Source organism: Taudactylus pleione, unplaced genomic scaffold (genome assembly GCF_031769625.1).
Source record: "Taudactylus pleione unplaced genomic scaffold, aTauple2 ptg000285l, whole genome shotgun sequence".
Taxonomy (NCBI): domain Eukaryota; kingdom Metazoa; phylum Chordata; class Amphibia; order Anura; family Myobatrachidae; genus Taudactylus; species Taudactylus pleione.
Window position 1 is genome coordinate 399,955 of NW_028284687.1, and position 72,089 is coordinate 472,043.

The following is a 72,089-nucleotide window of genomic DNA, read 5'->3' on the forward strand; positions in this document are numbered from 1 at the left end:
TAGGATGATGAGCTGTAACACTATAACCACACACTTGTGCTGTGTCCTAGGTCTGTATGTCACCCAGCAGTGGTAGAATGAGCTGTAACACTATAATCACACACTAGTGCTGTGTCCTAGGTCTGTATGTCACCCAGCAGTGGTAGAATGATGAGCTGTAACACTATAACCACGCACTAGTGCTGTGTCCTAGGTCTGTATGTCACCCAGCAGTGGTAGGATGATGAGCTGTAACACTATAACCACACACTAGTACTGTGTCCTAGGTCTGTATGGTACCCAGCAGTGGTAGAATGATGAGCTGTAACATTGTTACTACACACTAGTGCTGTGTCCTAGGTCTGTATGTCACCCAGCATTGGTAGAATGATGAGCTGTAACACTATAACCACACACTAGTGCTGTGTCCTAGGTCTGTATGTCACCCAGCAGTGGTAGAATGATGAGCTGTAACACTATAACCACACACTAGTGCTGTTCACTAGGTCTGTATGTCACCCAGCAGTGGTAGAATGATGATCTGTAACACTATAACCACACACTAGTGCTGTGTCCTAGGTCTGTATGTCACCCAGCAGTGGTAGGATGATGAGCTGTAACACTATAACCACACACTAGTGCTGTGACCTAGGTCTGTATGTCACCCAGCAGTGGTAGAATGATGAGCTGTAACACTGTAACCACACACTAGTGCTGTGTCCTAGGTCTGTATGTCACCCAGCAGCGGTAGAATGATGAGCGGTAACACTATAACCACACACTAGTGCTGTGCCCTAGGTCTGTATGTCACCCAGCAGTGGTAGAATGATGAGCTGTAACACTATAACCACACACTAGTGCTGTTCACTAGGTCTGTATGTCACCCAGCAGTGGTAGGATGATGAGCTGTAACACTATAATCACACACTAGTGCTGTGTCTTAGGTCTGTATGTCACCCAGCAGTGGTAGGATGATGAGCTGTAACACTATAACCACACACTAGTGCTGTGACCTAGGTCTGTATGTCACCCAGCAGTGGTAGAATGATGAGATGTAACACTATAATCACACACTAGTGCTGCGTCCTAGGTCTGTATGTCACCCAGCAGTGGTAGAATGATGAGCTGTAACACTATAATCACACACTAGTGCTGTGTCCTAGGTCTGTATGTCACCCAGCAGTGGTAGAATGATGAGCTGTAACACTATAACCACACACTAGTGCTGTGTCCTAGGTCTGTATGTCACCCAGCAGAGGTAGAATGATGAGCTGTAACACTATAACCACACACTAGTGCTGTGTCCTAGGTCTGTATGTCACCCAGCAGTGGTAGAATGATGAGATGTAACACTATAACCACACACTAGTGCTGTGTCCTAGGTCTGTATGTCACCCAGCAGTGGTAGAATGATGAGATGTAACACTATAACCACACACTAGTGCTGTGTCCTAGGTCTGTATGTCACCCAGCAGTGGTAGGATGATGAGCTGTAACACTATAACCACACACTAGTGCTGTGTCCTAGGTCTGTATGTCACCCAGCAGTGGTAGGATGATGAGCTGTAACACTATAACCACACACTAGTGGTGTGCCCTAGGTCTGTATGTCACCCAGCAGTGGTAGAATGATGAGCTGTAACACTATAACCACACACTAGTGCTGTGACCTAGGTCTGTATGTCACCCAGCAGGGGTAGAATGATGACCTGTAACACTATAACCACACACTATTGCTGTTCCTAGATCTGTATGTCACCCAGCAGGGGTAGAATGATGACCTGTAACACTATAACCACACACTAGTGCTGTGCCTAGATCTGTATGTCACCCAGCAGGGGTAGAATGATGAGCTGTAACACTATAACCACACACTAGCGCTGTGACCTAGGTCTGTATGTCACCCAGCAGGGGTAGAATGATGACCTGTAACACTATAACCACACACTAGTGCTGTGCCTAGATCTGTATGTCACCCAGCAGGGGTAGAATGATGACCTGTAACACTATAACCACACACTAGTGCTGTGTCCTAGGTCTGTATGTCACCCAGCAGCGGTAGGATGATGAGCTGTAACACTATAACCACACACTAGTGCTGTGTCCTAGGTCTGTGTGTCACCCAGCAGCGGTAGGATGATGAGCTGTAACACTATAACCACACACTAGTGCTGTGTCCTAGGTTTGTATGTCACACAGCAGTGGTAGAATGAGCTGTAACACTATAATCACACACTAGTGCTGTGTCCTAGGTCTGTATGTCACCCAGCAGTGGTAGAATGATGAGCTGTAACACTATAACCACACACTAGTGCTGTGTCCTAGGTCTGTATGTCACCCAGCAGGGGTAGAATGATGAGCTGTAACACTATAACCACACACTAGTGCTGTGTCCTAGGTCTGTATGTCACCCAGCAGCGGTAGGATGATGAGCTGTAACACTATAACCACACACTAGTGCTGTGTCCTAGGTCTGTATGTCACCCAGCAGCGGTAGGATGATGAGCTGTAACACTATAACCACACACTAGTGCTGTGTCCTAGGTCTGTATGTCACCCAGCAGGGGTAGAATGATGAGCTGTAACACTATAACCACACACTAGTGCTGTGCCCTAGGTCTGTATGTCACCCAGCAGCGGTAGGATGATGAGCTGTAACACTATAATCACACACTAGTGCTGTGTCTTAGGTCTGTATGTCACCCAGCAGTGGTAGGATGATGAGCTGTAACACTATAACCACACACTAGTGCTGTGACCTAGGTCTGTATGTCACCCAGCAGTGGTAGAATGATGAGATGTAACACTATAATCACACACTAGTGCTGCGTCCTAGGTCTGTATGTCACCCAGCAGTGGTAGAATGATGAGCTGTAACACTATAATCACACACTAGTGCTGTGTCCTAGGTCTGTATGTCACCCAGCAGTGGTAGAATGATGAGCTGTAACACTATAACCACACACTAGTGCTGTGTCCTAGGTCTGTATGTCACCCAGCAGAGGTAGAATGATGAGCTGTAACACTATAACCACACACTAGTGCTGTGTCCTAGGTCTGTATGTCACCCAGCAGTGGTAGAATGATGAGATGTAACACTATAACCACACACTAGTGCTGTGTCCTAGGTCTGTATGTCACCCAGCAGTGGTAGAATGATGAGATGTAACACTATAACCACACACTAGTGCTGTGTCCTAGGTCTGTATGTCACCCAGCAGTGGTAGGATGATGAGCTGTAACACTATAACCACACACTAGTGCTGTGTCCTAGGTCTGTATGTCACCCAGCAGTGGTAGGATGATGAGCTGTAACACTATAACCACACACTAGTGGTGTGCCCTAGGTCTGTATGTCACCCAGCAGTGGTAGAATGATGAGCTGTAACACTATAACCACACACTAGTGCTGTGACCTAGGTCTGTATGTCACCCAGCAGGGGTAGAATGATGACCTGTAACACTATAACCACACACTATTGCTGTTCCTAGATCTGTATGTCACCCAGCAGGGGTAGAATGATGACCTGTAACACTATAACCACACACTAGTGCTGTGCCTAGATCTGTATGTCACCCAGCAGGGGTAGAATGATGAGCTGTAACACTATAACCACACACTAGCGCTGTGACCTAGGTCTGTATGTCACCCAGCAGGGGTAGAATGATGACCTGTAACACTATAACCACACACTAGTGCTGTGCCTAGATCTGTATGTCACCCAGCAGGGGTAGAATGATGACCTGTAACACTATAACCACACACTAGTGCTGTGTCCTAGGTCTGTATGTCACCCAGCAGCGGTAGGATGATGAGCTGTAACACTATAACCACACACTAGTGCTGTGTCCTAGGTCTGTGTGTCACCCAGCAGCGGTAGGATGATGAGCTGTAACACTATAACCACACACTAGTGCTGTGTCCTAGGTTTGTATGTCACACAGCAGTGGTAGAATGAGCTGTAACACTATAATCACACACTAGTGCTGTGTCCTAGGTCTGTATGTCACCCAGCAGTGGTAGAATGATGAGCTGTAACACTATAACCACACACTAGTGCTGTGTCCTAGGTCTGTATGTCACCCAGCAGGGGTAGAATGATGAGCTGTAACACTATAACCACACACTAGTGCTGTGTCCTAGGTCTGTATGTCACCCAGCAGCGGTAGGATGATGAGCTGTAACACTATAACCACACACTAGTGCTGTGTCCTAGGTCTGTATGTCACCCAGCAGCGGTAGGATGATGAGCTGTAACACTATAACCACACACTAGTGCTGTGTCCTAGGTCTGTATGTCACCCAGCAGGGGTAGAATGATGAGCTGTAACACTATAACCACACACTAGTGCTGTGCCCTAGGTCTGTATGTCACCCAGCAGCGGTAGGATGATGAGCTGTAACACTATAACCACACACTAGTGCTGTGTCCTAGGTCTGTATGTCACCCAGCAGCGGTAGGATGATGAGCTGTAACACTATAACCACACACTAGTGCTGTGTCCTAGGTCTGTATGTCACCCAGCAGCGGTAGAATGATGAGCGGTAACACTATAACCACACACTAGTGCTGTGCCCTAGGTCTGTATGTCACCCAGCAGCGGTAGGATGATGAGCGGTAACACTATAACCACACACTAGTGGTGGGTCCTAGGTCTGTATGTCACCCAGCAGTGGTAGAATGATGAGCTGTAACACTATAAACACACACTAGTGCTGTGTCCTAGGTCTGTATGTCACCCAGCAGTGGTAGAATGATGAGCTGTAACACTATAACCACACACTAGTGCCGTGTCCTAGGTCTGTATGTCACCCAGCAGTGGTAGAATGATGAGCTGTAACACTGTAACCACACACTAGTGCCGTGTCCTAGGTCTGTATGTCACCCAGCTGTGGTAGGATGATGAGCTGTAACACTATAACCACACACTAGTGCTGTGTCCTAGGTCTGTATGTCACCCAGCAGTGGTAGAATGAGCTGTAACACTATAATCACACACTAGTGCTGTGTCCTAGGTCTGTATGTCACCCAGCAGTGGTAGAATGATGAGCTGTAACACTATAACCACGCACTAGTGCTGTGTCCTAGGTCTGTATGTCACCCAGCAGTGGTAGGATGATGAGCTGTAACACTATAACCACACACTTGTACTGTGTCCTAGGTCTGTATGTCACCCAGCAGTGGTAGAATGATGAGCTGTAACACTGTTACTACACACTAGTGCTGTGTCCTAGGTCTGTATGTCACCCAGCATTGGTAGAATGATGAGCTGTAACACTATAACCACACACTAGTGCTGTGTCCTAGGTCTGTATGTCACCCAGCAGTGGTAGAATGATGAGCTGTAACACTATAATCACACACTAGTGCTGTGTCCTAGGTCTGTATGTCACCCAGCAGTGGTAGGATGATGAGCTGTAACACTATAACCACACACTAGTGCTGTGACCTAGGTCTGTATGTCACCCACCAGTGGTAGAATGATGAGCTGTAACACTGTAACCACACACTAGTGCTGTGTCCTAGGTCTGTATGTCACCCAGCAGCGGTAGAATGATGAGCGGTAACACTATAACCACACACTAGTGCTGTGCCCTAGGTCTGTATGTCACCCAGCAGCGGTAGAATGATGAGCGGTAACACTATAACCACACACTAGTGCTGTGACCTAGGTCTGTATGTCACCCACCAGTGGTAGAATGATGAGCTGTAACACTATAACCACACACAATCTCACCTTGTATAGAGATGGCGATAAGCTTCTGCTCACTGTCAAAGACAGATGATTGGCTGAGACCAGATCTTAAAATGAATATTGAATGACGCCATCTTGCGTCGTCAGCATGAAACCATGGTGTGTGATGCTAATATGCTATTAGCATCGTGCGATCGCATTACCACTGCATACTGTTTAAAATCCTATCATACCCCATAAGCATGGATACACATATGAATATATATATATTTAAAAACTTCATGTATACAGTGATGACAGACTTGTCTTGTAACACCACAGTATAACCACACTATTACTAGGGTACAATTTCTCATACTTAGAGGTGATAAACCAGTTACATGCCGTATGAGTTCTCTGGTGTAACAAGAGGTGGTTTCTGTATAAAATGCTTCCCACACTCAGAACTAGGAATGGATATCAGAAACCGATGGTTACCAACCATCAATGTTCCCAATCTGATTGAAGTCCTCTTTCCATTGATGAGAGAGGTTTGTGACAATATGAATTTAGCGGAAAACACCCTAAAGTGGTATTTTCGGTGCCTATTGCAGTGCTGTATTTTTCTACGCATGGTTTAACCACCAATGGTTATACCATTGCATGGTTATGATGTGATAGCTAGTAGCTATCGTATCACATGATTTGATGTCAGAAGCCTGGCAATCATTCGACACCAAGCTCCTCATGTCCATCCCTATTCAGAACATGGAAATGGTTTCTCACCTGTGTGACTTCTCTGATGTGCAACAAGAGCTGATTTATGTGTAAACCATTTCCCACACTCAGAGCATGGAAATTGTTTCTCACCTGTGTGATGTCTCTGATGTGCAACAAGCTGCGATTTCCTTATAAAACATTTCCCACACTCAGAGCATGGAAATGGTTTCTCACCTGTGTGACTTCTCTTATGTATAACAAAACCCGATTTCCTTGTAAAACATTTCCCACACTCAGAGCATGGAAATGGTTTCACACCTGTGTGAATTCTCTGATGTTTAACAAGAGTTGACTTATCTGAAAAGCATTTGCCACACTCAGAGCATGGAAATGGTTTCTCACCTGTGTGAAGTCTCTGATGTTTAACAAGACCTGACTTAACTGAAAAGCATTTCCCACATTCAGAACATGGAAAAGGTTTCACATCTGTGTGACGTCTCTGATGTATAACGAGCTCTGAATTCCGTGTAAAACATTTCCCACACTCAGAACATGGATATGGATTCTCACCTCTGTGTATCCTCTCATGTATAAGACAATCTGATTTCTTTGCAAAACATTTCCCACACTCAGAACATGGAAATGGTTTCTCACCTGTGTGACTTCTCTGATGTCTAACAAGATGTGATTTCAGAGTAAAACATTTCCCACACTCAGCACATGGAAATGGCTTCTCGCCTGTATGACTTCTCTGATGTGTAACAAGATGTGATTTCAGAGTAAAACATTTCCCACACTCAGAACATGGAAATGGTTTCTCACCTGTGTGACTTCTCTGATGTGTAACAAGATGTGATTTCAGAGTAAAACATCTCCCACACTCAGAACATGGAAATGGATTCTCACCTGTGTGACTTCTCTGATGTCTAACAAGCTCTGAATTCCGTGTAAAACATTTCCCACACTCAGAACATGGATATGGCCTCTCACCTCTGTGTATCCTCTCATGTATAACACAATCTGATTTCTTTGCAAAACATTTCCCACACTCAGAACATGGAAATGGCCTTTCACCTGTGTGACTTCTCTGATGTATAACAGCAGCAGCTTTGCTTGGAAAACATTTCCCACACTCAGAACATGGAAATGGTTTCACACCTGTGTGAATTCTCTGATGTTTAACAAGAGATGACTTATCTGAAAAGTATTTCCCACACTCAGAACATGGAAATGGTTTCTCACCTGTGTGAATTCTCTGATGTTTAACAAGAGATGACTTATCTGAAAAGCATTTCCCACACTCAGAACATGGAAATGGTTTCTCACCTGTGTGACGTCTCTGATGTCTAACAAGCTCTGAATTCCGTGTACAACATTTCCCACACTCAGTACATGGAAATGGCCTCTCACCTCTGTGACTTCTCTTGTGTCTAACAAGAGCTGATTTGGGAGTAAAACATTTCCCACACTCAGAAGTGACTGTATCACCGCTATGATCAGTACTATGTGCAGCAATATGTGAGTTACCAGAAGTACATTCCTCAAGAATAGAGGGATCAGATGATATATCTGCACTAAGAAGAGGTGGATGTATATTTGGGGAAATGCGGTTTTTTTCTGGAGATCCTTCTGTGGGGTTATCTTCTAATTTAAAATCTGGAGACAAAACGTGATGCCCCTCCGAGGTCTTCCTTGTATTGTGTCCATCTGGTAGAAATAAAATAGTTATCCAAGTATCCCACAGCAAAGACATCATTAATCATTTTTTATCTCACCCCTATTCCCATAGATTTGTGCTTAGTACATCATGCGGAACACTTTGGGCTGATACCGGTCACACTCATACACAAAATATAGGCAAATAAAGGAAACAAAGGGAGTTTGCCATATTAGAGCAATAAACCTTACTAAATGGAGCAGACCCCTAGGACTCTAAGTCTTCTTACTAGCACAGGAGCCGGCCAGCCCTAGATAATGCCCAAGGGGGAACTTTCATCCGGTTCCCAGGTTATAGGCAAAGGGTGATAGATCTATCCCTCACCTCAGCATTTAGGCTATACGTCTTTATGAGGCCGCCATTTCTATTTACACAAGATAAATAGGCAGAAATAATTCCTCAGTGCTAATAAAAACATGTACAAAATACTAATGTATTAAGGATGTATAATTATCTATATAGCTCTATATATACAGTATATCGGTCTTTCAAGTCGCCCTGAGTGCTGCCGCAGATGCTATATATTTATTCCTTTCCTGACTGGGAAAGGTAATTGGAGGGCACCGGGCGCAGTACCGGACGACAAGCGTGTATGTGTACCGGCATTACCGAGTATTATACATGTGGCTCTGTTGCCACTTAACAGCAAAACACGTGCCGCCTGCTGAATGAGAAAAAAACAACTTATCTTCGGGACAACAGTCCCACTGCTAGTGCGGAGCCTTCTCACACCAAACAGAACTGACACCCTGTGACCAGCGGCGGGGTATATAGGGCAGGACCTGGGGCATCCTGGGAGCCGAGAGCTTGAATTAACTGTTTGGTGCCTGGATGAATCCATATACCCCAATGTAATGGCTGTGGACCCCATGGACCCCAAAGAAAAGAGCAATATATAGAAATCTAAAATGTGGAACAATCAAATATAAAGATAGTCAGGAGTCATCCATCTGTGAGGAGGGCCGGTCTGGAGCACAGGGTCAGTATCTCTACCTTCTCTAGGATAATGGACTGTAACCTAGTGGCCACCGACATCCACAAGCAAACGCAAAGGAAAGCCGCAGCGATAACGGTAGCCATGTTCTCTCAGGACCCTAGTAACATCCCAAAGATCATGACGTTTAGCAATAGTTCTAAGGGCCAAATCTTGGAAAACATAAAAATAAGACATAAGGACGAAACAATACTGTTCTTTGTCCTCAAAGAGAGAAATTTCAAAAGGACATCCCTAGAGGAAAGGGTGGGGGGTCAGCATCTGCAGGTTTAGGGTGCAGAGCCCAGCGAGCCCATTCAATATGGATGGAGGAATCAGATAGAGATGGAACCAGAAAATGAAAGAATAGAAGATAGCTTTCCACACCTGAAGCGTCTACCGACTCAGGGATGCCACAAAGTGTGAGGTTGTTACGCCTTTGAAAGTTCTCAAGGTCCTCCGCATTAAGGAACACATTCTCCTGGTGAGGGAAGTCAATATTATGAAGAGCAGATTCATGGAGTTTATAGTCATCATTCAGTTTAGATTCCGCAGCCACCACCCATTGGGACAAATCAAACAATGATTGGGGAGATTCATAAGGATGTTTCTGAAGGTCAGCAGTGAGTGTGTGCCGAAATTGAGACACCCACAAGTGTGATCCATATCAGCAACTGTAACCAGAGGAGTGGATGAAGGAAGAGATTGAGGTGGAGGCACTTCCTGGCCTAACGTCTATCCCTTCTTAGATTTAGGTGCACTATATAAACATATCTTACAATCATCCCGACAAAAACACATTTAGGTGAGAGGAGGTAGCTAAACCTTATGGGAGGGCTTCCAAGGGAAAACAATACATTCAGCACCCCAAAATAAAAGGTCCTTACTGGTAAAGAGCTGTACAGGGAAATGGGGATGCACCCCAAATCAGGACTAGGGGAGGACAGGCAGCAGACAACTGAAGAGAGAGGACAGCCAAATGAACAGGAGCTGTACAGGGTCCAATGGAAACTGGTGAAAGCTGAGGAGAGGTACAAGGGGTGAGACAATTGCAGAATGCAGGGAGGCAGTACGGTGAGTTTCCAGAGTCCAGCAGGTGCCAACAAAAACCACACTGTTCAGCCATGCTTGCCGTGAAGGCTACTCAGGGGAGGAGGGAGAGCCAGAACATGGTGCAGTGAGTGACAGACAGCCCCCATTACATCACCAGGAAACTCCAGGAGAGGACAGTACCTCAGGTCTGCTGGCACTGACAGTCCATTTATAAACTCCTCAGTGAGCTGAAGCCGTCAAAATGGACCCTTAAAGCCTTCACAAACCTCTTCCAGAAAGAAACCTCATCTGCTGGAGCAACCGGAGAAGAGATGTGCAGCACTCCCTCAGGTGTACAGGAGCCATCAACCCCCAGGAGGGAGACAGATGAGAGAGTCTCTGCAACTAAGACATCAGGTAGACACCGGAGGGCTGTCACGGAAACTAGAACGGAGACTAGCCCAGTCAGGTACAGCTGTCATAGCCTGCAAGTGTCAGGGACTCAGCACAATCAGGGAAAAGAGGAGGACGACAACCCAGTCATGTACAGCTGTCATGGCCTGCAAGTGCCAGGAACTCAGTGCAACCAGGGAAAAGAGGAGGAGAACAGCCCAGTCAGGTACAGCTGTCATAGCCTGCAAGTGCCAGGGACTCAGCGCAACCAGGGAAAAGAGGAGGACGACAACCCTGTCATGTACAGCTGTCATGGCCTGCAAGTGCCAGGGACTCAGTGCAACCAGGGAAAAGAGGAGATGAACAGTCCAGTCATGTACAGCTGTCATAGCCTGCAAGTGCCAGAGACTCAGCGCAACCAGGGAAAAGAGAACAGTCCAGTCATGTACAGCTGTCATAGCCTGCAAGTGCCAGGGACTCAGCGCAACCAGGGAAAAGAGAAGGAGACCAGCCCAGTCAGGTACAGCTGTTATAGCCTGCAAGTGCCAGGGACTCAGCGCAACCAGGGAAAAGAGGAGAACAGCCCAGGAAATCCTTGCAGGCCTCACAGTGTAGGAAAATGCAGTTGTGAGACATAACATTTTAAGGGAGAAAAATATAATGATTAGTTATAATATCCCTAATCTATACCACAATGTGTATTGTACCTTAATAATAAATCAATAGACTGACACAATGATTGTAGTCACAATCACTTTACTTGTTGTATATTTGCAGTCAAATAAAACCAATGGGTGAGAATAACATGGATATAAGGGTGTGTGTGATGTAATAGAATGGGTGAGGATAACATGGATATAAGGGTGTGTGTGATGTAATACAATGGCTGAGAATAACATGGATATAAGGGTGTGTATGATGTAATACAATGGGTGAGAATAACATGGATATAAGGGTGTGTGATGTAATACAATGGGTGAGAATAACATGGATATAAGGGTGTGTGTGATGTAATACAATGGGTGAGAATAACATGGATATAAGGGTGTGTGTGATGTAATACAATGGGTGAGAATAACATGGATATAAGGGTGTGTGTGATGTAATACAATGGGTGAGGATAACATGGATATAAGGGTGTGTGTGATGTAATACAATGGGTGAGGATAACATGGATATAAGGGTGTGTGTGATGTAATACAATGGGTGAGAATAACATGGATATAAGGGTGTGTGATGTAATACAATGGGTGAGAATAACATGGATATAAGGGTGTGTGATGTAATACAATGGGTGAGAATAACATGGATATAAGGGTGTGTGTGATGTAATACAATGGGTGAGAATAACATGGATATAAGGGTGTGTGATGTAATACAATGGGTGAGAATAACATGGATATAAGGGTGTGTGTGATGTAATACAATGGGTGAGAATAACATGGATATAAGGGTGTGTGATGTAATACAATGGGTGAGAATAACATGGATATAAGGGTGTGTGATGTAATACAATGGGTGAGAATAACATGGATATAAGGGTGTGTGATGTAATACAATGGGTGAGAATAACATGGATATAAGGGTGTGTGATGTAATACAATGGGTGAGAATAACATGGATATAAGGGTGTGTGTGATGTAATACAATGGGTGAGAATAACATGGATATAAGGGTGTGTGATGTAATACAATGGGTGAGGATAACATGGATATTAGGGTGTGTGTGATGTAATACAATGGGTGAGGATAACATGGATATAAGGGTGTGTGATGTAATACAATGGGTGAGAATAACATGGATATAAGGGTGTGTGATGTAATACAATGGGTGAGAATAACATGGATATAAGGGTGTGTGTGATGTAATACAATGGGTGAGGATAACATGGATATAAGGGTGTGTGTGATGTAATACAATGGGTGAGGATAACATGGATATAAGGGTGTGTGTAATGTAATACAATGGGTGAGGATAACATGGATATAAGGGTGTGTGATGTAATACAATGGGTGAGAATAACATGGATATAAGGGAGTGTGTGATGTAATACAATGGGTGAGGATAACATGGATATAAGGGTGTGTGATGTAATACAATGGGTGAGAATAACATGGATATAAGGGTGTGTGATGTAATACAATGGGTGAGAATAACATGGATATAAGGGTGTGTGATGTAATACAATGGGTGAGAATAACATGGATATAAGGGTGTGTGTGATGTAATACAATGGGTGAGAATAACATGGATATAAGGGTATGTGTGATGTAATACAATGGGTGAGAATAACATGGATATAAGGGTGTGTGTGATGTAATACAATGGGTGAGAATAACATGGATATAAGGGTGTGTGTGATGTAATACAATGGGTGAGAATAACATGGATATAAGGGTGTGTGTGATGTAATACAATGGGTGAGAATAACATGGATATAAGGGTGTGTGATGTAATACAATGGGAGAGAATAACATGGATATAAGGGTGTGTGATATAATACAATGGGTGAGGATAACATGGATATAAGGGTGTGTGTGATGTAATACAATGGGTGAGGATAACATGGATATAAGTGTGTGTGTAATGTAATACAATGGGTGAGGATAACATGGATATAAGGGTGTGTGTGATGTAATACAATGGGTGAGAATAACATGGATATAAGGGTGTGTGATGTAATACAATGGGTGAGGATAACATGGATATAAGGGTGTGTGTGATGTAATACAATGGGTGAGGATAACATGGATATAAGGGTGTGTGATGTAATACAATGGGTGAGAATAACATGGATATAAGGGTGTGTGTGATGTAATACAATGGGTGAGAATAACATGGATATAAGAGTGTGTGATGTAATACAATGGGTGAGAATAACATGGATATAAGGGTGTGTGATGTAATACAATGGGTGAGAATAACATGGATATAAGGGTGTGTGTGATATAATACAATGGGTGAGGATAACACGGATATAAGGGTGTGTGTGATGTAATACAATGGGTGAGAATAACATGGATATAAGGGTGTGTGTGATGTAATACAATGGGTGAGAATAACATGGATATAAGGGTGTGTGATGTAATACAATGGGTGAGAATAACATGGATATAAGGGTGTGTGATGTAATACAATGGGTGAGAATAACATGGATATAAGGGTGTGTGTGATGTAATACAATGGGTGAGAATAACATGGATATAAGGGTGTGTGTGATGTAATACAATGGGTGAGAATAACATGGATATAAGGGTGTGTGTGATGTAATACAATGGGTGAGGATAACATGGATATAAGGGTGTGTGATGTAATACAATGGGTGAGGATAACATGGATATAAGGGTGTGTGTGATGTAATACAATGGGTGAGAATAACATGGATATAAGGGTGTGTGATGTAATACAATGGGTGAGGATAACATGGATATAAGGGTGTGTGTGATGTAATACAATGGGTGAGGATAACATGGATATAAGGGTATGTGTGATGTAATACAATGGGTGAGGATAACATGGATATAAGGGTATGTGTGATGTAATACAATGGGTGAGAATAACATGGATATAAGGGTGTGTGTGATGTAATACAATGGGTGAGAATAACATGGATATAAGGGTGTGTGATGTAATACAATGGGTGAGGATAACATGGATATAAGGGTGTGTGATGTAATACAATGGGTGAGAATAACATGGATATAAGGGTGTGTGTGATGTAATACAATGGGTGAGAATAACATGGATATAAGGGTGTGTGTGATGTAATACAATGGGTGAGAATAACATGGATATAAGGGTGTGTGTGATGTAATACAATGGGTGAGAATAACATTGTAACATTGGATATAAGGGTGTGTGTGATGTAATACAATGGGTGAGAATAACATGGATATAAGGGTGTGTGATGTAATACAATGGGTGAGAATAACATGGATATAATGGTGTGTGTGATGTAATACAATGGGTGAGAATAACATGGATATAAGGGTGTGTGTGATGTAATACAATGGGTGAGAATAACATGGATATAAGGGTGTGTGTGATGTAATACAATGGGTGAGAATAACATGGATATAAGGGTATGTGTGATGTAATACAATGGGTGAGGATAACATGGATATAAGGGTGTGTATGATGTAATACAATGGGTGAGAATAACATGGATATAAGGGTGTGTGTGATGTAATACACTGGGTGAGAATAACATGGATATAAGGGTGTGTGTGATGTAATACAATGGGTGAGAATAACATGGATATAAGGGTATGTGTGATGTAATACAATGGGTGAGGATAACATGGATATAAGGGTGTGTGATGTAATACAATGGGTGAGGATAACATGGATATAAGGGTGTGTGTGATGTAATACAATGGGTGAGAATAACATGGATATAAGGGTGTGTGATGTAATACAATGGGTGAGAATAACATGGATATAAGGGTGTGTGTGATGTAATACAATGGGTGAGAATAACATGGATATAAGGGTGTGTGTGATGTAATACAATGGGTGAGAATAACATGGATATAAGGGTGTGTGTGATGTAATACAATGGGTGAGAATAACATGGATATAAGGGTGTGTGTGATGTAATACAATGGGTGAGAATAACATGGATATAAGGGTGTGTGATGTAATACAATGGGTGAGAATAACATGGATATAAGGGTGTGTATGATGTAATACAATGGGTGAGAATAACATGGATATAAGGGTGTGTGTGATGTAATACAATGGGTGAGAATAACATGGATATAAGGGTGTGTGATGTAATACAATGGGTGAGAATAACATGGATATAAGGGTGTGTGTGATGTAATACAATGGGTGAGAATAACATGGATATAAGGGTGTGTGTGATGTAATACAATGGGTGAGAATAACATGGATATAAGGGTGTGTGATGTAATACAATGGGTGAGAATAACATGGATATAAGGGTGTGTGTGATGTAATACAATGGGTGAGAATAACATGGATATAAGGGTGTGTGTGATGTAATACAATGGGTGAGAATAACATGGATATAAGGGTGTGTGTGATGTAATACAATGGGTGAGGATAACATGGATATAAGGGTGTGTGTGATGTAATACAATGGGTGAGAATAACATGGATATAATGGTGTGTGTGATGTAATACAATGGGTGAGAATAACATGGATATAAGGGTGTGTGTGATGTAATACAATGGGTGAGAATAACATGGATATAAGGGTGTGTGATGTAATACAATGGGTGAGAATAACATGGATATAAGGGTGTGTGTGATGTAATACAATGGGTGAGAATAACATGGATATAATGGTGTGTGATGTAATACAATGGGTGAGGATAACATGGATATAAGGGTGTGTGTGATGTAATACAATGGGTGAGAATAACATGGATATAAGGGTGTGTGATGTAATACAATGGGTGAGAATAACATGGATATAAGGGTGTGTGTGATGTAATACAATGGGTGAGAATAACATGGATATAATGGTGTGTGATGTAATACAATGGGTGAGGATAACATGGATATAAGGGTGTGTGTGATGTAATACAATGGGTGAGAATAACATGGATATAAGGGTGTGTGATGTAATACAATGGGTGAGAATAACATGGATATAAGGGTGTGTGTGATGTAATACAATGGGTGAGAATAACATGGATATAAGGGTGTGTGTGATATAATACAATGGGTGAGAATAACATGGATATAAGGGTGTGTGATGTAATACAATAGGAGAGAATAACATGGATATAAGGGTGTGTGTGATGTAATACAATGGGTGAGAATAACATGGATATAAGGGTGTGTGTGATGTAATACAATGGGTGAGAATAACATGGATATAAGGGTGTGTGATGTAATACAATGGGTGAGAATAACATGGATATAAGGGTGTGTGTGATGTAATACAATGGGTGAGAATAACATGGATATAATGGTGTGTGATGTAATACAATGGGTGAGGATAACATGGATATAAGGGTGTGTGTGATGTAATACAATGGGTGAGAATAACATGGATATAAGGGTGTGTGATGTAATACAATGGGTGAGAATAACATGGATATAAGGGTGTGTGTGATGTAATACAATGGGTGAGAATAACATGGATATAATGGTGTGTGATGTAATACAATGGGTGAGGATAACATGGATATAAGGGTGTGTGTGATGTAATACAATGGGTGAGAATAACATGGATATAAGGGTGTGTGATGTAATACAATGGGTGAGAATAACATGGATATAAGGGTGTGTGTTATGTAATACAATGGGTGAGAATAACATGGATATAAGGGTGTGTGTGATGTAATACAATGGGTGAGAATAACATGGATATAATGGTGTGTGATGTAATACAATGGGTGAGGATAACATGGATATAAGGGTGTGTGTGATGTAATACAATGGGTGAGAATAACATGGATATAATGGTGTGTGATGTAATACAATGGGTGAGGATAACATGGATATAAGGGTGTGTGTGATGTAATACAATGGGTGAGAATAACATGGATATAAGGGTGTGTGATGTAATACAATGGGTGAGAATAACATGGATATAAGGGTGTGTGATGTAATACAATGGGTGAGAATAACATGGATATAAGGGTGTGTGATGTACTACAATGGGTGAGAATAACATGGATATAAGGGTGTGTGTGATGTAATACAATGGGTGAGAATAACATGGATATAAGGGTGTGTGTGATGTAATACAATGGGTGAGAATAACATGGATATAAGGGTGTGTGTGATGTAATACAATGGATGAGAATAACATGGATATAAGGGTGTGTGTGATGTAATACAATGGGTGAGAATAACATGGATATAATGGTGTGTGTAAAACGACACATAGTGGACGTTACATAAATAATGGTCTATGTCCATGTGATTATATCTGGGGAAGAAAGGGAACAAGATGAGCTGTGTGATAGTGGAGGAGACTGGTCAGATCTCTGGTCTGGTAACACACAGTGACATGATGTGGAGGAGGAGAGCAGGAGTGTAATAGGGGCTGATGGCTCCTGATGTATGAGATACACCAGAGAGTGTGGTGAGGTGACTGGTCAGATCTTCTGGCTGGTAACACACAGTGACATGATAGGATTAGGGGAATAGGAGTCTAGTAAGGGTTGATTACATTTACCTCATTAGCTTGTACTGACAGAGGAGGGTGTAAGATTAGAGATTGCTGTAGTGTCTGAACAAGAGGAATATGCGACTCTATTCTGTAATAAGTGTTTATTACTCACCAGTGCTGATACCTGTAGGGATTTCCTCTTCCTTACACTGCTGATCACCCCTCATATACGTCTCTTCTTCTCCCTCTATATCTTTTGCCTTTATATCAGTCAGAACATCAACCTTATTAATCCATTAAACAATAAAAACAAATTAGTTATGTTTCTTTACAATAATGGAGATTACACAATATAATTTAATTACATAAAACAGACACAGATTCTCTACCTGATGCTCCTGTGGGATCCTGTGATTCTCCTCTGTACAATCCTGTGAATAAAGAGGACGGGGACATCTCTCTGGAGTATTTCTGTTACTGAGTCCATCTGTGGGAGACACACAGTGACTGAGTACATTGAATATATGTGATTATCAGGTATGTGTATATAGGGGGCCCCCATACCTGACCCCCTAGCAAATACAAGATAGTCTCCTCTTACCCAGTGATGTGAGGGGCCGGTGATTCTCCATCATCACGTCCTTGTACAGACCCGTGTTCCTCTATATACTCCCCCTCCTGCATGGAGACATAGACAGTGACATCCTGACACCTTATAGGAACCTGACACACACAATGATACAGTCATCACCCAGACACATCCCCTGGTGTTACTGTATAATGTCCCATTCCCAGCAGTCACCTCTCCAGTCATCAACCAGACACATCCCCTGGTGTTACTGTATAATGTCCCATTCCCAGCAGTCACCTCTCCAGTCATCACCCAGACACATCCCCTGGTGTTACTGTATAATGTCCCATTCCCAGCAGTCACCTCTCCAGTCATCACCCAGACACATCCCCGGTGTTACTGTATAATGTCCCATTCCCAGCAGTCACTTCTCCAGTCATCAACCAGACACATCCCCTGGTGTTAGCTGTATAATGTCCCATTCCCAGCAGTCACCTCTCCAGTCATCACCCAGACACATCCCTGGTGTTACTGTATAATGTCCCATTCCCAGCAGTCACCTCTCCAGTCACCACCCAGAGACATCCCCTGGTGTTACTGTATAATGTCTCATTCCCAGTAGTCACCTCTCCAGTCATCACCCAGACACATCCCCTGGTGTTACTGTATAACGTCCCATTCCCAAGCAGTCACCTCTCCAGTCATCACCCACACACATCCCCTGGTGTTACTGTATAATGTCCCATTCCCAGCAGTCACCTCTCCAGTCATCACCCAGAGACATCCCCTGGTGTTACTGTATAATGTCCCCTTCCCAGCAGTCACCTCTCCAGTCATCACCCAGACACATCCCCTGGTGTTACTGTATAATGTCCCATTCCCAGCAGTCACCTCTCCAGTCATCACCCACACACATCCCCTGGTGTTACTGTATAATGTCCCATTCCCAGCAGTTACCTCTCCAGTCATCCCCCAGACACATCCCCTGGTGTTAGCTGTATAATGTCCCATTCCCAGCAGTCACCTCTCCAGTCATCACCCAGACACATCCCTGGTGTTACTGTATAATGTCCCATTCCCAGCAGTCACCTCTCCAGTCACCACCCAGAGACATCCCCTGGTGTTACTGTATAATGTCTCATTCCCAGTAGTCACCTCTCCAGTCATCACCCAGACACATCCCCTGGTGTTACTGTATAACGTCCCATTCCCAAGCAGTCACCTCTCCAGTCATCACCCACACACATCCCCTGGTGTTACTGTATAATGTCCCATTCCCAGCAGTCACCTCTCCAGTCATCACCCAGAGACATCCCCTGGTGTTACTGTATAATGTCCCCTTCCCAGCAGTCACCTCTCCAGTCATCACCCAGACACATCCCCTGGTGTTACTGTATAATGTCCCATTCCCAGCAGTCACCTCTCCAGTCATCACCCACACACATCCCCTGGTGTTACTGTATAATGTCCCATTCCCAGCAGTTACCTCTCCAGTCATCACCCACACACATCCCCTGGTGTTACTGTATAATGTCCCATTCCCAGCAGTCACCTCTCCAGTCATCACCCAGACACATCCCTGGTGTGACTGTATAATGTCCCATTCCCAGCAGTCACCTCTCCAGTCATCACCCAGACACATCCCCTGGTGTTACTGTATAATGTCCCCTTCCCAGCAGTCACCTCCCCAGTCATATCCCCTGGTGTTACTGTATAATGTCCCATTCCCAGCAGTCACCTCTCCAGTCATCACCCAGACACATCCCTGGTGTGACTGTATAATGTCCCATTCCCAGCAGTCACCTCTCCAGTCATCCCCCAGACACATCCCCTGGTGTTACTGTATAATGTCCCATTCCCAGCAGTCACCTCTCCAGTCATCCCCCAGACACATCCCCTGGTGTTACTGTATAATGTCCCATTCCCAGCAGTCACCTCTCCAGTCATCACCCACACACATCCCCTGGTGTTACTGTATAATGTCCCATTCCCAGCAGTCACCTCTCCAGTCATCACCCAGACACATCCCCTGGTGTTACTGTATAATGTCCCATTCCCAGCAGTCACCTCTCCAGTCATCACCCAGACACATCCCTGGTGTTACTGTATAATGTCCCATTCCCAGCAGTCACCTCTCCAGTCACCACCCAGAGACATCCCCTGGTGTTACTGTATAATGTCCCATTCCCAGTAGTCACCTCTCCAGTCATCACCCAGACACATCCCCTGGTGTTACTGTATAACGTCCCATTCCCAAGCAGTCACCTCTCCAGTCATCACCCAGACACATCCCTGGTGTTACTGTATAATGTCCCATTCCCAGCAGTCACCTCTCCAGTCACCACCCAGAGACATCCCCTGGTGTTACTGTATAATGTCCCATTCCCAGCAGTCACCTCTCCAGTCATCACCCAGACACATCCCCTGGTGTTACTGTATAATGTCCCATTCCCAGCAGTCACCTCTCCAGTCATCCCCCAGACACATCCCCTGGTGTTACTGTATAATGTCCCATTCCCAGCAGTCACCTTTCCAGTCACCACCCAGAGACATCCCCTGGTGTTACTGTATAATGTCCCATTCCCAGCAGTCACCTCTCCAGTCATCACCCAGACACATCCCCTGGTGTTACTGTATAATGTCCCATTCCCAGCAGTCACCTCTCCAGTCATCACCCAGACACATCCCCTGGTGTTACTGTATAACGTCCCATTCCCAAGCAGTCACCTCTCCAGTCATCACCCACACACATCCCCTGGTGTTACTGTATAATGTCCCATTACCAGCAGTCACCTCTCCAGTCATCACCCAGAGACATCCCCTGGTGTTACTGTATAATGTCCCCTTCCCAGCAGTCACCTCTCCAGTCATCACCCAGACACATCCCCTGGTGTTACTGTATAATGTCCCATTCCCAGCAGTCACCTCTCCAGTCATCACCCACACACATCCCCTGGTGTTACTGTATAATGTCCCATTCCCAGCAGTTACCTCTCCAGTCATCACCCACACACATCCCCTGGTGTGACTGTATAATGTCCCATTCCCAGCAGTCACCTCTCCAGTCATCACCCAGACACATCCCTGGTGTGACTGTATAATGTCCCATTCCCAGCAGTCACCTCTCCAGTCATCACCCAGACACATCCCCTGGTGTTACTGTATAATGTCCCCTTCCCAGCAGTCACCTCCCCAGTCATATCCCCTGGTGTTACTGTATAATGTCCCATTCCCAGCAGTCACCTCTCCAGTCACCACCCAGAGACATCCCCTGGTGTTACTGTATAATGTCCCATTCCCAGCAGTCACCTCTCCAGTCATCACCCAGACACATCCCCTGGTGTTACTGTATAATGTCCCATTCCCAGCAGTCACCTCTCCAATCATCACCCAGACACATCCCCTGGTGTTACTGTATAATGTCCCATTCCCAGCAGTCACCTCTCCAGTCATCCCCCAGACACATCCCCTGGTGTTACTGTATAATGTCCCATTCCCAGCAGTCACCTCTCCAGTCATCCCCCAGACACATCCCCTGGTGTTACTGTATAATGTCCCATTCCCAGCAGTCACCTCTCCAGTCATCACCCACACACATCCCCTGGTGTTACTGTATAATGTCCCATTCCCAGCAGTCACCTCTCCAGTCATCACCCAGACACATCCCCTGGTGTTACTGTATAATGTCCCATTCCCAGCAGTCACCTCTCCAGTCATCACCCAGACACATCCCTGGTGTTACTGTATAATGTCCCATTCCCAGCAGTCACCTCTCCAGTCACCACCCAGAGACATCCCCTGGTGTTACTGTATAATGTCCCATTCCCAGTAGTCACCTCTCCAGTCATCACCCAGACACATCCCCTGGTGTTACTGTATAACGTCCCATTCCCAAGCAGTCACCTCTCCAGTCATCACCCAGACACATCCCTGGTGTTACTGTATAATGTCCCATTCCCAGCAGTCACCTCTCCAGTCACCACCCAGAGACATCCCCTGGTGTTACTGTATAATGTCCCATTCCCAGCAGTCACCTCTCCAGTCATCACCCAGACACATCCCCTGGTGTTACTGTATAATGTCCCATTCCCAGCAGTCACCTCTCCAGTCATCCCCCAGACACATCCCCTGGTGTTACTGTATAATGTCCCATTCCCAGCAGTCACCTCTCCAGTCACCACCCAGAGACATCCCCTGGTGTTACTGTATAATGTCCCATTCCCAGCAGTCACCTCTCCAGTCATCACCCAGACACATCCCCTGGTGTTACTGTATAATGTCCCATTCCCAGCAGTCACCTCTCCAGTCATCCCCCAGACACATCCCCTGGTGTTACTGTATAATGTCCCATTCCCAGCAGTCACCTCTCCAGTCACCACCCAGAGACATCCCCTGGTGTTACTGTATAATGTCCCATTCCCAGCAGTCACCTCTCCAGTCATCACCCAAACACATCCCCTGGTGTTACTGTATAATGTCCCATTCCCAGCAGTCACCTCTCCAGTCATCCCCCAGACACATCCCCTGGTGTTACTGTATAATGTCCCATTCCCAGCAGTCACCTCTCCAGTCACCACCCAGAGACATCCCCTGGTGTTACTGTATAATGTCCCATTCCCAGCAGTCACCTCTCCAGTCATCACCCAGACACATCCCCTGGTGTTACTGTATAATGTCCCATTCCCAGCAGTCACCTCTCCAGTCACCACCCAGAGACATCCCCTGGTGTTACTGTATAATGTCCCATTCCCAGCAGTCACCTCTCCAGTCATCACCCAAACACATCCCCTGGTGTTACTGTATAATGTCCCATTCCCAGCAGTCACCTCTCCAGTCATCCCCCAGACACATCCCCTGGTGTTACTGTATAATGTCCCATTCCCAGCAGTCACCTCTCCAGTCACCACCCAGAGACATCCCCTGGTGTTACTGTATAATGTCCCATTCCCAGCAGTCACCTCTCCAGTCATCACCCAGACACATCCCCTGGTGTTACTGTATAATGTCCCATTCCCAGCAGTCACCTCTCCAGTCATCCCCCAGACACATCCCCTGGTGTTACTGTATAATGTCCCATTCCCAGCAGTCACCTCTCCAGTCACCACCCAGAGACATCCCCTGGTGTTACTGTATAATGTCCCATTCCCAGCAGTCACCTCTCCAGTCATCACCCAGACACATCCCCTGGTGTTACTGTATAATGTCCCATTCCCAGCAGTCACCTCTCCAGTCATCACCCAGACACATCCCCCGGTGTTACTGTATAATGTCCCATTCCCAGCAGTCACCTCTCCAGTCAGCAGCTGAATGATCTTGTTGGTAATTTCCAGGATCTTCTGGTTTTTGTATCTCTCATTTATAAGTCAGTGAGGTGTAGGCACCGTGATGGGTCTCTGGGTCCTGCTCTGTCCTCCTGACACACAGGGATAGCAGCTGGGTGACACACTCACCGAATGTCTTCTTCACAACTGTCTATTCCTGTGTATTGCGGCAGACACAAAATATCACTGTGACACTCCCAGATCCATCTGACCTCCCCAGTCATGTCCCTGTATTATTACTATAGATATAAGTGATGTCACTGTGACACTCCCAGATCCCCTCACCTCCCCAGTCATGTCCCTGTATCATTACTATAGATATAAGTGATGTCACTGTGACACTCCCAGATCCCCTCACCTCCCCAGTCATGTCCCTTTATTATTACTATAGATATAAGTGATGTCACTGTGACACTCCCAGATCCCCTCACCTCCCCAGTCATGTCCCTGTATTATTACTATAGATATAAGTGATGTCACTGTGACACTCCCAGATCCCCTCACCTCCCCAGTCATGTCCCTGTATTATTACTATAGATATAAGTGATGTCACTGTGACACTCCCAGATCCTCTCACCTTCCCAGTCATGTCCCTGTATTATTACTATAGATATGTGATGTCACTGTGACACTCCCAGACCCTCTCACCTTCCCAGTCATGTCCCTGTATTATTACTATAGATATAAGTGATGTCACTGTGAAACTCCCAGATCCCCTCACCTCCCCAGTCATGTCCCTGTATTATTACTATAGATATAAGTGATGTCACTGTGACACTCCCAGATCCTCTCACCTACCCAGTCATATGTCCGTGTATTATTACTATAGATATAAGGGATGTCACTGTGACACTCCCAGATCCTCTCACCTACCCAGTCACGTCCCTCTATTATTACTATAGATATAAGTGATGTCACTGTGACACCCAGATCCCCTCACCTCCCCAGTCATGTCCCTGTATTATTACTATAGATATAAGTGATGTCACTGTGACACTCCCAGATCCCCTCACCTCCCCAGTCATGTCCCTGTATTATTACTATAGATATAAGTGATGTCACTGTGACACCCCCAGATCCCCTCACCTCCCCAGTCATGTCCCTGTATTATTACTATAGATATAAGTGATGTCACTGTGACACTCCCAGACCCTCTCACCTCCCCAGTCATGTCCCTGTATTATTACTATAGATATAAGTGATGTCACAGTGACACTCCCAGATCCCCTCACCTCCCCAGTCATGTCCCTGTATTATTACTATAGATATAAGGGATGTCACTGTGACACTCCCAGATCCTCTCACCTACCCAGTCACGTCCCTCTATTATTACTATAGATATAAGTGATGTCACTGTGACACCCAGATCCCCTCACCTCCCCAGTCATGTCCCTGTATTATTACTATAGATATAAGTGATGTCACTGTGACACCCCCAGACCCTCTCACCTCCCCAGTCATGTCCCTGTATTATTGCTATAGATATAAGTGATGTCACTGTGACACTCCCAGATCCCCTCACCTCCCCAGTCATGTCCCTGTATTATTACTATAGATATAAGTGATGTCACTGTGACACCCCCAGATCCCCTCACCTCCCCAGTCATGTCCCTGTATTATTACTATAGATATAAGTGATGTCACTGTGACACCCCCAGATCCCCTCACCTCCCCAGTCATGTCCCTGTATTATTACTATAGATATGTGATGTCACTGTGACACTCCCAGATCCTCTCACCTCCCCAGTCATGTCCCTGTGTTATTACTATAGATATAAGTGATGTCACTGTGACACCCCCAGATCCCCTCACCTCCCCAGTCATGTCCCTGTGTTATTACTATAGATATATGTGATGTCACTGTGACACCCCCAGATCCCCTCACCTCCCCAGTCATGTCCCTGTATTATTACTCTATATATAAGTGATGTCACTGTGACACTCCCAGATTCTCTCACCTCCCCAGTCATGTCCCTGTATTATTACTACAGATATAAGTGATGTCACTGTGACACCCCCAGATCCTCTCACCTCCCCAGTCATGTCCCTGTGTTATTACTATAGATATAAGTGATGTCACTGTGACACCCCCAGATCCCCTCACCTCCCCAGTCATGTCCCTGTGTTATTACTATAGATATATGTGATGTCACTGTGACACCCCCAGATCCCCTCACCTCCCCAGTCATGTCCCTGTATTATTACTCTATATATAAGTGATGTCACTGTGACACTCCCAGATTCTCTCACCTCCCCAGTCATGTCCCTGTATTATTACTATAGATATAAGTGATGTCACAGTGACACCCCCAGATCCCCTCACCTCCCCAGTCATGTCTCTGTATTATTACTATAGATATAAGTGATGTCACTGTGACACCCCCAGATCCTCTCACCTCCCCAGTCATGTCCCTGTATTATTACTATAGATATAAGTGATGTCACTGTGACACCCCCAGATCCCCTCACCTCCCCAGTCATGTCCCTGTATTATTACTATAGATATAATTGATGTCACTGTGACACTCCCAGATCCCCTCACCTCCCCAGTCATGTCCCTGTATTATTACTATAGATATAAGTGATGTCACTGTGACACCCCCAGACCCTCTCACCTCCCCAGTCATGTCCCTGTATTATTGCTATAGATATAAGTGATGTCACTGTGACACTCCCAGATCCCCTCACCTCCCCAGTCATGTCCCTGTATTATTACTATAGATATAAGTGATGTCACTGTGACACCCCCAGATCCCCTCACCTCCCCAGTCATGTCCCTGTATTATTACTATAGATATAAGTGATATCACTGTGACACTCCCAGATCCTCTCACCTCCCCAGTCATGTCCCTGTATTATTACTATAGATATAAGTGATATCACTGTGACACTCCCAGATCCCCTCACCTCCCCAGTCATGTCCCTGTATTATTACTATAGATATAAGTGATGTCACTGTGACACCCCCAGATCCCCTCACCTCCCCAGTCATGTCCCTGTATTATTACTATAGATATGTGATGTCACTGTGACACTCCCAGATCCCCTCACCTCCCCAGTCATGTCCCTGTGTTATTACTATAGATATAAGTGATGTCACTGTGACACCCCCAGATCCCCTCACCTCCCCAGTCATGTCCCTGTGTTATTACTATAGATATATGTGATGTCACTGTGACACCCCCAGATCCCCTCACCTCCCCAGTCATGTCCCTGTATTATTACTCTATATATAAGTGATGTCACTGTGACACTCCCAGATTCTCTCACCTCCCCAGTCATGTCCCTGTATTATTACTACAGATATAAGTGATGTCACTGTGACACCCCCAGATCCTCTCACCTCCCCAGTCATGTCCCTGTATTATTACTATAGATATAAGTGATGTCACTGTGACACCCCCAGATCCCCTCACCTCCCCAGTCATGTCCCTGTATTATTACTATAGATATAATTGATGTCACTGTGACACTCCCAGATCCCCTCACCTCCCCAGTCATGTCCCTGTATTATTACTATAGGTATAAGTGATGTCATTGTGACACTCCCAGATTCTCTCACCTCCCCAGTCAGCAGGTAGATTATCTCCAGGGTGTCATCGCACTGTTATCCTTCTCTATCCTCAGATGAATGGTAATTAGAAGATATATTTATTTTCTTCTAATTTAAAAAAATCAGTTTTGCAGCCTGGAAAAAATTGGATTTATAAAGATTATTTGACATATTCTATTTATGTGAAAATAAACTTGAGAGAGCGCTGGAATGTGTCAGATGCTATGTGTACCACGATAAAATTGTTACAATAAAAATCTATAAATACAATAGAATAAAATAGATCTTCTCATACACACTTGTTTATAGCTCTTTTTGTGAACAAGTGGTATGGAGTGGAAATGTCCGTGGGTGGCCGTGTGAATGCGGGAACTTTTGATACTTAAAAAAAAAAAATTTTGATTCTATTTATAGTCCAATTTTATTAAATTTTTAGAAATTAAGTCGGCATCTGCCAGATAATATTAGCTGCCCCTACTCCGCACCGCCCTGTTATATGGAACCGGCTTCCCAGTCATTGTGGCTGACACCGACATGATGGCCTAAGTTTCACCATGGTCCAATTTTATAATAATAGATTCAAATAAAGCAAAAAAAAAAAAATACAGCACAAGTAGTAGAAAATGAGAGCTAGGGTAAGAACTTACCTGTGTTATCCATCTTTCTACTAGGTCCATAGGGTCCACAGGGTATAGGTGATGCAGAGTAATCCGGGCACCTTACGCAGTCAATTTTTCCCCTGGATGCACTGGGTCTCCCTCCTATACCCCGCCCCCGGGCCTGAAGCACCTCTGTTTCGTAGCAAGCCAAAGGCGGGAGGAGGATAAAAGAGAGAAGAAAGTCTGGAACACACAAGAATCACATTCTCACCAGAAGGAGACGGAAAAACCGGTGACCAGGTCAAAGCCCATCTGCAGTACAGGTGCGACAGGGCTGGAGTCCTGTGGAACCCTATGGACTTCGTAGAAATAGAGATAACAAGGGTAAGTTCTTACCATATCTCTTATTTTCTACATCAGGGTCCATAGGGTATCCACAGGATACCTTGAGGATGTCCCAAAGCAGTATCCTTTAAGGGTGGGGACGCTCCTGTGCTGGAAGGAGAATCTGCCGCCCCGAAGGAAGCATCCTGAGAGGCGTAGGTATCAAATGTATAATACCTCACAAAGGTATGGACAAAAGACCATGTGGCTGCCTTGCACAGCTGAACTGCAGAGGCACCACGGCGAGCTGCCCATGAAGGACCCACAGACCGAGTAGTTAGCTTTAAGAGATGATGGTATAGACAGGCCCTCATGAATGTAAGCCTCAGAAATCGCCATGCGAATCCATCCTGCCCAGGTTTGCTTAGTGGCAGGCCAACCCTTCTTATGGAAACCATAGAAGACAAACAGAGAGTCCGATTTCCTAAATGAACTGGTACGGTCAACATAAATCCTAAGAGCCCGTACCACATCCAAGGAGGCCACACCAACAGATAGGTCTGGGGAATTAAAGGCCATAACTATAATTTCCACATTGATGTGGAAACTGGATACCACCTTAGGTAGGGGAACCTAGGACGAGTGCACAGCACTGCCCTGTCCCTATGAAAAATTAGGAATGGGGGGGGGCAACATGAGAGAGCCCCCAAATCTGACACACTTCTGGCTGAAGCAATGGCCAGAAGAAACACAGTCTTAGCTGTGAGACATTTTAAATCCACTAAGCCCAGTGGTTCATATGGCGGTCCTTGGAGAGCCCTAAGGACCACAGCCAAGTCCCAAAGAGCCACAGGTGGAACAAAGGGAGGCTGTGGGCCGGATTCTGACCCGCTCACGAACGTAGGATGCTCGCAAGCGGGTCGATGGTGCCCTAATGCGCATGCGCACGATGGAGGGAGCTCCGTCGTGCGCATGCGCAAGACCCGAATAGCGACAGCCAAGCTGTCGCACCGGGTCTCGCACCAAAGGTGGCGTGCTGTCGATGGTGACTGACAGCACGCCCCCTTTGGTGGGCGTGCCTGCCAGACGGAGGCGTTCCCATGGGAACGCCTACCGTCTGGGTCCGGCCCCACTGACATCACTAGTGATGTCAGTGGGAGTGATTTTGGCTCTGATAGAGCCAAAATCACTCCAGGGCTTGCGGCCACGAGACCCTACCGCAGAGTCTCATCGCAAGTCCGATGGTCTTGACCATCGCGACCATCATCATGGACGCTCGCATAAGCTGTGGGTGGTAACCCACAGCTATGCGAGCGTCCAAGAGGCCGCTCCATTTTTAGGTAGGAGGGCCCTGATTCAGAGTGAGCGCTCTGGTCAGAGCGTCCGGCTCTGAATCAGGCCCTGTATGCGAAGTACACCTTGCATAAAGGTGTGGACATCAGGAAGTGTAGCAATCCTACGCTGAAACCACACAGAGGGCGGAAACCTGCACTTTCAGTGAAGCAAGGCGAAGACCGTGATCTAAGCCCGCATGTGGGAAAGCCAAAATCCTGGATAACCTAAAAACCTGAGGATCATAGCCTCTAGGTCGACACCATTCAAAGAAAGTTTGTCACACTCGGTGGTAAATTCTTGCAGAACCCGGCTTCCAAGCTCTGAGCATGGTGTTAACTACAGAGCTGGCAAAACCCCTGGACCTCAAAAGGGCAGTCTCAACAGCCACGCAGTCAAAGGGCCTGATTCAGAGCCACTCGTTAGCGGCTGTTCGTTCGCTCCGAGCGATGTTTGCACAACTGCGCATGCGTACGGATTGTAATACGCATGCGCGAACCAGTCTGTGCGTCGGAAAATTGTTTGTTCGCTAGATAGCGAGTGCCTGCTATTTTGAGTGACAGAATGAGGCGTATGTGGGTGGTAACAGGGGAAGGTGCTTGAAAACGGGGAGTGGAGATCCGAACGCAGGCGTGCTTAATGGTCAAAGCGGGCGTTTTATGGGTGTGCATAATTAATACAGCAGCGTCATCAACCACGTCAGTTGGGTGTCTTTTAGCCAAAACTGCTCGCAAGATTGTGGTAGGAAAAACCAACCACAAGACTAGCGATCAGTTCATACGCTGTTCGATGTACTCGATTAATCTAATAAATAGCGAACATGACGTATGATGCGAGCGGCCAGGGGGCGTTTTTATCAAATAAACGAGCGTATTTTTTGTTCGCTCGTTCAGACATGGAGGCGGCAAAAGACCGCAAGGAGCGAACGGTTCATTTGAATAGCCACCCCCTTTTTCTGAATGAGCGAGCGCTAATTGCGAGTGGCTCTGAATCAGGCCCAAAGACAGATGGCCCAGGTCCAGGTGATGGCAAGGACCTTGAGACAACAGGTCCAGACGTAGAGGCTGTTGCATCGGAGCGTCTATGGATAGGCTCCTGAGATCTGAGTATCAGTGCCGTCTGGGCCACGCTGGAGCTATCAGCAGGAGCGTGCCGCCTTCTTGCTTGAATTTGCGAATCACTCGAGGAAGAAGGGAGAACGGAGGGAAGAGGTACGCAAACTGGAAGGTCCACCGGACAGACAGAGCGTATACCAGAAGTGCCTCTGTTTCTTTTGTTCTTGACCCGTACACAGGAAGCTTGTTGTTGTGTCGGGAGGCCATGAGGTCTATCTCTGGAAGGCCCCACTTGTTCACCAGTAGCTGAAACACCTCCTGGTAAAGAGACCACTCTCCTGGATGCACATCTTGACAGCTATGAAAGTCTGCTTCCCAGTTGAGGACTCCTGGTATGAACACTGCCAAGATGGCAGGGAGATTGCCTTCCGCCCACGCTAGAATGCGGGACACCTCTATCAGGGCCGCCTGACTGTGGGTTCCTCCTTGGCGGTTTATGTAAGCCACTGTGGTGGCGTTGTCAGACTGCACCTGCACAGGCTTTCCATGGAAGACATGTCTTGCTTGCTGGGGAGCTTTGAATACTGCCCTTAGTTCCAAGATGTTGATTGGAAGCACAGATTCTGCTGGCGTCCACCTTCCCTGGAAGAAGTGTGGACCCAACACTGCTCCCCAACCTCGGAGACTGGCGTCCGTAGTCAGAAGAACGCAGTCCGCAATCCAAAAGGGGTGCCCCCATGTTCTGTTGAGTAGTCTGCAGCCACCAGGCTAACGACAGATGTACCTCCTGTGACAGCACCATTGTCTGTGTCTCTATCCGGTGAGGCAACCCATTCCATCTGGAGAGGATCAACTTCTGCAGAGGTCTGGAGTGAAACTGGGCAAACTCCACCATGTCGAACATCGACATCATGGATCCCAGTAACCTCATCGCCGAGTGAATAGACACATGGCGACTCTGCAGGCAACTGCGTACTTTTGCCTGTAATCCAGAGATCTTTTCTTCCGTCACAAAGATCCTCTGATGTTGGGAGTCCAACAGGGCTCCGAGATGGAGCATCCTCTGTGATGGCACCAGGGATGACTTCTTCCTGTTTATCAGCCAGCCGTGAACCTGCAACACAGAGACTGTCAGTTGCAGATGGCGCTAAAGGATCTCTGCAAGACCGTGCGAACAGCATCCGCAGGTGGGCTGCCATGACTTTGGTAAACACTCGAGGCGCTGTGGCCAGACCAAAGGGAAGTGCCTGAAATTGGAAGTGTTGGTCTCCTACTGCAAACCTGAGGAAACGCTGGTGTGCCGAGACAATGGGAATATGCAGGTAAGCATCCTGAATATCTAGCGACATCCTAAAATCCCCAGGCTCCATTGCCAAAATGATGGAACGCAGGGTCTCCATCCTGAACCGAGGAACCCTCAAGAATTTGTTGAGTGATTTGAGGTTGAGGATGGGCCTGTAAGACCCATTGGGTTTCTCTACCAGAAAAAGATTGGAGGAATACCCCGATCCTCTCTGGGACAACAGGACCGGCACTATAACCCCAGCCTGGAGCACAGAGTGGATCACCTTCCGGAATTCCAGGGCCTTGTCTTGGTCTGACTGAGGCCCGTGGTGAACAACCGGCTGGGAGGCCTCCGCCGGAAGGAGAGGGCATACCCCTGAGAGACCACTTCTCTTACCCAAGTGTCTACGGTGGTAAGACACCAGCACTGGGCAAACTGAAGAAGCCGGCCTCCCACTTTGGGGTCCCCCAAGGGTAGGCCCGTCCCGTCAGGCTGAGGGCTTATCATCCGACTTGGGAGTTGGACGTCTTGTACTCCAAGCCTGCTTCTTTGGCTTGGCCGATTTCTTGGCCCCTGCCTCTCTAGGAAAGGGCTGCACTTTGAACTTACCCTTGGCACTATAGGGCCAAAAGGACAAAGTACCAGACCCTGATGGGACTGTCAGCGATGGCAGACATGCAGACTTAGCTGCTGCCAGAGTGGCCACAATTTTGTCCAGATCAGGGCCAAACAGTACCTGTCCATTAAAGGGCAAGCATTCCAATCCCTTTTTGGAATCTGCGTCTGCTTTCCAAAAATGCAACCAGAGGGTGCGGCGTGCAGCCACTGCTGCTGAGGAGATTCTGGAAGTGAGGACCCCTATATCTAAGGCTGCCTCATTAATGTACGTGGCTGAGTCTCTGAGGTTACCCACTAACTCCACCTGCTCAGGTGATGAGTCAGCGTCTAAAGACATCTCCAAGCTATCAGCCCAACGCTCCATGGCTCTGGTACCCAGTACACGGCCATTGCCCCCCCCCCGCCTCCCCGCAAGGGAATAAATGGAATTCAGACATGTTTCCACCTTCCGATCTGTAGCATCCTTTAAGGAGGACATGGAGGGCATGGGCAATGTAGCAGTCCTCACTAGGCGTGTGACATGAGAATCCACCTGTGGAGGGGTTTCCCATTTGGAAAAATAATTATCCGCAAAGGGGTATGCAAAAGCCAAACTTTTTGAGGCTGGTATAGCCGAATTGGATTTTTCCATGCCTCCTCTAAATGATCCACTAACTGACCAGATAGAGGGAATACAGTGGCATCACCCTTAATATCCTTAAAGAAGGCATATTTAGATTTGGCCACGGGGGGGGATCGTCATCTGTAATAACCAAGGCCGCACGGACTGCCCGTATAAGGCCAGGTATATATATATATATATATTTTAGACTTTGACTCCACCTCCTTAGTACGAGGGGAGCTCCTGGTCTGAGAGGTCAAAAATCTCCCCGTCATCAGACGTCATGTCATCCTCATTATAATGAGCTGTCTGAGACATTAAAGGTCGCTTAGCAGGCCGCAATGATGACCCCCCTGTAAAACATCCGTCAGGTGCTGTACCGTATTGGACAATGAGTTTACCCACGCAGGTTCCTAGGAGACCTGGGGAGGCGAAAGTTGGAGACACTGTTGTACCATCAGCTGTCTAGGGAACCCCTGCATGGGTGATGACCCGGGGGAGGAGCGCTGACACAGGCCGCCAGACCGCTGTGGAGAGGCACTGTGCAGCGGGGGAGGCGCTGGCTGTTAGACAGGGAAGGCGCGCTCTCCTGGCATGCTATTAACCCCTGGGACACTGCTGCTGTACCGCACATGCTGCGGCCCGCAGTCCCTGGTGGTCTAGTAGAAGCGCAGGTTAATACCAGGCTCCACGCACAGCCTGTCCCCAGGGAGCCCCCTGCCTGGGGACCTAAAGGACTGTGTTATCGGCAGGTACCCTCCGCGGGACCCTGCCGCTTACCTGCCCCCTTGAATCCGGCCACAGTCCAGGTAATCCCGGGTCACCGCTAGCAGTGACCCCAGATACCAACCAGCATCCCCAGATCAGTATCAGCGTTCTGTTCCGGCGGGGTGTAGGAGCGACAGCATGGACGTCAATACTGACTCTCTATACTGTACAGCTCATTTGTGCAGCCACAGGTGCTTGTAGAAAACTTCAGGGGTGAATGTGATCCGACTCCTGGCCGAACACGAACGAAACTGAGATGCCTTGACTCGGGGGAGGGGTATAGGAAAGGGACCCCAGTGCATCCTGGGAGGATGAAAATTTTATTCTGTGGTGTCCGATGCCGGACGTCATCACCAATACCACATGGTATCCTGTGGATACCCTATGGACCCTGATGTAGAAAATAATACCACATTTCAGTGTGTGCTGGGAGATGTGTTATTCCCCCTCATATATCACTGTACAGTTCCCTCTCCCCTATATAATAATAATAATACCACATAGTGTGTGCTGGGAGCTGTATTATTCCCCCTCATATATCACTGTACAGTCCCCTCTCCCCTATATAATAATAATACCACATATCAGTGTGTGCTGGGAGCTGTGTTATTCCTCATAATATATCACTGTACAGTCCCCTCTCCCCTATATAATAATAATAATAATAGCACATATAAGTGTGTGCTGGGAGCTGTGTTATACCCCCTCATATATCACTGTACAGTCTCCTCTCCCTATATAATAATAATACCACTAATCAGTGTGTGCTGGGAGCTGTGTTATTCCCCCTCATATATCACTGTACGGTCCCCTCTCCCCTATATAATAATAATACCACATATCTGTGTGTGCTGGGAGCTGTGTTATTCCCCCTCATATATCACTGTACAGTCCCCTATCCCCTATATAATACCACATATCAGTGTGTGCTGGGAGCTGTGTTATTCCCCTCATATATCACTGTACAGTCCCCTCTCCCTATATAATAATAATACCACATATCAGTGTGTGCTGGGAGCTGTGTTATTTCCCCTCATATATCACTGTACGGTCCCCTCTCCCCTATATAATAATAATACCACATATCAGTGTGTGCTGGGAGCTGTGGTATTCCTCATAATATATCACTGTACAGTCCCCTCTCCCCTATATAATAATAATAATAGCACATATAAGTATGTGCTGGGAGCTGTGTTATTCCCCCTCATATATCAATGTACAGTCTCCTCTCCCTATATAATAATAATACCACTTATCAGTGTGTGCTGGGAGCTGTGTTATTCCCCCTCATATATCACTGTACAGTCCCCTCTCCCCTATATAATAATAATAGCACATATCAGTGTGTGCTGGGAACTGTGTTATTCCCCCTCATATATCACTGTACAATCCCCTCTCCCCTATATAATAATAATAATAATAATACCACATAGTGTGTGCTGGGAGCTGTATTATTCTCCCTCATATATCACTGTACAGTCCCCTCTCCCCTATATAATAATAATACCACATATCAGTGTGTGCTGGGAGCTGTGTTATTCCTCATAATATATCACTGTACAGTCCCCTCTCCCCTATATAATAATAATAATAATACCACATAGTGTGTGCTGGGAGCTGTGTTATTCCCCCTCATATATCACTGTACAGTCCCCTATCCCCTATATAATAATACCACATATCAGTGTGTGCTGGGAGCTGTGTTATTCCCCTCATATATCACTGTACAGTCCCCTCTCCCTATATAATAATACCACATATCAGTGTGGGCTGGGAGCTGTGTTATTTCCCCTCATATCACTGTACAGTCCCCTCTCCCCTATATTATAATAATACCACATATCAGTGTGTGCTGGGAGCTGTGTTATTCCCCCTCATATATCACTGTACAGTCCCCTCTCCCCTATATAATAATAATACAACATATCAGTGTGTGCTGGGAGCTGTGTTATTCCCCCTCATATATCACTGTACGGTCCCCTCTCCCCTATATAATAATAATACCACATATCAGTGTGTGCTGGGAGCTGTGTTATTCCCCCTCATATATCACTGTACAGTCCCCTCCCCTATATAATAATAATACCACATATCAGTGTGTGCTGGGAGCTGTGTTATTCCCCCTCATATATCAGTGTACAATCCCCTCTCCCCTATATAATAATAATACCACATATCAGTGTGTGCTGGGAGCTGTGTTATTCCCCCTCATATATCACTGTACAGTCCCCTATCCCCTATATAATAATACCACATATCAGTGCGTGCTGGGAGCTGTGTTATTTCCCCTCATATATCACTGTACAGTCCCCTCTCCCCTATATAATAATAATACCACATATCAGTGTGTGCTGCGAGCTGTGTTATTCCCCCTCATATATCACTGTACGGTCCCCTCTCCCCTATATAATAATAATACCACATATCAGTGTGTGCTGGGAGCTGTGTTATTCCCCCTCATATATCACTGTACGGTCCCCTCTCCCCCTATATAATAATACCAGTGTTCGCAAATACGCGCTATAGCGCGTATTTTACCCAGTTTCTAGGACTGGGGACTCACTTTTGTAAAAGAGCCAGGTCCCTGGGGACACGCTGTGCCGCTGTCAATCCCTGTCAGGCTGTCAGGAATGGCCGCGGTACAGCGCGTCTCCGGGGACACGACCCAGTCGCCCTGCACACATACTGTAGCTAAAAGCGCCGCTGTCAAATAGGCGCCGGTCGTCAGCCAATTGGAGCTCGCAGACCGGCAGCCAATCAGCGGTGGTTGGTGGCGCCAGGTTTGTATGACAGCGATATTTTCAAGGGCTGCTATGAGTGCAGTGGGATGGTGCGGCTGTTTGCTGATGTGCCCGGCCCACCGGTGTGCAGACTGGTCCAGACAGCCCCCAAGTGTGCAGACTGGTCCCGGCGCGCCCTACCCCCCCGGCGTGCAGACTGGTCCCGGCTGCGCCCGGCCCGAACACTGCGTCTGGTCCTGGAGGCCCAACTGGATCAAATACTGCGCTCTGCCGCGGCGTGAACACTCCGGCCCCCCGATTTGAAGGTACTTGTTTTTATAAATGAGGAGGGGGGTAGTGTTGTTGTTATTAATGCTTGGAGTAGCGGGTGGGTTGTTATTGATGTAGGGAGTAGTGGGGGGATGTTATTAATGCTGGGAGTAGTGGGGGGGTAATTAATGCTGGGAGTAGTGGGGGGGGTCGTTATTAATGCAGGGAGTAGTGGGGGGGGTCGTTATTAATGCAGGGAGTAGTGGGGGGGTTGTTATTAATGTAGGGAGTAGTGGGGGGGTTGTTATTAATGCAGGGAGTAGTGGGGGGGTAATTAATGCAGGGAGTAGTGGGGGGGATGTTATTAATGCAGGGAGTAGTGGGGGGGATGTTATTAATGCAGGGAGTAGTGGGGGGGATGTTATTATTGCAGGGAGTAGTGGGGGGTTGTTATTAATGCAGGGAGTAGTGGGGGGGTTGTTATTAATGCAGGGAGTAGTGGGGGGTGTTATTAATGCAGGGAGTAGTGGGGGGGTTGTTATTAATGTATGGAGTAGTGGGGGGGTTATTAATGCAGGGAGTAGTGGGGGGGGTGTTATTAATGCTGGGAGTAGTGGGGGGGTTGTTATTAATGCTGGGAGTAGTGGGGGGTTGTTATTAATGCTGGGAGTAGTGGGGGGATGTTATTAATGCTGGGAGTAGTGGGGGGTTGTTATTAATGCTGGGAGTAGTGGGGGGGTTGTTATTAATGTAGGGAGTAGTGGGGGGGTTATTAATGCTGGGAGTAGTGGGGGGGTGTTATTAATGCTGGGAGTAGTGGGGGGGTGTTATTAATGCTGGGAGTAGTGGGGGGGTTGTTATTAATGTAGGGAGTAGTGGGGGGGTTATTAATGTTGGGAGTAGTGGGGGGTGTTATTAATGTTGGGAGTAGTGGGGGGTTATTAATGCTGGGAGTAGTGGGGGGGTGTTATTAATGCTGGGAGTAGTGGGGGGGGATGTTATTAATGTATGGAGTAGTGGGGGGGATGTTATTAATGCTGGGAGTAGTGGGGGGATGTTATTAATGCTGGGAGTAGTGGGGGGGGTTATTATTAATGCTGGGAGTAGTGGGGGGGATGTTATTAATGCAGGGAGTAGTGGGGGGGTTATTAATGTTGGGAGTAGTGGGGGGTGTTATTAATGTTGGGAGTAGTGGGGGGTTATTAATGCTGGGAGTAGTGGGGGGGTGTTATTAATGCTGGGAGTAGTGGGGGGGGATGTTATTAATGTAGGGAGTAGTGGGGGGATGTTATTAATGCTGGGAGTAGTGGGGGGATGTTATTAATGCTGGGAGTAGTGGGGGGGATTATTATTAATGCTGGGAGTAGTGGGGGGGATGTTATTAATGCAGGGAGTAGTGGGGGGATGTTATTAATGCTGGGAGTAGTGGGGGGTTGTTATTAATGCTGGGAGTAGTGGGGGGGTTGTTATTAATGTAGGGAGTAGTGGGGGGGTTATTAATGCTGGGAGTAGTGGGGGGGGGGTGTCATTAATGCTGGGAGTAGTGGGGGAGTGTTATTAATGCTGGGAGTAGTGGGGGGGTTGTTATTAATGTAGGGAGTAGTGGGGGGGGTGTTATTAATGCTGGGAGTAGTGGGGGGGTTGTTATTAATGCTGGGAGTAGTGGGGGGGTGTTATTAATGCTGGGAGTAGTGGGGGGGTGTTATTAATGCTGGGAGTAGTGGGGGGGTTGGTATTAATGCAGGGAGTAGTGGGGGGGTTGTTATTAATGTAGGGAGTAGTGGGGGGGTTATTAATGCAGGGAGTAGTGGGGGGGTTGTTATTAATGCAGGGAGTAGTGGGGGGGTTGTTATTAATGCAGGGAGTAGTGGGGGGGTTGTTATTAATGCAGGGAGTAGTGGGGGGGTTGTTATTAATGCAGGGAGTAGTGGGGGGGTTGTTATTAATGTAGGGAGTAGTGGGGGGGTTGTTATTAATGCAGGGAGTAGTGGGGGGGTTGTTATTAATGCAGGGAGTAGTGGGGGGGTTGTTATTAATGCAGGGAGTAGTGGGGGGGTTGTTATTAATGCACGGAGTAGTGGGGGGGTTGTTATTAACGTAGGGAGTAGTGGGGGGGTTGTTATTAATGCAGGGAGTAGTGGGGGGGTTGTTATTAATGCAGGGAGTAGTGGGGGGTTGTTATTAATGCTGGGAGTAGTCAGGGAGATTGTTAGTGATGCTGGGAGTAGTGGGGGGGGGGATCAGTGTTTGCAAAATACGCGCTACAGGCAGAGAGGGACTCGTATTTTAAAAGTGTCCGGGTCCTGGAGGATGCGCTATTGTCTCCCTAACCAATCACATCGGCGGCAGCGACTCCTCACCCAATCGCCACCTGATACCTCCATCCTTCCCTCCTCTCGGGTATGACAAGGTAGGAGTGGCCCTAGCTCTCCGCCCTCTTCACTCCCGTCGGCCGCTCTCAGGACGCCGCCTGAGACCTCGGTGATACACTCCTCCCGGGTGTCGCATTAGTAGGGGCCGCGGCTCTAGCCTCCACCCTCTCCATTCCCGTCGGCCACACTGAGGCCGCTGTGATACTCCTCCCGGGTGTCATGTTAGTAGGGGCCATGGCTTTCAGCCCTCTCCACTCCCGTCAGCCGCACTCAGGACACCGATGAGACCTTTGTGACACACTCCACTCGGGTGTCACATGTTAGTAGGGGCTACGGCACTCTGCTTCCATTAGCCGCACTCCAGGCAGAGCACTGGGCAAGCAGAAATGGGCTTCAGCAGGTAACTGCACCCCCTGGGGGCCTCGCATACTCTCAGCTTAGGTTACACAGTGTCCTCTTCTCCCAGAGTCATCTAATACCCCACAGGACATGTAGGATCCCCACACACAACACATCGTAGGGGCATCAAGCCCCTCACATACAGCCCCTCACATACAGTTATGGCACAGATACCACTGACACATAACACACATTATAAGTCACACACACTTCATACATTTTGCACTCGCCCTGATGATCAGTCTCTGGGCCTAATTCAGAGCCGGACGCTCTGACCAGAGCGCTCGCTCTGAATCAGGGCCCTCCTACCTCAATTTGGAGCGGCCTCTTGGACACTCGCATAGCTGTGGGTTACCATCCACAGCTATAGCGAGCGTCCATGATGATGCTTGCGACGAGACCCTACGGTAGGGTCTCGCTGCCGCAAGCCCTGGAGTGATTTTGGCTCTATCAGAGTCAAAATCACTTCCACTGACATCACTAGTGATGTCAGTGCGGCCGGACCCAGACGGTAGGCGTTCCCATGGGAACGCCTCCGTCTGGCAGCCACTCACCATCGACAGCACGCCCCCTTTGGTGCGATTCCCCGTCGCTCGCCGGAGCTCCCTCCGTCGTGCGCATGCGCACTTCGGCACCATCGACCTGCTTGCGAGAGTACAGCGCTCGTGAGCGGGTCAGAATCAGACCCTCTGTTCCCACAGCAATTCACTTACAGTACCCTTTTATTACATTTTCAGTGTGGTGTTGCACTACAAAAACCTTTACATACAACAATATGAACTAAGGGCCTGATTCAGAGCCGTTCGCTATTTGTAGTCGTTCGTTCAAAAACAAGGGGTGGCTATTCAAATGATCCGTTCGCAAATTGCAGTCTGTTCCCACCTCTAAGTCTGAACGAGCAAAACATACGCTCGTTTTTTTGATAAAAACGCCCCCTGGCCGCACGCACCATACGTCATGTCCGCTATTTATTAGATTAATCGAGTACATCGTACAGCGTATGAACTGCTCGCTATTCTTGTGGTTGGTGTTTTCAACCGCTATTTTGCGAGCAGTTCTGAGTTAAAAAAAAACAAGTGACGTGGTCAATGACGCTGCTGTATTAATTATGCACACCCTTAAAACGCCCGTTTTGACCTTTAAGCACGTCTGCGTTCGGATCTCCACTCCCCGTTTTCAAGCACCTTCCCCTGTTACCACCCACATACGCCTCATTCTGTCACTCAAAATAGCAGGCATTCGCTATATTGCGTACCAACGATTTTCGGCCGCACTGACTGGTTCGCGCATGCGTACTAAAAACCGTACGCATGCGCAGATGTGCGAACATCGCTCGGAACGAGCGTACTGCCGCTAGCGAGTGGCTCTGAATGAGGGCCTAAGTTTTTTTCTCACTGTATAAAAGTGTACTTGTAAAGAAAAGTATTTAGGATAAAATGACAGTGTCTTTTAAAAAATCACTTGGAAGGGCTTATAGTCTGTGCTCATTTCATATGCTTTATTGATTTGGGTGCTGTTATGGAAATGGTGTCTGCAGAGCTTCCAACGTTGCTGGCGGGCCCCGGTACTGGGGGTGGTGTGTGGCCAGGCTGCCTACTTACAAATCCTAAAAAAAATAATGGGGTGCTAGATCTGGAGGGGGTGCGAGTGCGATCGCGTGCTGGGGAGAGAGGCTGCAGGATCCTGGTCCTTGGTGGGCCCGGGTAAAGAGTATCTGCTGCCCCCAGCTCTCAGCGGCCCAGGGGGCGGGGGGGAGATCCCAATGATAACACTAATGGGATGCAGAAGATATCTGGGTTTTCACCTGTGAGGGATGTAAAGGTTTCTTTAAAAGTAATATATGTAGAAAACCACGGCTACTGGCATGGATTTGAAGGCTATGCTGTATAAATTTAAGTCATTCTATCTGTGAAAATGTTTTTTATGCTTCAAAATTTACTTATATTTTGGAAGCTCACTGTCCTTAGTTTCTTTGCTTATAATGACTGCTGCAGATTATTCCATTAGCACGGACAACAATATTGCCTGGTGTTTGGTGCCCGAATTTCCATAGTGTCCTATGTCTTTAATGTATGTGGGGTGATCTCATAGCATATGGGGAGTTTAAAAGCAAAAATTGTGATGGGGACCCAGAAAATGTGGAGTAGGACCCCAATTTTTTAAAGTGAGGGGTCCCTGGGACCCACATTTTTTTCCGCTCAGCGCGATCACTGAATACCACATATCAGTGTGTGCTGGGAGCGGTGTTATTCCCCCTCATATATCACTGTACAGTCCCCTCTCCCTATATAATAATAATAGCACATATCAGTGTGTGCTGGGAGCTGTGTTCTTCCCCCTCATATATCACTGTACGGTCCCCTCTCCCCTATATAATAATACCACATATCAGTGTGTGCTGGGAGCTGTGTTCTTCCCCCTCATATATCACTGTAAGGTCCCCTCTCCCCTATATAATAATATCACATATCAGTGTGTGCTGGGAGCGGTGTTATTCCCCCTCATATATCACTGTACGGTCCCCTCCCCCTATATTATAATAATACCACATATCAGTGTGTGCTGGGAGCTGTGTTATTCCCCCTCATATATCACTGTACAGTCCCCTCTCCCCTATATAATAATAACACATATCAGTGTGTACTGGGAGCTGTGTTATCCCCCCTCATATATCACTGTACAGTCCCCTCTCCTCTAAATAATAATAATAGCACATATCAGTATGTGCTGGGAGCTGTTATTCTCCCTCATATATCACTGTACAGTCCCCTCCCCCCTATATAATAATACCACATATCAGTGTATGCTGGGAGCTGTGTTATTCCCCCTCATATATCACTGTACAGTCCCCTCTCCCCCTATATAATAATAGCACATATCAGTGTGTGCTGGGAGCTGTGTTATTCCCCCTCATATATCACTGTACTGTCTCCTCCCCCCTATATAATAGTAATACCACATATTAGTGTGTGCTGGGAGCTGTGTTATCCCCCCTCATATATCACTGTACAGTCCCCTCTCCCTATATAATAATAGCACATATCAGTGTGTGCTGGGAGCTGTGTTATTCCCCCTCATATATCACTGTACAGTCCCCTCCCCCCCTATATAATAATAGCACATATCAGTGTGTACTGGGAGCTGTGTTATTCCCCCTCATATATCACTGTACAGTCCCCTCTCCTCTATATAATAATACCACATATCAGTGTGTGTGCTGGGAGCTGTGTTATTCCCCCTCATATATCACTGTACAGTCCCCTTTCCCCTATATAATAATAATACCACATATCAGTGTGTGCTGGGAGCTGTGTTATTCCCCCTCATATATCACTGTACAGTCCCCTCTCCCCTATATAATAATAATACCACATATCAGTGTGTGCTGGGAGCTGTGTTATTCCCCCTCATATATCACTGTACGGTCCCATCTCCCCTATATAATAATAATAGCACATATCAGTGTGTACTGGGAGCTGTGTTATTCCCCCTCATATATCACTGAACAGTCCCCTCTCCCCTATATAATAATACCACATATCAGTGTGTGCTGGGAGCTGTGTTATTCCCCTCATATATCACTGTACAGTTCCCTCTCCCCTATATAATAATAATACCACATATCAGTGTGTGCTGGGAGCTGTGTTATTCCCCCTCATATATCACTGTACAGTTCCCTCCGTCTATATAATAATAATACCACATATCAGTGTGTGCTGGGAGCTGTGTTATTCCCCCTCATATCACTGTACAATCACCTCTCCCTATATAATAATACCACATATCAGTGTGTGCCGGGAGCTGTGTTATTCCCCCTCATATATCACTGTACAGTCCCCTCTCCCCTATATAATAATAATACCACATATCAGTGTGTGCTGGGAGCTGTGTTATTCCCCCTCATATATCACTGTACAGTCCCCTCTCCCTATATAATAATAATACCACATATCAGTGTGTGCTGGGAGTTGTGTTATTCCCCCTCAAATATCACTGTACAGTCCCCTCTCCCCCTATATAATAATAATACCACATATCAGTGTGTGCTGGGAGCTGAGTTATTCCCCCTCATATATCACTGTACGGTCCCCTCTCCCCCTATATAATAATAATACCACATATCAGTGTGTGCTGGGAGTTGTGTTATTCCCCCTCATATATCACTGTACGGTCCCCTCTCCCCTATATAATAATAATACCACATATCAGTGTGTGCTGGGAGTTGTGTTATTCCCCCTCATATATCACTGTACGGTCCCCTCCCCCCTATATAATAATAATACCACATATCAGTGTGTGCTGGGAGCTGAGTTATTCCCCCTCATATATCACTGCACAGTCCCCTCCCCCCTATATAATAATAATACCACATATCAGTGTGTGCTGGGAGCTGTGTTATTCCCCCTCATATATCACTGTACAGTCCCCTCTCCCTATATAATAATAATACCACATATCAGTGTGTGCTGGGAGCTGTGTTATTCCCCCTCATATATCACTGTACAGTCCCCTCTCCCCCTATATAATAATAATACCACATATCAGTGTGTGCTGGGAGCTGAGTTATTCCCCCTCATATATCACTGTACGGTCCCCTCTCCCCCTATATAATAATAATACCACATATCAGTGTGTGCTGGGAGTTGTGTTATTCCCCCTCATATATCACTGTACGGTCCCCTCTCCCCTATATAATAATAATATCACATATCAGTGTGTGCTGGGAGTTGTGTTATTCCCCCTCATATATCACTGTACGATCCCCTCTCCCCTATATAATAATAAAACCACATATCAGTGTGTGCTGGGAGCTGTGTTATTCCCCCTCATATATCACTGTACGCTCCCCTATATAATAATACCACATATCAGTGTGTGCTGGGAGCTGTGTTATTCCCCCTCATATATCACTGCACAGTCCCCTCCCCCCTATATAATAATAATACCACATATCAGTGTGTGCTGGGAGCTGTGTTATTCCCCCTCATATATCACTGTACAGTCCCCTCTCCCCTATATAATAATAATACCACATATCAGTGTGTGCTGGGAGCTGTGTTATTCCCGCTCATATATCACTGTACGGTCCCCTCTCCCCCTATATAATAATAATACTACATATCAGTGTGTGCTGGAAGCTGTGTTATTCCCGCTCATATATCACTGTACGGTCCCCTCTCCCCCTATATAATATGATAGATATATATTACCTCAGCCTCGCTGTATAATATCAGCCTACAGGTCTGTGACGTCCAAAAAACAATATGGCGTCAGGCACTCTGTGGCTCCGCCCACGTCCACATCACATGCCCACAGCTGGCGTATAAAGTGTAACTTGGGAGTCTATAAACTACACAAAAATGGCCGCCGCCATACAGCTCAGAAAAAAGGCTGATCCTCTAGTGATGAATGTTCTAAACCAATCTAATGCTGGCTGCTGGTCACATGACACGGAAAGTCTGTGTTACTATAGAAACTAAATAGCTTTCGGCTTTAATAGGAAGAGATGTGACAGTGCCTGTACTACAGGAAAATGGCCGCCGCTCCCATATATACTGCTGTGTATATGTAATGTTCTCCCTTCATCACAGGGGGCCTCACCCCTATAAGTGCCAACCCCTAACCTACAGCAACTCTCACACCTACACAGGGTCACACTCACGGCAGCTCTCACACATACACAGGGTCACACTCACGGCAGCTCTCACACATACACAGGGTCACACTCACAGCAGCCTCTCACACATACACAGGGTCACACTCACAGCAGCTGTCACACATACACAGGGTCACACTCACGGCAGCTCTCACACCTACACAGGGTCACACTCACGGCAGCTGTCACACATACACAGGGTCACACTCACGGCAGCTCTCACACATACACAGGGTCACACTCACAGCAGCTCTCACATACACAGGGTCACACTCACAGCAGCTCTCACATACACAGGGTCACCCTCACAGCAGCTCTGACACATACACAGGGTCACACTCACAGCAGCTCTCACACATACATAGGGTCACACTCACAGCAGCTCTCACACATACACAGGGTCACACTCACGGCAGCTCTCACACATACACAGGGTCACACTCACAGCAGCTCTCACATACACAGGGTCACACTCACAGCAGCTCTCACATACACAGGGTCACCCTCACAGCAGCTCTGACACATACACAGGGTCACACTCACAGCAGCTCTCACACATACATAGGGTCACACTCACGGCAGCTCTCACACATACACAGGGTCACACTCACGGCAGCCTCTCACACATACACAGGGTCAGACTCACGGCAGCTCTCACACATACACAGGGTCACACTCACGGCAGCCTCTCACACATACACAGGGTCACACTCACGGCAGCTCTCACACATAAATAGGGTCACACTCACGGCAGCTCACACATACACAGGGTCACACTCACGGCAGCTCTCACACGTACATAGGGTCACACTCACAGCAGCTCTCACATACACAGGGTCACACTCACAACAGCAAACACACACATACACAGGGTCACACTCACGGCAGCCTCTCAAACACACTAACAGCAGCTCTCACACATACACAGGGTCACACTCACAGCAGCTCTCACATATACACAGGGTCACACTCACAGCAGCTCTCACACATACACAGGGTCACACTCACAGCAGCTCTCACATACACAGGGTCACACTCACAGCAGCTCTCACACATACAAAGGGTCACACACACAAGGTCACACTGACAGCAGCTCTCACACATACACAGGGTCACACTCACAGCAGCTCTCACACATACAGAGGGTCACACTCACAGCAGCTAACACACATACACAGGGTCATACTCACAGCAGCTATCACCCATACACAGGGTCACTCTCAGCAGCTCTCACACATACACAGGGTCACACTCACATCAGCTCTCACACATACACAGGGTCACACTCACAGCAGCTCTCTCACATACACAGGGTCACACTCACAGCAGCTCTCACGCATACACAGGGTCACACTCACAGCAGCTCTCACACATACACAGGGTCACACTCACAGCAGCTCTCACACATACACAGGGTCACACTCACAGCATCTATCACACATACACAGGGTCACACTCACAGCAGCTCTCACATATACACAGGGTCACACTCACAGCAGCAGCCTCTCACACATTCACAGGGTCACACTCACAGCAGCTCTCACACGTACACAGGGTCACACTCACAGCAGCTCTCACACGTACACAGGGTCACACTCACAGCAGCTCTCACACATACACAAGGTCACACACACAGCAGCTCTCACACATACATAGGGTCACACTCACAGCAGCTCTCACACATACATAGGTTCACACTCATGGCAGCCTCTCAAACACTCACAGCAGCTCTCACACATACGTAGGGTCACACTCACACATACACAGGTTCACACTCACGGCAGCTCTCACACATACACAGGGTCACACTCACAGAAGCTCGCACACATACATAGGGTTACACTCAGGGCAGCTTCTCACACATACATAGGGTCACACTCACAGCATCTCTCACACAGGCTCTCACACATACACAGGGTCACACTCACAGCAGCTATCACACATACATAGGGTCCCACTCACAGCAGCTCTCACATACACAGGGTCACACTCACAGCAGCTCTCACACATACATAGGGTCACCCTCACAGCAGCTCTCACACATACATAGGGTCACACTCACAGCATCTCTCACACAGGCTCTCACACATACACAGGGTCACACTCACAGCAGCTATCACACATACATAGGGTCCCACTCACAGCAGCTCTCACATACACAGGGTCACACTCACAGCAGCTCTCACACATACACAGGGTCACACTCACAGCAGCTCTCACACATACACAGGGTCACACTCACAGCAGCTCTCACACATACACAGGGTCACACTCACAGCAGCTCTCACACATACACAGGGTCACACTCACAGCAGCTCTCACACATACACAGGGTCACACTCACAGCAGCCTCTCACACATACACAGGGTTACACTCACAGCAGCCTCTCACACATACACAGGGTCACACTCACAGCAGCTCTCACACATACACAGGGTCAAACTCACAGCAGCTCTCACACATACACAGGGTCACACTCACAGCAGCTATCACACAAACACAGGGTCACACTCACAGCAGCTCTCACACATACATAGGGTCACACTCACAGCAGCTCACACATACATAGGGTCACACTCACAGCAGCTCTCACACATACACAGGGTCACACTCACAGCAGCTCTCACACATACATAGGGTTACACTCAGGGCAGCTTCTCACACATACATAGGGTCACACTCACAGCATCTCTCACACAGGCTCTCACACATACACAGGGTCACACTCACAGCAGCTATCACACATACATAGGGTCCCACTCACAGCAGCTCTCACATACACAGGGTCACACTCACAGCAGCTCTCACACATACATAGGGTCACCCTCACAGCAGCTCTCACACATACATAGGGTCACACTCACAGCATCTCTCACACAGGCTCTCACACATACACAGGGTCACACTCACAGCAGCTATCACACATACATAGGGTCCCACTCACAGCAGCTCTCACATACACAGGGTCACACTCACAGCAGCTCTCACACATACACAGGGTCACACTCACAGCAGCTCTCACACATACACAGGGTCACACTCACAGCAGCTCTCACACATACACAGGGTCACACTCACAGCAGCTCTCACACATACACAGGGTCACACTCACAGCAGCTCTCACACATACACAGGGTCACACTCACAGCAGCCTCTCACACATACACAGGGTTACACTCACAGCAGCCTCTCACACATACACAGGGTCACACTCACAGCAGCTCTCACACATACACAGGGTCACACTCACAGCAGCTATCACACAAACACAGGGTCACACTCACAGCAGCTCTCACACATACATAGGGTCACACTCACAGCAGCTCACACATACACAGGGTCACACTCACAGCAGCTCTCACATACATAGGGTCACACTCACAGCAGCTCTCACACATACACAGGGTCACACTCACAGCAGCTCTCACACATACATAGGGTCACACGCAAAGCAGCTCTCACACATACACAGGACCACACTCACAGCAGCTCACACATACACAGGGTCACACTTACAGCAGCTATTACACATACACAGGGTCACACTCACAGCAGCTCTCACACATACATAGGTTCACACTCACGTCAGCCTCTCAAACACTCACAGCAGCTCTCACACATACGTAGGGTCACACTCACAGCAGCTCTCACACATACATAGGTTCACACTCACGGCAGCCTCTCAAACACTCACGGCTGCTCTCACACATACACACCGTCACACTCACGGAAGCTCTCATATACACAGGGTCACACTCACAGCAGCTCTCACACATACACAGGGTTACACTCACAGCAGCAGCCTCTCACACATACACAGGGTCACACTCACAGCAGCTCTCACACATACAGAGGGTCACACTCACAGCAGCCTCTCACACACATAGGGTCACACTCACAGCAGCTCTCACACATACATAGTGTCACACACACAGCAGCTTTCACGCATACACAGGGTCACACTCACGGCAGCTCTCAGACATACACAGGGTCACACTCACAGCAGCAGCCTCTCACACATACACAGGGCCACACTCATAGCAGCCTCTCACACATACACAGGGTCACACTCACAGCAGCTCTCACACATACACAAGGTCACACTCACAGCAGCTCTCAAACATACAGAGGGTCACACCCACAGCAGCTAACACACATACACAGGGTCACACTCTCAGCAGCTCTCACACATACACAGGATCACATTTACGGCAGCTGTCACACATACACAGGGTCACATTTACGGCAGCTGTCACACATACACAGGGCGACACTTACGGCAGCTGTCACACATACACAGTGTCACATTTACGGCAGCTGTCACACATACACAGGGTCACATTTACGGCAGCTGTCACACATACACAGGGTCACACTCACGGCAGCTCTCACACATACAGAGGGTCACACTCACAGCAGCTAACACACATACACAGGGTCACACTCACAGCATCTCTCACACATACACAGGGTCACACCCACAGCAGCTATCACACATACACAGGGTCACACTCACAGCAGCTCTCACAAATACACAGGGTCACACTCACAGCATCTCTCACACATACACAGGGTCACACTCACAGCAGCTAACACACATACACAGGGTCACACTCACAGCATCTCTCACACATACACAGGGTCACACTCACAGCAGCTATCACACATACACAGGGTCACACTCACAGCAGCTAACACACATACACAGGGTCACACTCACAGCATCTCTCACACATACACAGGGTCACACCCACAGCAGCTATCACACATACACAGGGTCACACGCAAAGCAGCTCACACATACACAGGGTCACACTTACAGCAGATATTACACATACACAGGGTCACACTCACAGCAGCTCTCACACATACATAGGTTCACACTCACGGCAGCCTCTCAAACACTCACAGCAGCTCTCACACATACGTAGGGTCACACTCACAGCAGCTCTCACACATACATAGGTTCACACTCACGGCAGCCTCTCAAACACTCACAGAAGCTCTCACACATACGTAGGGTCACACTCACACAAACAGGTTCACACTCACGGCTGCTCTCACACATACACAGGGTCACACTCACGGAAGCTCTCACATACACACAGGGTCACACTCACAGCAGCTCTCACACATACACAGGGTTACACTCACAGCAGCAGCCTCTCACACATACACAGTGTCACACTCACAGCAGCTCTCACACATACAGAGGGTCACACTCACAGCAGCCTCTCACACACATAGGGTCACACTCACACACATACACAGGGTCACACTCACAGCCGCTCTCACACATACATAGGGTCACACACACAGCAGCCTCTCACACACATAGGGTCACACTCACAGCAGCTCTCACACATACACAGGGTCACACTCACGGCAGCTCTCACACATACACAGGGTCACACTCACAGCAGCTCTCACACATACACCTGGTCACACTCACAGCAGCTCTCAGACAAACACAGGGTCACACTCACAGCAGCAGCCTCTCACACATACACAGGGCCACACTCATAGCAGCCTTTCACACATACACAGGGTCACACTCACAGCATCTCTCACACATACACAAGGTCACACTCACAGTAGCTCTCAAACATACAGAGGGTCACACTCACAGCAGCTAACACACATACACAGGGTCACACTCACAGCAGCTCTCACACATACACAGGGTCACACTCACAGCAGCCTCTCACACATACAAAGGGTCACACACACAGGGTCACACTCACAGCAGCCTCTCACACATACACAGGGTCACACGCAAAGCAGCTCACACATACACAGGGTCACACTTACAGCAGATATTACACATACACAGGGTCACTCTCAGCAGCTCTCACATATACACAGGGTCACACTCACAGCAGCTCTCACACATATACAGGGTCACACTCACAGCAGCTCTCACACATACACAGGGTCACACTCACAGCAGCTCTCACACATACACAGGGTCACTCTCACAGCAGCTCTAACACATACACAGGGTCACACTCACAGCAGCTCTCACACATACACAGGGTCACACTCACAGCAGCTCTCAAACATACACAGGGACACACTCACAGCAGCTCTCACTAATACACAGGGTCACACTCACGGCAGCTCTCACACATACACAGGGTCACACTCACAGCAGCCTCTTACACATACATAGGGTCACACTCTCAGCATCTCTCACACATACACAAGGTCACACTCACAACAGCTCTCACACATACACAGGGTCACACTCACAGCAGCTCTCACACATACACAGGGTCACACTCACAGCAGCCTCTCACACATTCACAAGGTCACACTCACAGCAGCCTCTCACACATACACAGGGTCACACTCACAGCAGCCTCTTACACATACATAGGGTCACACTCTCAGCATCTCTCACACATACACAAGGTCACACTCACAGCAGCTCTCACACATACACAGGGTCACACTCACAGCAGCTCTCACACATACACAGGGTCACACTCACAGCAGCCTCTCACACATTCACAAGGTCACACTCACAGCAGCCTCTCACACATACACAAGGTCACACTCACAGCAGCTCTCAAACATACACAGGGTCACACTCACAGCAGCTAACACACATACACAGGGTCACACTCACAGCAGCTCTCACAAATACACAGGGTCACACTCACAGCAGTTCTCACACAAACACAAGGTCACACGCACAGCAGCTCTCACTAATACACATGGTCACACTCACAGCAGCTCTCACACATACACAGGGTCACACTCACAGCAGCTATCACACATACACAGGGTCACACTCACAGCAGGTCTCACACATACACAGGGTCACACTCACAGCAGCTCTCACACATACACAGGGCCACACTCACAGCAGCTCTCACACATACACAGGGTCACACTGACAGCAGCTCTCACACATACAGAGGGTCACACTGACAGCAGCTCTCACACATACAGAGGGTCACACTGACAGCAGCTCTCACACATACATAGGGTCACACTGACAGCAGCTCTCACACATACAGAGGGTCACACTCACGGCAGCTCTCACACATACAAAGGTTCACACTCACGGAAGCTCTCACACATACACGGTCACATTCACAGCAGTTCTCACACATACATAGGGTCACACATACAGCAGCTCTCACACATACACAGGGTCACACTCACAGCAGCTCTCACATACATACGGTCACACTCACAGCAGCTCTCACACATACACAGGGTCACACTCACAGCAGCTCTCACACATACACAGGGTCACACTCACAGCAGCCTCTCACACATACACAGGGTCACATTTAAGGCAGCTCTCACACATACAGAGGGCCACACTCACAGCAGCTAACACACATACACAGGGTCACACTCACAGCAGCTCTCACACATACACAGGGTCACACTCACAGCAGCTCTCACACATACACAGGGTCACACTCACAGCAGCCTCTCACACATACAAAGGGTCACACATACAGGGTCACACTGACAGCAGCTCTCACACATACACAGGGTCACACTCACAGCAGCCTCTCACACATACACAGGGTCACACGCAAAGCAGCTCACACATACACAGGGTCACACTTACAGCAGATATTACACATACATAGGGTCACACACACAGCAGCCTCTCACACACATAGGGTCACACTCACAGCAGCTCTCACACATACACAGGGTCACACTCACGGCAGCTCTCACACATACACAGGGTCACACTCACAGCAGCTCTCACACATACACCTGGTCACACTCACAGCAGCTCTCAGACAAACACAGGGTCACACTCACAGCAGCAGCCTCTCACACATACACAGGGCCACACTCATAGCCGCTCTCACACATACATAGGGTCACACACACAGCAGCCTCTCACACACATAGGGTCACACTCACAGCAGCTCTCACACATACACAGGGTCACACTCACGGCAGCTCTCACACATACACAGGGTCACACTCACAGCAGCTCTCACACATACACCTGGTCACACTCACAGCAGCTCTCAGACAAACACAGGGTCACACTCACAGCAGCAGCCTCTCACACATACACAGGGCCACACTCATAGCAGCCTTTCACACATACACAGGGTCACACTCACAGCATCTCTCACACATACACAAGGTCACACTCACAGTAGCTCTCAAACATACAGAGGGTCACACTCACAGCAGCTAACACACATACACAGGGTCACACTCACAGCAGCTCTCACACATACACAGGGTCACACTCACAGCAGCCTCTCACACATACAAAGGGTCACACACACAGGGTCACACTCACAGCAGCCTCTCACACATACACAGGGTCACACGCAAAGCAGCTCACACATACACAGGGTCACACTTACAGCAGATATTACACATACACAGGGTCACTCTCAGCAGCTCTCACATATACACAGGGTCACACTCACAGCAGCTCTCACACATATACAGGGTCACACTCACAGCAGCTCTCACACATACACAGGGTCACACTCACAGCAGCTCTCACACATACACAGGGTCACTCTCACAGCAGCTCTAACACATACACAGGGTCACACTCACAGCAGCTCTCACACATACACAGGGTCACACTCACAGCAGCTCTCAAACATACACAGGGACACACTCACAGCAGCTCTCACTAATACACAGGGTCACACTCACGGCAGCTCTCACACATACACAGGGTCACACTCACAGCAGCCTCTTACACATACATAGGGTCACACTCTCAGCATCTCTCACACATACACAAGGTCACACTCACAGCAGCTCTCACACATACACAGGGTCACACTCACAGCAGCTCTCACACATACACAGGGTCACACTCACAGCAGCCTCTCACACATTCACAAGGTCACACTCACAGCAGCCTCTCACACATACACAGGGTCACACTCACAGCAGCCTCTTACACATACATAGGGTCACACTCTCAGCATCTCTCACACATACACAAGGTCACACTCACAGCAGCTCTCACACATACACAGGGTCACACTCACAGCAGCTCTCACACATACACAGGGTCACACTCACAGCAGCCTCTCACACATTCACAAGGTCACACTCACAGCAGCCTCTCACACATACACAAGGTCACACTCACAGCAGCTCTCAAACATACACAGGGTCACACTCACAGCAGCTAACACACATACACAGGGTCACACTCACAGCAGCTCTCACAAATACACAGGGTCACACTCACAGCAGTTCTCACACAAACACAAGGTCACACGCACAGCAGCTCTCACTAATACACATGGTCACACTCACAGCAGCTCTCACACATACACAGGGTCACACTCACAGCAGCTATCACACATACACAGGGTCACACTCACAGCAGGTCTCACACATACACAGGGTCACACTCACAGCAGCTCTCACACATACACAGGGCCACACTCACAGCAGCTCTCACACATACACAGGGTCACACTGACAGCAGCTCTCACACATACAGAGGGTCACACTGACAGCAGGTCTCACACATACAGAGGGTCACACTGACAGCAGCTCTCACACATACATAGGGTCACACTGACAGCAGCTCTCACACATACAGAGGGTCACACTCACGGCAGCTCTCACACATACAAAGGTTCACACTCACGGAAGCTCTCACACATACACGGTCACATTCACAGCAGTTCTCACACATACATAGGGTCACACATACAGCAGCTCTCACACATACACAGGGTCACACTCACAGCAGCTCTCACATACATACGGTCACACTCACAGCAGCTCTCACACATACACAGGGTCACACTCACAGCAGCTCTCACACATACACAGGGTCACACTCACAGCAGCCTCTCACACATACACAGGGTCACATTTAAGGCAGCTCTCACACATACAGAGGGCCACACTCACAGCAGCTAACACACATACACAGGGTCACACTCACAGCAGCTCTCACACATACACAGGGTCACACTCACAGCAGCTCTCACACATACACAGGGTCACACTCACAGCAGCCTCTCACACATACAAAGGGTCACACATACAGGGTCACACTGACAGCAGCTCTCACACATACACAGGGTCACACTCACAGCAGCCTCTCACACATACACAGGGTCACACGCAAAGCAGCTCACACATACACAGGGTCACACTTACAGCAGATATTACACATAGTCACTCTCAGCAGCTCTCACATATACACAGGGTCACACTCACAGCAGCTCTCACACATATACAGGGTCACACTCACAGCAGCTCTCACACATACACAGGGTCACACTCACAGCAGCTCTCACACATACACAGGGTCAGACTCACAGCAGCTCTCACACATACACAGGGTCACACTCACAGCAGCCTCTCACACATACACAGGGTCACACTCACAGCAGCCTCTCACACATACACAGGGTCACACTCACAGCAGCTCTCACACATACACAGGGTCACACTCACAGCAGCTCTCAAACATACACAGGGACACACTCACAGCAGCTCTCACTAATACACAGGGTCACACTCACGGCAGCTCTCACACATACACAGGGTCACACTCACAGCAGCCTCTTACACATACATAGGGTCACACTCTCAGCATCTCTCACACATAACAGGGTCACACTCACAGCAGCTCTCACACATACACAGGGTCACACTCACAGCAGCCTCTCACACATTCACAAGGTCACACTCACAGCAGCCTCTCACATATACACAGGGTCACACTCGCAGCAGCTGTCACACATACACAGGATCACATTCAGAGCAGCTCTCACACATACACAAGGTCACACTCACAGCAGCTCTCAAACATACACAGGGTCACACTCACAGCAGCTAACACACATACACAGGGTCACACTCACAGCAGCTCTCACAAATACACAGGGTCACACTCACAGCAGTTCTCACACAAACACAGGGTCACACTCACAGCATCTATCACACATACACAGGGTCACACGCACAGCAGCTCTCACTAATACACATGGTCACACTCACAGCAGCTCTCACACATACACAGGGTCACACTCACAGCAGCTATCACACATACACAGGGTCACACTCACAGCAGCTCTCACACATACACAGGGTCACACTCACAGCAGCTCTCACACATACACAGGGCCACACTCACAGCAGCTCTCACACATACACAGGGTCACACTCACAGCAGCTCTCACACATACACAGGGTCACACTGACAGCAGCTCTCACACATACAGAGGGTCACACTCACAGCAGCTCTCACACATACATAGGGTCACACTGACAGCAGCTCTCACACATACAGAGGGTCACACTCACGGCAGCTCTCACACATACAAAGGTTCACACTCACGGAAGCTCTCACACATACACGGTCACATTCACAGCAGTTCTCACACATACATAGGGTCACACATACAGCAGCTCTCACACATACACAGGGTCACACTCACAGCAGCTCTCACATACATACGGTCACACTCACAGCAGCTCTCACACATACACAGGGTCACACTCACAGCAGCTCTCACACATACATAGGGTCACACTCACAGCAGCTCTCACACATACACAGGGTCACACTCACAGCAGCCTCTCACACATACACAGGGTCACATTTAAGGCAGCTCTCACACATACAGAGGGCCACACTCACAGCAGCTAACACACATACACAGGGTCACACTCACAGCAGCTCTCACACATACACAGGGTCACACTCACAGCAGCCTCTCACACATACACAGGGTCACACTCACGGCAGCTCTCACACATACATAGGGTCACACTCACAGCAGCTCTCACACATACACAGGGTCACACTCACAGCAGCCTCTCACACATACACAGGGTCACACTCACGGCAGCTCTCACACATACAGAGGGCCACACTCACAGCAGCTAACACACATACACAGGGTCACACTCACAGCATCTCTCACACAAACAAAGGGCCACACTCACAGCAGCTATCACACATACACAGGGTCATACTCACAGCAGCTATCACACATACACAGGGTCACTCTCAGCAGCTCTCACACATACACAGGGTCACACTCACAGCAGCTCTCACACATACACAGGGTCACACTCACAGCAGCTCTCACATATACACAGGGTCACACTCACAGCAGCTCTCACACATACACAGGGTCACACTCACAGCAGCTCTCACACATACACAGGGTCACACTCACAGCAGCTCTCAAACATACACAGGGTCACACTCACAGCAGCTCTCAAACATACAGAGGGTCACACTCACAGCAGCTAACACACATAACAGGGTCACACTCACAGCAGCTCTCACACATACACAGGGTCACACTCACAGCAGCCTCTCACACATACACAGGGTCACACTCACAGCAGCCTCTCACACATACACAGGGTCACACTCACAGCAGCTCTCACACATACACAGGGTCACACTCACAGCAGCCTCTCACACATACACAGGGTCACACTCACAGCAGCCTCTCACACATACACAGGGTCACACTCACAGCAGCTCTCACACATACATATGGTCACACACACAGCAGCCTCTAACACACATAGGGTCACACTCACAGCAGCTCTCACACATACATAGTGTCACACACACAGCAGCTCACAGCAGCTCTCACACAAACACAGGGTCACACTCACGGCAGCTCTCACACATACATAGGGTCACACTCACAGCAGCTCTCACATATACATGGTCACACTCACAGCAGCTCTCACACATACACAGGGTCACACTCACGGAAGCTCTAACACATACAAAGGTTCACACTCACGGAACCTCTCACACATGCATAGGGTCACACACACAGCAGCTCTCACACATACACAGGGTCACACTCACGGCAGCTCTCACACATACACAGGGTTACACTCACGGCAGCTCTCACACATACACAGGGTCACACTCACGGCAGCTCTCACACATACACAGGGTAACACTCGCGCCAGCTCTCACACATACACAGGGTAACACTCGCGCCAGCTCTCACACATACACAGGGTCACACTCAGAGCAGCTCTCACACATACACAGGGTCACACTCACAGCAGCTCTCACATATATACAGAGTCTCACAGCAGCTATCACACATACACAGGGTCACACTCACAGCAGCTATCACATAAACAGGGTCACACTCACAGAAACTCTCACACATACACAGGGTCACACTCACAGCTGTTCTCACACATACACAGGGTCACACTCACAACAGCTCTCACACATACACAGGGTCACACTCAGAGCAGCCTCTCTCACATACACAGGGTCACACTCAAAGCAGCTCTCGCATACATAGGGTCACACTCACAACAGCTCACATACCCAGGGTCACACTCACAGCAGCCTCTCACACAAACACAGAGTCACACTCACAGCAGCTCACAGCAGCTCTCACACAAACACAGGGTCACACTCACAGCAGCTCTCACATATACACAGGGTCACACTCACACAAACACAGGGTCACACTCACAGCAGCTCTCACACATACATAGGGTCACACTCAGAGCAGCTATCACACATACACAGGGTCACACTCACAGCAGCCTCTCACACATACACAGGGTCACACTCACAGCAGCTCTCACACATAAACAGGGTCACACTCACAGCAGCTCTCACTAATACATAGGGTCAGACTCACAGCAGCTCTCACACAAACACAGGGTCACACTCACAGCAGCTCTCACACAAACACAGGGTCACACTCACAGCAGCTCTCACATATACACAGGGTCACACTCACAGCAGCTCTCACACATACACAGGGTCACACTCACAGCAGCTATCACACATACACAGGGTCACACTCACAGCAGCTCTCACACATACACAGGGTCACACTCACAGCAGCTCTCACAAATACACAGGGTCACACTCACAGCAGTTCTCACACAAACACAAGGTCACACTCACAGCAGCTCTCATATATACAAAGGGTCACACTCACAGCAGCTCTCACTAATACACAGGGTCACACTCACAGCAGCTCTCACACATACATAGGGTCACACTCACAGCAGCTCTCACACATACACAGGGTCACACTCACAGCAGCTCTCACACATACATAGGGTCACACTCACAGCAGCTCTCACACATACACAGGGTCACACTCACGGCAGCTCTCACACATACATAGGGTCACACTCACAGCAGCTCTCACATATACATGGTCACACTCACAGCAGCTCTCACACATACACAGGGTCACACTCACGGAAGCTCTAACACATACAAAGGTTCACACTCACGGAACCTCTCACACATGCATAGGGTCACACACACAGCAGCTCTCACACATACACGGTCACACTCACAGCAGCTCTCACACATACACAGGGTCACACTCACGGAAGCTCTCACACATACATAGGGTCACACACACAGGGTCACACTCACAGCAGCTCTCACACATACATAGGGTCACACACATGGCAGCCTTACACATACACAGCACAGGGTCACACTCACAGCAACCTCTCACACATCCACAGGGTGACACTCACAGCAGCTCTCACACATACACAGGGTCACACTCACAGCAGCTCTCACACATACATAGGGTCACACTCACAGCAGCTCTCACACATACATAGGGTCACACTCCAGCAGCTCTCACATATATACAGAGTCTCACAGCAGCTATCACACATACACAGGGTCACACTCACAGCAGCTATCACATAAACAGGGTCACACTCACAGAAACTCTCACACATACACAGGGTCACACTCACAGCTGTTCTCACACATACACAGGGTCACACTCACAACAGCTCTCACACATACACAGGGTCACACTCAAAGCAGCCTCTCTCACATACACAGGGTCACACTCAAAGCAGCTCTCGCATACATAGGGTCACACTCACAACAGCTCACATACCCAGGGTCACACTCACAGCAGCCTCTCACACAAACACAGAGTCACACTCACAGCAGCTCACAGCAGCTCTCACACAAACACAGGGTCACACTCACAGCAGCTCTCATATATACACAGGGTCACACTCACACAAACACAGGGTCACACTCACAGCAGCTCTCACACATACATAGGGTCACACTCAGAGCAGCTATCACACATACACAGGGTCACACTCACAGCAGCCTCTCACACATACACAGGGTCACACTCACAGCAGCTCTCACACATAAACAGGGTCACACTCACAGCAGCTCTCACTAATACATAGGGTCAGACTCACAGCAGCTCTCACACAAACAGGGTCACACTCACAGCAGCTCTCACACAAACACAGGGTCACACTCACAGCAGCTCTCACATATACACAGGGTCACACTCACAGCAGCTCTCACACATACACAGGGTCACACTCACAGCAGCTATCACACATACACAGGGTCACACTCACAGCAGCTCTCACACATACACAGGGTCACACTCACAGCAGCTCTCACAAATACACAGGGTCACACTCACAGCAGTTCTCACACAAACACAAGGTCACACTCACAGCAGCTCTCATATATACACAGGGTCACACTCACAGCAGCTCTCACACAAACACAAGGTCACACTCACAGCAGCTCTCATATATACAAAGGGTCACACTCACAGCAGCTCTCACTAATACACAGGGTCACACTCACAGCAGCTCTCACACATACATAGGGTCACACTCACAGCAGCTCTCACACATACACAGGGTCACACTCACAGCAGCTCTCACACATACATAGGGTCACACTCACAGCAGCTCTCACACATACACAGGGTCACACTCACGGCAGCTCTCACACATACATAGGGTCACACTCACAGCAGCTCTCACATATACATGGTCACACTCACAGCAGCTCTCACTAATACACAGGGTCACACTCACAGCAGCTCTCACACATACATAGGGTCACACTCACAGCAGCTCTCACACATACACAGGGTCACACTCACAGCAGCTCTCACACATACATAGGGTCACACTCACAGCAGCTCTCACACATACACAGGGTCACACTCACGGCAGCTCTCACACATACATAGGGTCACACTCACAGCAGCTCTCACATATACATGGTCACACTCACAGCAGCTCTCACACATACACAGGGTCACACTCACGGAAGCTCTAACACATACAAAGGTTCACACTCACGGAACCTCTCACACATGCATAGGGTCACACACACAGCAGCTCTCACACATACACGGTCACACTCACAGCAGCTCTCACACATACACAGGGTCACACTCACGGAAGCTCTCACACATACATAGGGTCACACACACAGGGTCACACTCACAGCAGCTCTCACACATACATAGGGTCACACACATGGCAGCCTTACACATACACAGCACAGGGTCACACTCACAGCAACCTCTCACACATCCACAGGGTGACACTCACAGCAGCTCTCACACATACACAGGGTCACACTCACAGCAGCTCTCACACATACATAGGGTCACACTCACAGCAGCTCTCACACATACATAGGGTCACACTCCAGCAGCTCTCACACATACACAGGGTCACACTCACAGCAGCTCTCACACATACATAGGGTCACACTCACAGCAGCTCTCACACATACACGGTCACACTCACAGCAGCTCTCACACATACACAGGGTCACACTCACGGAAGCTCTCACACATACATAGGGTCACACACACAGGGTCACACTCACAGCAGCTCTCACTAATACACAGGGTCACACTCACAGCAGCTCTCACACATACACAGGGTCACACTCACAGCAGCTCTCACATACATACGGTCACACTCACAGCAGCTCTCACACATACACAGGGTCACACTCACAGCAGCTCTCACACATACATAGGGTCACACTCACAGCAGCTCTCACACATACACAGGGTCACACTCACAGCAGCCTCTCACACATACACAGGGTCACATTTAAGGCAGCTCTCACACATACAGAGGGCCACACTCACAGCAGCTAACACACATACACAGGGTCACACTCACAGCAGCTCTCACACATACACAGGGTCACACTCACAGCAGCCTCTCACACATACACAGGGTCACACTCACGGCAGCTCTCACACATACATAGGGTCACACTCACAGCAGCTCTCACACATACACAGGGTCACACTCACAGCAGCCTCTCACACATACACAGGGTCACACTCACGGCAGCTCTCACACATACAGAGGGCCACACTCACAGCAGCTAACACACATACACAGGGTCACACTCACAGCATCTCTCACACAAACAAAGGGCCACACTCACAGCAGCTATCACACATACACAGGGTCATACTCACAGCAGCTATCACACATACACAGGGTCACTCTCAGCAGCTCTCACACATACACAGGGTCACACTCACAGCAGCTCTCACATATACACAGGGTCACACTCACAGCAGCTCTCACACATACACAGGGTCACACTCACAGCAGCTCTCACACATACACAGGGTCACACTCACAGCAGCTCTCAAACATACACAGGGTCACACTCACAGCAGCTCTCAAACATACAGAGGGTCACACTCACAGCAGCTAACACACATAACAGGGTCACACTCACAGCAGCTCTCACACATACACAGGGTCACACTCACAGCAGCCTCTCACACATACACAGGGTCACACTCACAGCAGCCTCTCACACATACACAGGGTCACACTCACAGCAGCTCTCACACATACACAGGGTCACACTCACAGCAGCCTCTCACACATACACAGGGTCACACTCACAGCAGCTCTCACACATACATATGGTCACACACACAGCAGCCTCTAACACACATAGGGTCACACTCACAGCAGCTCTCACACATACATAGTGTCACACACACAGCAGCTCACAGCAGCTCTCACACAAACACAGGGTCACACTCACGGCAGCTCTCACACATACATAGGGTCACACTCACAGCAGCTCTCACATATACATGGTCACACTCACAGCAGCTCTCACACATACACAGGGTCACACTCACGGAAGCTCTAACACATACAAAGGTTCACACTCACGGAACCTCTCACACATGCATAGGGTCACACTCACAGCAGCTCTCACACATACACAGGGTCACACTCACGGCAGCTCTCACACATACACAGGGTTACACTCACGGCAGCTCTCACACATACACAGGGTCACACTCACGGCAGCTCTCACACATACACAGGGTAACACTCGCGCCAGCTCTCACACATACACAGGGTAACACTCGCGCCAGCTCTCACACATACACAGGGTCACACTCAGAGCAGCTCTCACACATACACAGGGTCACACTCACAGCAGCTCTCACATATATACAGAGTCTCACAGCAGCTATCACACATACACAGGGTCACACTCACAGCAGCTATCACATAAACAGGGTCACACTCACAGAAACTCTCACACATACACAGGGTCACACTCACAGCTGTTCTCACACATACACAGGGTCACACTCACAACAGCTCTCACACATACACAGGGTCACACTCAGAGCAGCCTCTCTCACATACACAGGGTCACACTCAAAGCAGCTCTCGCATACATAGGGTCACACTCACAACAGCTCACATACCCAGGGTCACACTCACAGCAGCCTCTCACACAAACACAGAGTCACACTCACAGCAGCTCACAGCAGCTCTCACACAAACACAGGGTCACACTCACAGCAGCTCTCACATATACACAGGGTCACACTCACACAAACACAGGGTCACACTCACAGCAGCTCTCACACATACATAGGGTCACACTCAGAGCAGCTATCACACATACACAGGGTCACACTCACAGCAGCCTCTCACACATACACAGGGTCACACTCACAGCAGCTCTCACACATAAACAGGGTCACACTCACAGCAGCTCTCACTAATACATAGGGTCAGACTCACAGCAGCTCTCACACAAACACAGGGTCACACTCACAGCAGCTCTCACACAAACACAGGGTCACACTCACAGCAGCTCTCACATATACACAGGGTCACACTCACAGCAGCTCTCACACATACACAGGGTCACACTCACAGCAGCTCTCACACATACACAGGGTCACACTCACAGCAGCTATCACACATACACAGGGTCACACTCACAGCAGCTCTCACACATACACAGGGTCACACTCACAGCAGCTCTCACAAATACACAGGGTCACACTCACAGCAGTTCTCACACAAACACAAGGTCACACTCACAGCAGCTCTCATATATACAAAGGGTCACACTCACAGCAGCTCTCACTAATACACAGGGTCACATTCACAGCAGCTCTCACACATACATAGGGTCACACTCACAGCAGCTCTCACACATACACAGGGTCACACTCACAGCAGCTCTCACACATACACAGGGTCACACTCACAGCAGCTCTCACACATACACAGGGTCACACTCACGGCAGCTCTCACACATACATAGGGTCACACTCACAGCAGCTCTCACATATACATGGTCACACTCACAGCAGCTCTCACTAATACACAGGGTCACACTCACAGCAGCTCTCACACATACATAGGGTCACACTCACAGCAGCTCTCACACATACACAGGGTCACACTCACAGCAGCTCTCACACATACATAGGGTCACACTCACAGCAGCTCTCACACATACACAGGGTCACACTCACGGCAGCTCTCACACATACATAGGGTCACACTCACAGCAGCTCTCACATATACATGGTCACACTCACAGCAGCTCTCACACATACACAGGGTCACACTCACGGAAGCTCTAACACATACAAAGGTTCACACTCACGGAACCTCTCACACATGCATAGGGTCACACACACAGCAGCTCTCACACATACACGGTCACACTCACAGCAGCTCTCACACATACACAGGGTCACACTCACGGAAGCTCTCACACATACATAGGGTCACACACACAGGGTCACACTCACAGCAGCTCTCACACATACATAGGGTCACACACATGGCAGCCTTACACATACACAGCACAGGGTCACACTCACAGCAACCTCTCACACATCCACAGTTGTGACACTCACAGCAGCTCTCACACATACACAGGGTCACACTCACAGCAGCTCTCACACATACATAGGGTCACACTCACAGCAGCTCTCACACATACATAGGGTCACACTCCAGCAGCTCTCACATATATACAGAGTCTCACAGCAGCTATCACACATACACAGGGTCACACTCACAGCAGCTATCACATAAACAGGGTCACACTCACAGAAACTCTCACACATACACAGGGTCACACTCACAGCTGTTCTCACACATACACAGGGTCACACTCACAACAGCTCTCACACATACACAGGGTCACACTCAAAGCAGCCTCTCTCACATACACAGGGTCACACTCAAAGCAGCTCTCGCATACATAGGGTCACACTCACAACAGCTCACATACCCAGGGTCACACTCACAGCAGCCTCTCACACAAACACAGAGTCACACTCACAGCAGCTCACAGCAGCTCTCACACAAACACAGGGTCACACTCACAGCAGCTCTCACATATACACAGGGTCACACTCACACAAACACAGGGTCACACTCACAGCAGCTCTCACACATACATAGGGTCACACTCAGAGCAGCTATCACACATACACAGGGTCACACTCACAGCAGCCTCTCACACATACACAGGGTCACACTCACAGCAGCTCTCACACATAAACAGGGTCACACTCACAGCAGCTCTCACTAATACATAGGGTCAGACTCACAGCAGCTCTCACACAAACAGGGTCACACTCACAGCAGCTCTCACACAAACACAGGGTCACACTCACAGCAGCTCTCACATATACACAGGGTCACACTCACAGCAGCTCTCACACATACACAGGGTCACACTCACAGCAGCTATCACACATACACAGGGTCACACTCACAGCAGCTCTCACACATACACAGGGTCACACTCACAGCAGCTCTCACAAATACACAGGGTCACACTCACAGCAGTTCTCACACAAACACAAGGTCACACTCACAGCAGCTCTCATATATACACAGGGTCACACTCACAGCAGCTCTCACACAAACACAAGGTCACACTCACAGCAGCTCTCATATATACAAAGGGTCACACTCACAGCAGCTCTCACTAATACACAGGGTCACACTCACAGCAGCTCTCACACATACATAGGGTCACACTCACAGCAGCTCTCACACATACACAGGGTCACACTCACAGCAGCTCTCACACATACATAGGGTCACACTCACAGCAGCTCTCACACATACACAGGGTCACACTCACGGCAGCTCTCACACATACATAGGGTCACACTCACAGCAGCTCTCACATATACATGGTCACACTCACAGCAGCTCTCACTAATACACAGGGTCACACTCACAGCAGCTCTCACACATACATAGGGTCACACTCACAGCAGCTCTCACACATACACAGGGTCACACTCACAGCAGCTCTCACACATACATAGGGTCACACTCACAGCAGCTCTCACACATACACAGGGTCACACTCACGGCAGCTCTCACACATACATAGGGTCACACTCACGGAACCTCTCACACATGCATAGGGTCACACACACAGGGTCACACTCACAGCAGCTCTCACACATACATAGGGTCACACACATGGCAGCCTTACACATACACAGCACAGGGTCACACTCACAGTAACCTCTCACACATCCACAGGGTGACACTCACAGCAGCTCTCACACATACACAGGGTCACACTCACAGCAGCTCTCACACATACATAGGGTCACACTCACAGCAGCTCTCACACATACATAGGGTCACACTCCAGCAGCTCTCACACATACACAGGGTCACACTCACAGCAGCTCTCACACATACATAGGGTCACACTCACAGCAGCTCTCACACATACACGGTCACACTCACAGCAGCTCTCACACATACACAGGGTCACACTCACGGAAGCTCTCACACATACATAGGGTCACACTCACAGGGTCACACTCACAGCAGCTCTCACTAATACACAGGGTCACACTCACAGCAGCTCTCACACATACATAGGGTCACACTCACAGCAGCTCTCACACATACACAGGGTCACACTCACAGCAGCTCTCACACATACATAGGGTCACACTCACAGCAGCTCTCACACATACACAGGGTCACACTCACAGCAGCTCTCAAACATACACAGGGTCACACTCACAGCAGCTCTCACACATACACAGGGTCACACTCACAGCAGCTTCTCACACATACACAGGGTCACATTTAAGGCAGCTCTCACACATACACAGGGTCACACTCACAGCAGCTATCACACATATACAGGGTCACACTCACAGCAGCTCTCACACATACACAGGGTCACACTCACAGCAGCTCTCACACATACGTAGGGTCGCACTCACACTCACGGCAGATCTCACACATACACAGGGTCACACTCACGGAAGCTCGCACACATACACAGGGTTACACTCAGGGCAGCTTCTCACACATACATAGGGTCACACTCACAGCAGCTCTCACACAAACACAGGGTTACACTCACAGCAGCTCTCACACAAACACAGGGTCACACTCACAGCAGCTCTCACATATACACAGGGTCACACTCACAGCAGCTCTCACACATACACAGGGTCACACTCACAGCAGCTATCACACATACACAGGGTCACACTCACAGCAGCTCACACATACACAGGGTCACACTCACAGCAGCTCTCACACATACACAGGGTCACACTCACAGCAGCTCTCACAATTACACAGGGTCACACTCACAGCGGTTCTCACACAAACACAAGGTCACACTCACAGCAGCTCTCACTAATACACAGGGTCACACTCACAGCAGCTCTCACACATACATAGGGTCACACTCACAGCAGCTATCACACATATACAGGGTCACACTCACAGCAGCTCTCACACATACATAGGGTCACACTCACAGCAGCTCTCACACATACAGAGGGTCACAATCACGGCAGCTCTCACACATACAAAGGTTCACACTCACGGAAGCTCTCACACATACATAGGGTCACACATACAGCAGCTCTCACAAATACACAGGGTCACACTCACAGCAGCTCAAACATACACAGGGTCACACTCACAGCAGCTCTCACATACATAGGGTCACACTCACAGCAGCTCTCACACATACACAGGGTCACACTCACAGCAGCTCTCACACATACATAGGGTCACACTCACAGCAGCTCTCACACATACATAGGGTCACACACACAGCAGCTCTCACACATACACAGGACCACACTCACAGCAGCTCACACACATACACAGGGACACACTCACAGCAGCTCACACACATACACAGGGTCACACTCACAGCAGCTCTCAAACATACATAGTGTCACACACACAGCAGCTCTCACACATACATAGCGTCACTCACAGCAGCTATCACACATACACAGTGTCACACTCACAGCAGCTCTCACACATACATAGGTTCACACTCACGGCAGCCTCTCAAACACTCACAGCAGCTCTCACACATACATAGGGTCACACTCACAGCAGCTCTCACACATACACAGGGTCACACTTACAACAGCTCTCAAACATACTTAGCGTCACTCACAGCAGCTCTCAAACATACATAGTGTCACACACACAGTAGCTCTCACACATACACAGGTTCACACTCACGGCAGCTCTCACATATACACAGGGTCACACTCACAGCAGCTCTCACACATACAGTGTCACACACACTGCAGCTCTCACACATACACAGGGTCACACTCACAGCAGCTCTCACATATACACAGGGTCACACACACGGCAGCTCTCACACATACATAGGGTCACGTTCAGAGCAGCTCTCACACATACACAGGGTCACACTCACAGCAGCTCTCACACATACACAGGGTCACACTCACAGCAGCTCTCACACATACACAGGGTCACACTCACAGCAGCTCTCACACATACACAGGGTCACACTCACAGCAGCTCTCACACATACACAGTGTCACACTCACAGCAGCTCTCACAAATACACAGGGTCACACTCACAGCAGTTCTCACACAAACACAAGGTCACACTCACAGCAGCTCTCACATATACACAGGGTCACACTCACAGCAGCTCTCACTAATACACAGGGTCACTCTCACAGCAGCTCTCACACATACATAGGGTCACACTCACAGCAGCTATCACACATACACAGGGTCACACTCACAGCAGCTCTCACACATACACAGGGTCACACTCACAGCAGCTCTCACACATACACAGGGTCACACTCACAGCAGCTCTCACACATACACAGGGTCACACTCACAGCAGCTCTCACATATACACAGGGTCACACTCACAGCAGCTCTCACACATACACAGTGTCACACTCACAGCAGCTCTCACAAATACACAGGGTCACACTCACAACAGTTCTCACACAAACACAAGGTCACACTCACAGCAGCTCTCACTAATACAAAGGGTCACACTCACAGCAGCTCTCACACATACACAGGGTCACACTCACAGCAGCTATCACACATACACAGGGTCACACTCACAGCAGCTCTCACACATACACAGGGTCACACTCACAGCAGCTCTCACACATACACAGGACCACACTCACCGCAGCTCACATATACACAGGGTCACACTCACAGCAGCTCTCACACATACATAGGGTCACACTCACAGCAGCTCTCACACATACAGAGGGTCACACTCATGGCAGCTCTCACACATACAAAGGTTCACACTCACGGAAGCTCTCACACATACATAGGGTCACACACACAGGGTCACACTCACAGCAGCTCTCACACATACACGGTCACACTCACAGCAGTTCTCACACAAACATAGGGTCACACATACAGCAGCTCTCACACTCACAGCAGCTCACACACATACACAGGGTCAATCTCACAGCAGCTCTCACACATACATAGGGTCACACTCACAGCAGCTCTCACACATACACAGGGTCACACTCACAGCAGCTCTCACACATACACAGGGTCAATCTCACAGCAGCTCTCACACATACATAGGGTCACACTCACAGCAGCTCTCACACATACATAGGGTCACACACACAGCAGCTCTCACACATACACAGGACCACACTCACATCAGCTCTCACATACACAGGGTCACACTTACAACAGCTCTCAAACATACATAGTGTCACACACACAGCAGCTCTCACACATACATAGCGTCACTCACAGCAGCTCTCACACATACACAGGGTCACACTCACAGCAGCTCTCACACATACACAGGGTCACACTCACAGCAGCCTCTCATATATACACAGGGTCACACTCACAGCAGCTCTCACACAAACACAGGGTCACACTCACAGCAGCTCTCATATATACAAAGGGTCACACTCACAGCAGCTCTCACTAATACACAGGGTCACACTCACAGCAGCTCTCACACATACATAGGGTCACACTCACAGCAGCTCTCACACATACACAGGGTCACACTCACAGCAGCTCTCACACATACATAGGGTCACACTCACAGCAGCTCTCACACATACACAGGGTCACACTCACGGCAGCTCTCACACATACATAGGGTCACACTCACAGCAGCTCTCACATATACATGGTCACACTCACAGCAGCTCTCACTAATACACAGGGTCACACTCACAGCAGCTCTCACACATACATAGGGTCACACTCACAGCAGCTCTCACACATACACAGGGTCACACTCACAGCAGCTCTCACACATACATAGGGTCACACTCACAGCAGCTCTCACACATACACAGGGTCACACTCACGGCAGCTCTCACACATACATAGGGTCACACTCACGGAACCTCTCACACATGCATAGGGTCACACACACAGGGTCACACTCACAGCAGCTCTCACACATACATAGGGTCACACACATGGCAGCCTTACACATACACAGCACAGGGTCACACTCACAGTAACCTCTCACACATCCACAGGGTGACACTCACAGCAGCTCTCACACATACACAGGGTCACACTCACAGCAGCTCTCACACATACATAGGGTCACACTCACAGCAGGTCTCACACATACATAGGGTCACACTCCAGCAGCTCTCACACATACACAGGGTCACACTCACAGCAGCTCTCACACATACATAGGGTCACACTCACAGCAGCTCTCACACATACACGGTCACACTCACAGCAGCTCTCACACATACACAGGGTCACACTCACGGAAGCTCTCACACATACATAGGGTCACACTCACAGCAGCTCTCACTAATACACAGGGTCACACTCACAGCAGCTCTCACACATACATAGGGTCACACTCACAGCAGCTCTCACACATACACAGGGTCACACTCACAGCAGCTCTCACACATACATAGGGTCACACTCACAGCAGCTCTCACACATACACAGGGTCACACTCACAGCAGCTCTCAAACATACACAGGGTCACACTCACAGCAGCTCTCACACATACACAGGGTCACACTCACAGCAGCCTCTCACACATACACAGGGTCACATTTAAGGCAGCTCTCACACATACACAGGGTCACACTCACAGCAGCTATCACACATATACAGGGTCACACTCACAGCAGCTCTCACACATACACAGGGTCACACTCACAGCAGCTCTCACACATACGTAGGGTCGCACTCACACTCACGGCAGATCTCACACATACACAGGGTCACACTCACGGAAGCTCGCACACATACACAGGGTTACACTCAGGGCAGCTTCTCACACATACATAGGGTCACACTCACAGCAGCTCTCACACAAACACAGGGTTACACTCACAGCAGCTGTCACACAAACACAGGGTCACACTCACAGCAGCTCTCACATATACACAGGGTCACACTCACAGCAGCTCTCACACATACACAGGGTCACACTCACAGCAGCTATCACACATACACAGGGTCACACTCACAGCAGCTCACACATACACAGGGTCACACTCACAGCAGCTCTCACACATACACAGGGTCACACTCACAGCAGCTCTCACAATTACACAGGGTCACACTCACAGCGGTTCTCACACAAACACAAGGTCACACTCACAGCAGCTCTCACTAA

The 72,089-nt window shown here is 48.2% G+C and overlaps 1 protein-coding gene across 1 annotated transcript; it reads right to left on the reverse strand.

The window, feature by feature from the left end:
• Positions 1-5,965: 5,965 nt before the first annotated feature.
• Positions 5,966-44,663, reverse strand: LOC148512027 (uncharacterized). The gene is made up of 7 exons (XM_088482352.1): positions 44,582-44,663; positions 27,038-27,163; positions 23,443-23,632; positions 18,185-18,261; positions 17,973-18,070; positions 17,756-17,867; positions 5,966-8,082 (listed from the first exon to the last, which is right to left on the reverse strand). The coding sequence occupies exons 4-7, from the start codon at positions 18,216-18,218 to the stop codon at positions 6,413-6,415; spliced, it is 1,914 nt and encodes a 637-aa protein (XP_088338478.1). The 5' UTR covers positions 18,219-18,261; positions 23,443-23,632; positions 27,038-27,163; positions 44,582-44,663; the 3' UTR covers positions 5,966-6,412.
• Positions 44,664-72,089: the final 27,426 nt, after the last annotated feature.

What these genes read in the sequence shown, in the direction of transcription:
- LOC148512027 (XM_088482352.1), bottom strand. Translation starts at nt 18,218, where the DNA reads ATGATGGAGAATCACCGGCCCCTCACATCACTGG. An exon ending in CCGGCCCCTCACATCACTGG is followed by an intron (nt 18,071 to 18,184) that starts GTAAGAGGAGAC and finishes TGTCTCCCACAG; the next exon opens with ATGGACTCAGTAACAGAAAT. An exon ending in CCCTACAGGTATCAGCACTG is followed by an intron (nt 8,083 to 17,755) that starts GTGAGTAATAAA and finishes TATTTCTACCAG; the next exon opens with ATGGACACAATACAAGGAAG.